The following is a 58,605-nucleotide window of genomic DNA, read 5'->3' as shown; positions in this document are numbered from 1 at the left end:
GACGTATAGCCCTGTTTCATGATGCTTTTACATAAACCGATCTCATAAATTACATAAAGTAATCTCTCTTGCAGCTTTTCCTTTCTGAGAATCCTTTGTCCCTTAAAGATGACTTAAATAGCTCCTGGATTTTCCAGCACCAATCAGCCTTGTTTGCCCCTTCCTGGGCCACAGCTGTATCCATTTTTCACAGTCTGGAGGACAATCTGACCAAACCTCCTGGCTTTTCTACTTTCAGAAGGTCTCCAAGCAGCTCATGTTTCTTTATTTTCCCTTAAGTAAAGGGCTTACCTTTCTGTTCCATGTGTAAATGCAGCACAAACAGGATTAGGAGTGTTCTTTTCTTTATTTAGTTATTTTTTGTTTGTGGGTGTGGGTTGGTTTTGGTTTTTTTTGTTTTGGTGTTTGTTTTTTTCTTTTGGTTGGTTGGTTGGTGGCCCGTTGTTGGTTTTTTTTTTTTTTTGTTTTTTTTTGTTTTTTTTTTTTTTTCTGGAGAGATGTTTTCTCTTCAAAGTGCCATCCAGACAGGGCTCATTCCCATTAGTAAGATGCAGAAAAGGTGTCAAGTCAGTTTTCACTGTGGGCCTTAATGCAGTGGTTTCATCTAAGGGGCAGGGATTGCTGGATGCTGGGTGAGTGTGCATGTTTTAGAAGCTGCTAACCCAGTAGATAGGGGGAAATAGCACACAGTTTCTATGCTTAACCAAGTACCAAGCCAGAATGATTTCCAAGAACCTGGGAGGCAAGGAAATTGTAAGGACTGTATCAACTAATGTTTTCAAGTAATGAAACTGCCTGCAAATGATTGCACTGACCTATATGTTCTTGAATTTAATTATTTGTCTCCTGAAAACAAGCATAAAGTGAATTGTAACTCTAATGTATTTCTACAGTGCATGTGCAGGATTTCAGGGGCCAACATACACTCGTATGTTTATCTCATTTGGTACTTTCTCTTTGTGCTTTCATGTGCATAAAACTTAGGCCATGAAATATTTCCTGTCAGGGAGGTTACCACCAGCTAAAATGCTGTGCTTTGTGCCAGATGAGATGTCTTTGATGAAGTGGTGAGAGCATGGCATATACAGTGCCTGCACACACTGCACTCCATAAAATTCTGTAAAGTCTGTGACCTCAAACAAAGCAAGAGACAGATCAGGCAGCAAATTAATTTGGATGGTTTTCACAAAACGTTTCATGTCTTTGATCACTGTCTTGTTTTCTGAGCCCATTTCAACTCCTTAGTTTTGATCAAGCACTCCAGGGGTCCTGAACCTTAGCCTGCTGGGGCATGCTGCCACTGGTGTTTTTCCACACATTTCTGATCTGTGTGGGTGGGAGGATGCTGGAGGTGCCTGCTTCCTGAACTTTCATTTCTATAAAGGGGAAGAGAAACCTCATAACATTTTTGTAGCTTCAGATGAATGAACTTGGGAGTGGTGCTCACTTCGCATAGTGATGCACTCTTACTATAAAGAGCTCTGTAGGATGATGTTATCAGTAAAGAGGAATCTGCAGCCTGAATCTGAGCTGGTGTTCAAACAGGAAGATAAATGTGGAAGAAAAGAGCTTATAAAATCAGAGGATATGCAAAGGGAATCTGTCATTCATGGTGTGATACAAAGCACAGGGGTGGAGGCTCAGTAGTGAAAAGAAGGGCTTCAGCAAGAGATAATTAATCTCTGCCAAGTGCACTTTGAACTTAATAGATGCCAACCAACAAAAATAATTTTATAAAATAATTTATATATCAATTCTTTTGTCTGAAAATATGCCTCTGTGGCTACAAGTATTTTCAGCGCTGAGTTCATCACCACCTAAACTGTCCCATCTCCTCACCAGATCAACTCTGAAATTAGAGCTATTTAGAAAAGGTAACACTGATAGCTAGGGTCTCTTCCAGAGTGTTGGTACTGGGAAGAAAAACACTGATAATTTTGTACAAGACCATTTTCCCACCAAGATCTGTGTACAACCTACTCATGAATGAACAAATACTTGGCTGGAATAAATACTTGTCACTGAAAGATTGTAAAATGGCACCAAGTTAAAATTTTTCTCCACAAATGTTACTTCACGGATAGCAAATTCTAAGGAGCAACAGGTTTCAGCTGAGCAGGCTATATTTTTATGGTACCAGCTGACTTGATTCATCTCTAATTCTAGATTTTTGATCTTTTTTTCAGTAATGCCTTGGCCAGTTTGGAGGAGTTAAAAAAACAGCCATTCTTCACTTATTTTAAGAACCCAACTTTTCCTTTTTTACAACTTCTGGGCAGGATTTCTCACTTCCGTTTTCTGTCCAGATGTTAAATATATGGAACAACTGGAAGAAAAGCTGACCTCATGGTATTTCCATCAGGTTCCACTAGTGGAACAACTGGAAACCTCATGAGGAAAGCTCTTCTCTAAGTGTTCAGTTTTGCAGACTCAAGAGCTTAGGAAACTTTGGATAAGTTTTGAGCAAGTATCGAAATATTTGGATGCTTATCAGAACTGAAGCCAGAGGGAACTGCATGAAATTCATTCATCACTCTTTATAATAATAGCACAAGTAGAAAAAATCATAGGATCACATAGAAATTGAAACAATTGCATGTAAATCATAAGCAATTCATTATTTCCCATGTCATAAAAAAATATACTTCCATGCAGAATGGAAATTAGATGCTAAACACAACATTAAAGTAAAAGAAAGGTTCAAAGATCTGAGTTGTAGGATGAAAGCAGAAAACATAAAAGCTTTCTAAATTTTAAGAAAATGAAAAGAAAAATGAGCTAGTACTGTTTGTGAATAATTAGCTATCCACAGCTCTTTTGAAACTTTTCACTGTGTTCAGGCTGAAACCACAAGAATTTCACACCAACATTTTCAAATATTACTGCGAAGTAATTTTTTTGAGATATGATTAAAAGTCCTTGCAATTCCAGTTTTCAATGAATTATACAGAAAACCCAACCAAACAAAACTACCCAATATTTTTTCATAAATATGTGAAAATTTAACCTGTCTTCAGACCTTAAATTCCATTTCCATAGTGCATATGCACGATAATAAATAACAGAAGCATATACTATCTATTCCACAAGATGAGGAAATGAGACAGTTTCTTGAGCCTGAAGAACATGATGGAGTGATACAGGTAACACTTTGTCTGACAGACTTCAGCTCCTCAAACTAAATGATTAGGGTTCTTTAAAAGCTGGACTAAGTAGGACAGACTCCGGTGTGAATTTGGAGAAGTGATTAAATCAATGCTTTGGACTTGCAGGCCCCAGTCAGTATGAGTACAGTTAATTGAAATTAAAAAGTGTTTTCCATTAAAAGAATGATCTGAGAAAAGCAGTCCAAACCCTGAACTTTTCAATGCACATTTTGAATTACCCTCACCATTATATCTGAATGGTTGATTACACAGTACCCTTGAGTGAATACATGAATTTACTGTAATGTTCCAAAAAGGGAGCTGACAGGCAGAGAGATTAAGGGCAAAATTACAGAAAAGTACCCCCATAATAAGTGTCCAGCCTAAAAGTCTTAGGGTAATATTTTCCCTTGTGATTTTTGTGCTATATTTATAACATTTCTGAATTGTTAAAAATACATTCCTGTAGACCTCAGTCTTCCTCATAGTAAAAATTAACAGGGAGGTGGATGTGCATCAGTAATGATTTTTTTTTTCAATCTAAAACACTATGGCAGCAGTAGGAACAAGTTCTTCATATTTTCCTTAAATGTTTTTTCTCTGCCTTCAGCTCCTTTCCCATGTGTTGGTCCCCTTTTGTCACTGGTTCAAGGTATTGCATGCAATGAAGAGGTATCTCAAATTCCAAAACTAATTGTGATTCTTGTATTCTTGTAGGTGCATGTATGGAGTCCTATCAGTGAACACAGCTGGAACCTGCAGGAGGGTGTGGTGAGAACTGAAAAGTTGTATATTGTTATACATATATTGTTATATGGCTACTTAACCATGTCCCGCTCACTGGGCTCCACTTGAAAGTGGATCACCCACCTCCAGAATCTCCAGTTAAGCCACCATATCTTATTCCAAATTGACCTGACACAAATACAAGATTCTGCAGCTACAGAAGAAAAAGCTGTGAGGGAAAGCAGCTAATCTGAAACAGGTTATAATTTATTTACTCAAAGGAATACCACTGAGATGAGCTCAAAGTCACTAAGTTAATGTTTATTTGTCTCACCCAAACATTAATTTTTCCATATGATGCTGTAGGAATCCACATCTCTGCTGACCTCCTGGCTATTTCTTCTTTGTGTCTTCTCTTTTCCGTTCACAAGCAGAATATAATTGAAAACAAAGGTAAAAGTCAATGAAAAAAGCCCTGAAAAGCAAAGGCACAAGCTCATTAAGAAGTGCTACTGGAGACTAGAGAGTGCTACTGGAACAGGAGTATGTTTTTGTGATTGTGTGATTGTGGGGGATGAGAGCTATCAGTGGTTCCACAGACCAGCTGCAAAACAGGGAAAGGAAATCACCAGTGGAAAAACAGACACCAAATATTTATGGACAGCTTTAATTCAGAATTGTCATGGAAGACCTAGTCCAGCATCTGAACATGTTCAATTCATTGTGAAAGTTGAGCTAGATACATGGTTTTGATTTATTTCTTTTTAAACACTGCTGTAAGTCTCATCATAGAAACAAGACTTCATCTATTTGTACTGCAATATCAGTGTTCAGTCATCTGAATTTTCCATTTAGTGAGGGGTAATTAAGACTATGTTTGTAGGCTGTTGTTTTTACTTATCATAGACCAAGTCACACTTAATTTTATTTTTAAAATATTTTAAGTCCTCTGTGAAATTTTATGCATTTTCTTCTGTTTTTACTGTATAGTAAGACACAGTAAAACATCATACAATATAGTCTCAGGAATGGAATTAATGTAATATTATAGTGTTATTTCTATGGGGCATGTGTTGGATGGTTATATCAATACTTTTTTCCTTCATTTGAGAGAGAGTGCATGAGAAAAAGAGTTGAGGTTCATGAGGAATATGTTTCTCATATTCCAATTTCTTCATGATGAATAAATAAGTCCTGGAAAATTTTGTAGGGAAGGGGAAAGAAATAAAGAATGCCTGCTTCCCTAACTCAAAATTAGGGCTTGACAAGTCATAGGAAAATATGCAAAGAGAAAAGAACATATTTTCCACTTAACCCTGTGTGAAATGTTGGTGCTTTTTTCTTGCAACTATAATTTTTTTTGAGCCCTCTTCCCCCTTTTTTCTTTTCCACCCTGCTTCCCCCACTTCCCTGCCCCTTCTCCCTGCATCTTTCCTCTACAAATAGTTGATCTTGAATTAGACATTCCAAAATAAATGTTATTAAGCTTCACCCTATATTAAGAGCTACTTAAATGAAAAAATATGACATAGCTTTTAAATTACCAAAAATCTGTATTTTGCATGTGTTTTGAAAAATAGTAAGATTAATATAAGTTTGAGGAAAAAAAACCCTGAAAACACAAACTCCAAGCTTGTATTACCTAGGTATATTCAGTCATTTCCCTGAATTGTACTGAAACTTTCCAAACATCAGAGAAAGAACAAACTGTATTCTAGAACAGTCAGTCAAAGCCTCTATGTGAAAAAAAAAAAAAGAAAAAATAAAAAAGAAAACCCGTTGCCTCTAACTTTTTTTTATTATTATTTTTAAGCTGTTTGGGAAATAGAAGCCAGTCCTAGCCTCAGTAGAGGTGTCTCCTGTACTCTTTTCCTGGAACCTGAGGAATGCTTACTTCCCTAAACATTTGGGATATATGGCAGTATTAGGGATTATATGGACACACAAAATAATCCTGCCGGCTGTAGCCCTGACTGCCAGGAGGAGTTTAAGGGCAGATATAACCCTCCCCACAGCACCTTGGCAGTGTAACCCTCCCCACACCACAGCCCCCTCCCCAGCACTGGGGTTAGAAAGGCCTGGGACAGCCCTCACCACAGCACAGGAATTGGGGACACTTCAGTGTTCCTGTGGCTTGCTTAGTATTTCAGATGTAAGGTCTAGCTAATCATGAGAGCTGCTATTTCTTTCATGCCCCAAAACCTATATTATAGCACTTATTAGGGTTAGTGTACTTCTAAGGTAAAAAGAAATGAGCAAAATCTCTCTTTATAATATTAATTACGGATTATTATATACACTCTTAATCCCTGAAATCTATTACAAGGAACAGTTTGACAGAGACAAATAACTATAAATAATGTAAATATAGGTACAAGTATAAATATTCAAGATTCACAAAGATAAAGGTGTTTGAACATCATTCCCATTTAACTTTCTTATTTTGCTATTTTAAATTATTTTCATTAGAAGCAGGCAATCATGAGAATGCAGAGGGTTAAAGAACAAATTCAAAAGAAATGCCTTGTATGAAACTATCTGAACTTAGTTTAATAATCTTTTTTGGATAAGTCACAAAGATTAATTAAAAAACATACAGTAATTCTTTTGAAGTTCACCATTTTCATTATGATGTTGAAATGTCTTCCTGCAGCTAACCTTTGTCTAATGTATCCTGAATGTACTTATTTATTTTTTCAAATTGAAAAGGAAATTCAGGCAGTTGGATGTTAGTGCTGCTTATTAATTCCACAACACTAGTATAGACAGTAATTTATTAAACGAGAGGTATTTGGCAAACCAGTTTGAGTTAATGACTCAGCAGCTCAAATATGTCCCTAAAGCAATGATTTCATATACAGGTTCTTTTATGCCCTAAGTTGTTGGAGTCCAGCTCTCAATGACTTGGTTTTACCATCATAACATCATAGCTCCAGACATCTGCCTTGGGATCTCTATTTAAAGTCTCAGTGGAGAGGTGAATGGGACTGCAGTAAGGGCCAACCTCTTTCCTATGGGAAGCATATATCACTCACCTTAGGGACAAGACATCTTAGCCCAGTGACCTGGGAAGGCACTTTCAAATAACTGCCTTAGGATTTAGGATTTAAAGTAGTGCACTAGAAATATTAATGCATTCAAAGAGTTATTCTGTGTATCACTACATGATCCTACCATAAAAGACTGCATTTAGATATTGAGAGTGGGTGTTCCTCTGGATGCTGCCCTTCCTCTCTTCTTGTGAAATATGCTTCCTCCCTGTCCCCTCTCTGCTCTTTCTCAATGACTTTTCAGAGGATGAAAAAGGAAGTGGCACTATGTCCACAGACTGCTTCCTAATCATCCTTCCACCCCCTAAGCATGCAGCACTCCACCTCCACCTTCTCCTTGCTCAATAACAGGCAACTGGCTCCACCCTGCACTGGAATTTCCCACAGCATCTTAGCAATTAAAGCACATGTAAACAAGGGAGTGCAAACCCCTAACCACTACTGAGGAAAAAGGGTGAGTGTATGAGGTGGCACAAGACAAACATCTAAGGGTGACTAAGAAGACACAGAAAATCTCAGGAGGTAGGAATTTCAGAGATAAGGTGCAGGGAAAATGGTAGAAGCACTGAAAATGAATTGGTGGAAGAAGACTGGATGGATAAACCAAATAGGTACAGAAGAAGCACAGGCAGGCCACATAATGGAGAGAAAATAAGTGGAAATACAGCTACAGGGTGAAAAAAGGCAAGGGAGATTGCAGTGAGAAGGGAATGGAAGTTGATTGAAGGAGGTACAGAAGGAGAATGATTAATTAACAATAAATTAAACTGGAAAATCAGAAAAACTTGAAAATGTGAAGTAAGCATTAAGTTTACGAAACTTAAATGATGAGATCAAAATAAGACGTGTGTGAAAAAGATATGCAAAAACTTGGTCTTGAAGTTCACACACTGCAAGCAAGTATTTTTGGAAATATTTTAACAGTGTAACTGTAAATGCACTTTTCAGACCACTGTTATGTGAGAATGTGTGTGTAGAGATAATGTCCAATATAGGTACTATTGTAAAGATGAATGATCCAAATCATTAAAAGCCATGAATTTACAAACATTACATCCTTCCTTCATTTCTCATTCCTTTCTTTTTTTATGAACTTGAATGCAGACATCCATTAAGCTCACGAGGAAAATGGAGCTGAATTTGCAGTAGTCTGCCTGGAGTGGCTCCCAACACCACTTAGCTCGATAGTCAGTGAGACCTTAAATGGGGCTTTTTGTAGAGCTTCCATAGATAGCCAGCTCAGATTCAGAAAGGTCTGAACACCCCAAATTCATATGAAGTCAGTAAGAAGAGTGTCTATTTAAGTTGTTCTCCATATTTTCCCCCTTTATCTTGTATCAGAAGAACTTCTTTTATCGTTAAAAACAATCTCCAGACAAAAACTAAGGTTGGGATTTTTTTCCTGAGTTATAATAACTAGATAACTCTGTATTATTGACATAGACATTTCAAAAGACAAGAAGAGTCATTATGATGTCTCCAGTGATGGTTATTGATGACAGACTCTTGAAGCTGTAACATTGTTCTTAATTTCTTTACTCTCAGTAAAGTAATTTATCTGTTGGGGATTTTTTTTTCTGGCAGCTGTTACTACTTAAGCTTCTGAAAGCACAACTAAAAGATCATAATAGAGTCTTAAGATGTCATCAGCTTAGCTGTAACATTGGATCTCAGGACAGGTTACTGATTTCAAACAGTACTTATATTGCAATCAGCAATGGAAATAATTTGAAACTGCTCTGCCTACACAAGCAGAATGATTCCCCCTGAGGTTAAGGGAAAGGTTCCCACTGACTTCAACAGGCTTTGGATTAAGCTGTGAATAAGGATCTGTGCAGGGAAAATAATGGTGACAGAATCTGGGGCTCTGCCAGGTAAACACAGAAAGAGATGGGGAATTTCAGAATGCTTTGTTCCTGGAAGAGAGGAGACTTTCTATCCTTTGTTTTTTAGCTCTAATTATCCCCCATCCAAAAAAAGGTCAGGAGGAAAGAAACAGGAGAAAAGACTGACTTTTTCTTTCACTCTCAAATGTTCAACAGAATGTGAGAACACTTGTGAGAATTGTTTTGCTTTAAACAATCTTTACTAACAGTGACAACAATCAAAATATAGGAAGGTATGAACTTCAGTTCAGTGGTGTTAGAACCCATAGACAATTCTTATAAATAAGGTTTGGGTTAAATGCCAGAGTGTACACTGGAGAATTCCATTCCCCATCAGCATCTAGTCTGTACTTGTTTGGAAATATTCTGATGATAAGTACTGGGACATCCTCTTCAATACAATATGCAATGTTACCCCTCCCTTTTATTCAGCTTGGGAATATTAAGGGCCAAGAAATATCCCTTTAGTGAATGCTCCATTTTAATGTGATTATAATAAGAACCCCTTCTAAAAGCTGATTTTGTGTGGGGACACAGGAAAAAAAATCCAATTTATACTGACTAATGTTTCTCTTAATTTTCCACTGGTTTTCATATTTTTGAATAATCTAAGTGTTAATGTTTTCTGAATTATATTAGATTTAAAAATTGCTACAGAGAGGGGGCCAGCACATTGAAAGCAATTTCTATACTAGACCAGAATTAAACACACTGACTTATTTTCAAAAACATGGAGATGTGGAACGTAGGGACATGGTCTAGTGATGGGCATGGCAGTGCTGGTTTAACAGCTGGACTTGATCTATGATTCTATAGGCTGACTATGTATTGAAACCATCATATTAGGCACTCTAAGCTCTTAAAGATTGTATTCTTTAGACCATCAATGAATTTTTGTCTTCAACCATTTTCTGCTCAAGCCAATTTGCAGTAAAAACCAGCAAATGTGGGCACTGTATTAAATTTAAATTTATTATATTAATGTGGCATACTGGTGTTTTAAAGAAATAACAAATAGATAATTTTTGCCAGAAAACCAGGTTTCAACAAAAATTGGTACAGGGAAGCAAGTTCTTACAGACTGTGAATTTTTGGTGCAGAGGAAGGCATTTGTCCTTTTCTGAGCCAGAAAGCACATTCATCTTTCCCAGTGTCAGCAAATACATGCAATTTACACATTACTGTCTAAGCTTCTGAAAAAAATGTGGCTCTTGAGGCTTTCTTCTTCGGAAAATACAGTTAAGCTTCCCACTAACTTTTTTTTTAATTTGGTGGGAATAACTTATAAGCAGATAGGAAGCACAATTAGAAAATCCCTTGACTGTAACCCATTCACCACATCCCAAGCCGAGACCCAGCAGGAAAATAATTTGGTAATACAGTAGGGCTGCCTTATCATGGGGTGCCCAAAAAAAGTCTCTACAATTAGATTATTAAAGCATGGGGCCAAATTCAGTTCAATTTTAGTTAATAATGCAAAAGTTGTTGCAGGTAAGTTGGATGCAAGTTTTTGTATTGTGCTTGATGAAATGAGCCTTGATAACACTGAAAGTTCTCTGATTTGGGGTTCTTTTAGCACGGATTAGGTTTTTACTTTAAATGCATAGTAGATTTGAATTCCTGAGCTTTTGGGTTTATTTTCTCTTGAGGTAATAGCTCCTTGGCAACTCACCAAGCCTTTTCTACTTCTTTTGCATAAGAAACAGCAAGACTGTATGAGTATTATACATGTGTGTATAGGATATATGTGAATATATTTTGGTCATAAACCACATTTTCTCTGAAAAGAAGATCCTTTGTACTAACTACTCGCACAAATGTATATGTATGTGTGTATTGAGTAATAACTAATAATAATAATTGTTGCTTAATCCTTTGTCTGCATAGGGACTGAAAGAAACTGAGAACTCATAGATGCACACTATAAAAGTAGTGCTGTTTCTGATAACAATGAGGAAAAACAATCATCTTGTTAATGTGTATTGCTCAAGTAAAATATTACCTTAATAAAGGAGCTAAGATTCTACTTGTGTTGTAAAGATATAAATGCATTCTAGTTTATTATTTTAGTTCTAGCTTATGATAGAATTACTCATTTAAATTACAAATGTAATAAAAACTAGTCTTGCCCAGTCAATAAAATCACCAAGACAACTGTTAAGATATGGAATCCAAGTGAGAGTAATACTGTCTAACCAATAATCTATGTTCCCTCAGTTAATGCTTTATCTATGTATCTCTCTTTGTATTTCAAGCTGCCTGATCCGTGGAAAATGTAGCCTTTTAATCATTCTTCTCACAGCTGTGAAGCACTAAAATTTCAAAACTGTCTTCTGTTTGATGGATGCAGGACTCGCTTCCCGCAGTGTTGATACCCAACAATGAAAGAAATGGTCTGGAAAAATTCTGATACCTGAAGTATGGTCTTATCTCCAACACTCCTCTTGACAAAACCTCTTCCTCCCATGACCCTCACTGCGCTGCGGAGACCCCAGTCCTGCAGCCTCCTTCATATTCCAATTAACAGCACTCTTCCCTGTGGTGCCTAGGGCAATGAAACCTTAAATCCTCTTTTTCTCCCATTCTGCTTTCCTCTTTGTTGGAGCAAATGATTTCCCATACTGTTTGTTTTTTGTTTATTTTCCCCAGACCCCAGCATCTCTTTTCCTTCACACACTTTTTGTCCCAGCCTGCCTCACTGCCTCCTCAGACTCCAAAGGTAGATCTGTTAAATGCAAGAAGCAAGCTGGCAGAAAGAAAGGTAGCTGGCAGAACTTAACCAATCTGTGAGCTGTTCTTAGAGAGAGATGCATTAATCTGGTTTATTATACCTGCATTGGCAACCCTTCATTCTGGCTCTGAAACCTGTGGAATAACCTCTTTCACACCAATGCAAGGGTGCACCCATACTCAGACATTTAAGAGCAGCAGCTGCTAGGCGAAGAAGGAACAGAGGAAGACATAGAAGGGGATGTTGCCTGGGACATGGCTGGAGATACACTCTCGGGAGGAGGTGCTCCAGCAATGAAGGAGTTATGGCTTTGAAGGATTTTAGCTATAGAAAACCTATGTCAGAGCAGGGACACCCCAGAGGGACTCACACTGGGGCAGAGGACAGCAAGTGGAGTAGAGGAAAAAGAGTAAACAAGGAATGTCAGAAAGCAACCATTATTCACCAATGCCAACTTCATGCAGTACCTATTGTGGAGTCTGGGACGGTATCGGGTGGTGAAAATACGGAAAGTTGAAACCAGGAAGAGTAAAGAAATGGTATTTGACTGAAGGTGAACATAGGAGAGGGGAAGGAAAATCAATTGTTAAATCAATTATTAGACGCTTATGTCAACAAGCAATAAAAAAAAATAAAATTAATTGAATCATTGAGTGGTTTGGGTCAGAAGAGACCTTAAAGAGTGTGTAGTTCCAGCCCCGTTGCCATGGGCAGGAACACCTTTCACTAGATCAAGTTGCTCAAAACCCCATCCAGCTTGACCTTGAACACTTACAGGGATGGGACATTCACAGTTTCTTTGGGCAACCTGGTCAGGTGCCTCACCATTATTATAGTAAAAACTTTCTTTCAAATATCTAATCTAAATCTGCCTGCTTTCAGTTTAAAGCCATCACCCCTTGTCCCATGCTCTTCTAAAACTCTCTCCAGCTGTCTTTTAGCTCCCTTTAGGTATTTGAAAGTTGCTGTAAGGTCTCCCTAGAGCCTTCTCCAGGCAATCAACAATCTCAAGTCTCTCAGTGTGTCTTCATAGCAGAGGTGCTCCAGCTCCTTGACTATCTTCATTATCCTCCTTGGACTTGTGTCAACAGGTCCATGTCCTCATGTTGAGGGCCCCAGAGCTGGATGCAGCACTGCAGGTGGGGTCTCACCAGAGCAGAACAGAGGGGCAGAATCAGAATCCCCTCCCTCACCCTGATGGCCACACTGCTTTGGATGCAGCCCAGGACACAATTGGTTTTCTGGGCTCGGGGTGCACATTGCCAGGTCACATTGAACTTCTCGTCCACCAACAAAGCCCCTCTCAGAGCGGCTTTCAATTTGGCACTGTTTTGTCTGCAACAGCTTTGGTGTCCTCTTGCTTTATTTATAAGCCACTGTAAACATTTTCTTCCATCTTACCCTTCTACTTTTCATATGCAAGAATGCTTCTCTCTATTTTGAAATAAACCCTAGCATTTTTCAAAAATTGTATAATTGTGGCATGTATCATTTTTCAGGTACAATTGTGGCCTTAACTAAATCTACTAAATAGAAATTCCAGCAGTGGCTAAATTACTGCTGATTTTGTTAAGTGTGTGCATGCCACTGACAAACCTGTTGAATTTCACACATGCAAACTGAGGCTTATTTTCATGAAAAGCCGGTTACATTGATATGTACATATATATAAAAGCATTTAAACCCAAATTCCCACTATGCAACTGGCATTATAATGTTTATTGGCCATTTTTCAAAATAATGAGAAGCATTTTTATCCAGTATGGCACTTTAATATAAGATGGTAAAATGTGAAGAGAATTAAATTCAGTACAAAGAATTTGACATATAACTCTTGAAATACCCTGTTATGAGCTTTAAGATAGGAAAATGCAATTTCCTACTGTAAACAATTATTTTAGGGTTAATCTAATCAGAATGACTGTAAACCAGTGATTCACAAGTTCTGTGTGTACACCCTTATTATGATATTGTTCTTAGTCACAGAGTTTATTGTTCTTAGACTCACATAGTTCCTTTTACTCCAGGAGAAACTATTCTAAAGTGCTTGATAGTCTATGGTTTGCCAGTATTCCTTCAGAAGATCCTTTCAGTAGCCAAGGGCAGTTTATGTTGTCTACACAGAAATAAAGTGACTAGACTTCCCTCAAATGGCCACCAAATGACTGAAGGAAAACCTTCTTTTAATGGTTATCATGGCCATTTATAATATGTGTAAGTTTGTCATCCACTTCAACTCTGTCCTTTAAAGAATTACCAAAAAAGAGAATAGACCACAACTTAATTCAATCACAGCAAGCAAAGGATGGAAACAGACCCTTAAGAATGATACTGGCATTTAAACAAAGAAAATTTGAGGAGAAGAAGGAATCTGGATTTCATTTTTGGAAATTATAACAGTATGTCTACAGAGACAATAACATATCCATCTCCACAATGGCTTTGGCAGTAAGCCTTTGGTCTCAATTTGCTATTACACAGTTTCAAAATTCAAGGTACAAATGCTCTCTCTTCCTCTTTCAATCTCCATTCCCCTCTCCGCACCAGTGAATGAACAGTGGATGAAGTCTCAGCCTTCAAGAACACTATTCCCTAAAAGAAGTTATGCATCGTTCAGACTGGGCTCTTCTGGCTTCTTTCTCCTCATTGCTCTTATGAATCTGAATGGTTTTCTGAGCTGTTCTGTCACAATCAAACCCACTTGTTTTCAAGTTAGCACAGCACCAGCTCACCTTGATGCCAAGTGGGATTTCATCCTATCCTTCATGGAATTATATCCACCTTCCTGACTAGAGTCTGCTGCTGCAATGACATGAGGCAGGGGCTGCAACTGGGCTTAACTATTCATCTTACCTCTTTTTCTGATACTGAATCTCACTTCCTCCTTCAGTTGAAATGCATATTGCTTAATCTTTCTCCCTACCAAATACCTTTGAAACATGTTGGTTTCTGACTGCATGCAGCAGTCCTGCCACATTTACTGAAAGCTGCATAGGATATAGCTGTTGGATTCCATGATGGGATCTCAAGACATCCCAAACTTTCATGGTGGATCTGGGAATGAGTGTATTGAGCATCCCAGTAAGACCTTCTACCCATAGTGGCATTCACAAACACAATCTACAACCTCATGACTCTGAAGACAGGTTGTTGGATCTTGCAGATAAATTAGAAAAAGAATAAAGCATTTGAAAATTTTTTGCCCTTGCTAAGGTTTCTTGCTTTGAGCAATGGTGCAATCTTCAATTTCTTCCTCCAGGTTTTCAGGCCTGAGACAGCCTGGACAAGACAAGAAGTTAAGATGATCTCTTCTCTGCCTTCCAGCCACAGCCCCCTCAAGAAAACCCATGGCACAAAGCACTCTTGGGAAATGAGAGCATCTTTCTTTTATATATACAGCTGTATGATCAAAAATTCAGGATTCAGGTGGTTTTTTTTTTTTATTTTCAATATCTGAAAGCGTTAATGGGACACTGTCTTGGTTTTTTTTTTTTATTCCAGGGGAAAGGTCTTTCCAGGGGAAAGGGAAGGCAGGCATGTGCATACAATCTTCCACTCTGTGGTTTAAGAAATTAGACATTTTGTTTCAATGAAAGTCTGTATTACCCTTCCTTGTGGGCTAAACTATTGGTATTGTCTTTCTCTCGAGATTAATCTTGTTGACTGTTGCTCCAGTCTAGGTGACTTGCAGAAGAACTTCTAAGACTTTTGGGCTTCCTTCCAAATTTTTTTATTTTGTCAGATGACAAATTAGCACATGGGAACAGAAAATGTACTTGACTTTATCCTGTCAGTGTAAGAAATTGTGTTTTTGTTTTCTCTGTTGTGTGCCAAGATTCTGCCTTCTGTCTGGATGTATTTGTTAGTAGGACCCAAAGTTTACAACACAACCCTCCCCTTAGTATGAGCGACAGAATGCATCTGAGTGTGGTATGGATGAGCATTTCTATCTTGTCTTTTACCAGCCATATCAGCAAGAACTCTCCCTCTAACTTTAATTGGAAATAAATTAATAATATAGCAGGGAAGTATCTCAGGTTTTCATCATGCAAAATGGGAGCCTGTTAATAATCAGGTTTCTGGCTGAAGGATGGTGGAACCAACATGCAAACACTTAGAGACCACATTTTCCCACTGAGCAGACATACATCTAATAAAATGTGTGAAATACAGCAAGGATGAGATAGGAAGGTTTGTCCTTGAGGCCTTTTTGAGGACTATAAACCCACAACACAAATAGTTTTCTCTGCAATAAATGTAAATACGACTGACAGGGTGAGAATATGCCAGAATAAACCCAATTGTTTTTGATAGATATTTCCAGACTATTTCCTCTCTGCTGCATTGTATTTCCAGCAGACTTCTGGTGAGTTGAAGTCCTCAACTACCCCTCTGTTCATAAAATTAAAAAAAAATATTTGCCAATACATCACTGTTCAGAATTAGAATTTAAGTTTTTAATTCTCCCCTAAAATGGCCCTATGTGATGAGCCATTTTTTTATTTACCAACATTACAGTCAGGTGGAACAATTTATAAAGTGCACTTCATTAGTCAAGCATCAAGCTCTTAAAGGTGACAGTATTTCACTTCACAAAAGATTAAAATATATTTGTCAAATACAACTTTTGCAAGTAAATAGCTAGCATTTTCTGTCCATGTTTGGAGCCTTCCTTGACTTTCTTTCTCCTTATTGCTCCAAGTCAATCCTTCTGGTATTTGTGTGCCTTTCCCTGTTGCACATGAGAATTTTTCTATTAGGAATGCCTGGTGCAGTCTGTTTCATAGATGCATGTCCTGCTTGGCTTCCATCAGAAATATAATTTATGGAGGACAGAGAAATATTTGTTGCTGATTTCATTGCACTCCACTGGACACATATGATCCATGTGCACATCTTGCTTTTCATTTAGTTCTTAGTTTCATTGTGAAAGACATTTATTTTGGCTAGATTCAACTATCAATCTATACCAGTTCATTTATTTGGCAGCTGCAAATTTAAAATCCTACACAGTATTATTCATTAAGATTTGAAGAAAAAAAAAGAAAAAAAAGAGGGGAATTAAATATAAGGATAATTCCAGAAATAAAGAATACTCAAAAGGAGGAATAAAAAAAAAGAAAAAAAGATTGTTGCATGTTATCAATTGAGACAACAGGTGAATCATACCCTAGCACATACCTGTTAACGCTGAAATAATGTGCATCCACCTGGAGGGAAGGCTCCCTCCAGATGCTAGTAAAAAAGCCTATTGATGCTCCTAAAAGGTTATTGATGTAACTGCTTACACAGTTTTGCCAAAACCAGTAATCATATGGAAACAAGACTAAGGTGTCACTGAATGCTATTATCAAATGCTATCTCAACTACACACATCAGCTACTGAATTACTGGATTTGATGTAGCAATCAGTCAATAAAATCCAGAGCCAGGACAAAGATACACTGTTCCTCCCAATATAAAACTGTATGTAAAGCAAGGACACTTGACAAGAAGGCTGTGCCATTGTCTGTCGTTAACAAGGCTATGATTGTTAGAGCCCTCAGCACCGAGATTTAATTAAATGAATACAAACAGGCAGTCCTGCAATAGGAAGAGGCTTAAGGAGCAGCATAGAGGCAGTTTTAAGGAAGGACTTATTTTTCTTGCTTAATTTACTATTTCCAGTTATTGTTTACAAATCTTTCGTGTCAGAGCACCACTGTTAATGAAAGTATTTGTGTTTACTGCTTTTTACTGTTTCCTTGGAAATGTTATTTATCTTCTCTGGAATTAATAACTATAGCACTAATGTCCTGGTTATAAAGAGATGGCTGCACTCTAGACAAAGCCAGTTTAAACTCAACTTTAGTTCAAAGGACAGCAAATAAGGGCTAACAGCGCAACTAAGAGAATCAGGTTATACTGAAAAGTAAAGCATGTCTTAACAAGTACTGCTGAGAAGTGTAACACCTAGCAGAAATATGGGCAGACTGATTTGTTTGTTTGGTTTGGTCTGTTGGGGTTTTTATTTTGGTAAAATCTTCTATCTTCCCCATTTCTCCAGGTAACAGTCAAATTATTATTCAAAATAATATTAATTAAAATACACCTTTTCTCACTTAAAAAAAAGAAAATAAAACTCTTTTGCACTAGAATTAATTATGTTCTGTGCCTAACAGGTATTCAGGCACCACTTTCACACTGGATACAGCTTCAGCAAAATTTGCACATTCAAACTTCACTGCTGATGGCATGCGTATTACCTGGAACTGAAGATTAGAAATGTACTTTCAGAAATTTCACCTTTCTGTGACAGATATATGCTTCTACCTCTATATAGAGATGCAAACTAGAAGGCAGTGAAGAAAATATAGTGCAGCTTGAGATGGGAATACATCGTGCAAAATTTGTTACGTTTGCTCACTTGGCTTCTGTGAGCAAAGTGAAGCCAAGTGAGCAAATTGTGGAATTTTGACCTCATTGTGTTTGAAAATTGTGTTTGCATTTTGCCATAGAGTATGTATATGATAAGAAAATTACATTTATTATAATTATTGGTTTAGCACAACTTCCACATCAGTATTGAAACACAAAAGCTCATAAATTCTCTTATTCCTCCAAGACACAGTTGTTTTAAAAGAACCTTATCTGAAGTGCAGGAAATTCACAGGAAAATTTTACTTTTAAAATACCTTAATATAAAAAACCTCACTTGTTACATTTCTGCTAGAGAGATCTACTACAGAGGAATATCTGATACAGAATACTTCTCTGCATATGATTTGTTAAAAATGTTTTTGTGCACACTCTTTGGAAAACAGGAAACATTTGGGCAGCTAAATTGGATTTGGTATGGCTCCAAAGGTGCTTCAGTGCACATTAGTTTCAAAATTGAACAATTATTGTATAGCAGTCAAAACGCCATTTTGATCTGAGGGCAAAAAACAGGGCATGATCAGTGACTAAAGTCTCTTTGCTAGTAGAAAATGCAGATTTAGTGTAACAGAAATAATATTCCTAAAATAAGCTTTTCTTCAGTAAAGCACATCACCAAAATGCTTAATTTGACAGACAATGGAGTAATTGCGGACACTGTTACTTCACTGTTCAGAGAAACCCATCTAATTTGATGATTTAAGCATAATCTGACTACTTAACCAGTAACATGCAGATGCCAGTATTTCCACAAACCCTGGTCCAGGAAGCACCATAAACAACTTGCTGCAACCCCTTACAGTACTGCTGGCAGTGAGACACCCCAACATAGTCTGCTGCTGCTCTACTGGCACTCATAACCCCAGGCCAGGAGGGATAGCCAGCCACGCTGAAACCCAAGCTGCCACAGTTTTGTGCTAGAAGTATTCAAGTAACTTAGACTTTTGCTGCAATAACGCCCCTCACTTGAAGCTAAACAGCCTTCAAAGTACGCCCTTGCTTTGCGCATGGAAACAAAGAGCTCTCTTCTGGCTTTATCAGTTGGTCTAAATATTTGGGATTTCAACAGCATGGGGAGTGGGAAAATGATATTTACACTACCCACCTTTAAGCACTTAACGTACTTCCTTCCCCCTCCTTGTCTCCAGTGTCTGCCAGGTTTACATTTGCCGCAGCTATAGCACCTCTGTCTCCTCTGGGAACAGAACACCAGAAATGGCGTATCACCTCCAGCTTTGTGATAAGTGGCAAGGAAACAGGATGTAAATTCACATGACAAGTACTCACTTAATAATTTTTCATAAATGATAGTCCTATTATATTTGATACTAAACAAGGAAAATATGTGTACAAACAGAGCCATTAATCTACTTCAACTCATCTGTAGAAAAATACTGTAAAGATCAGGTTCTCATTTACTTAATTGATTTTTATTGTCCACATGCTTGTGCAAGATTATGGTGTAAGATGACAACATGAACAGTTCTGGGATATCACAGAATACCACTATGCAAGGAATTTATCTACAGAAAGCTATCAGTGCCACCAAAACTATCACTGAGATAAGGAATGTTAATATCAAACCTGGAGGCTACCTTTGGAATGACAATGTTTGATCAGTAACTATAAAGATGCAAGAGCTTACAAATACATTTCTTTCCCTAAATTCTACACACTTATAACTCCAGTTCTCACCAATTCTTTCTTGGTGAAAATTCCACACAGCCCCATACTGTGTTCCATCACACTATGGCCTTACAGTTTATCCTTTTCTTACACATGTAGTAGGTTTAATAGTCTGACCATAGTCACTAAATAGTCTGACACATCACTAAAGCTAATTCTCTCCAATGAAAATAGTCATTAAATTCTCTAGTCGTGGAAGAGAGAAACTACAGGACAATTAAAACTCCCACTTATATGGTGTGCTTTAAAGTAACTGTTAAACTACCTGTTGTCATTCTCAATTATGTTTCGGTGTTATATGTCCAGATACACCAAAATGTTCCTATTCCTAATTTACTTGTTTACATTATTTTACATTGCAATAATTACCACTATGTATGGTAGCACACAGCCTTATTTTGAGTCATTGTGTTCAGCCAGGCCCAAAGCACACCTAAAACTCAAAACATGAGCAGAGCCACACTATGAAATTAGAAGAACACACACTAATGAAGAGTCGGTTTAGGCTTTGAGAAATAACCATATTCATTTAATTCCAGACATTAATCACTTGGTCTCTAATGCATTTGTGCCAGGTTTATTTAAAAGAAAGTTTTATAAAGCAACCTTTTAACTGGATACAAATCTCATGCTATGGTTGTCGCTTGAATGGTAAGGACATGGTTTAGTGATGGACTTGGCAGTGCTGCGTTAATGATTCTGTGATTCTCTTCCTAGCATTTGGATAACTCAAATGCCATGTGAAACAAGCTGTGTGTGTCCTGTATAGTCCCTGAGAAATTAAGAGTTTTTAGATACGTTTCTGTAAGGTTTAGTACCCATCATGACAGGTTATGGAAAAGTAGAATTTACCCTGATATCCTGCCCTCAAATAACTTGGAGGGAATATATTGTTCCCAGTTTCTTTCCTTTCTTCACCACTGGCATAAATTGCATCTAAATTACTGCATAACTATATTACAGATTAACACAATCTTTTGTACACCAATGCCATGTTCCTATGGCAATACAGTAAAATACACTAGAACTTCACTATTAATGAATTTTATGATTAATAAATTTTATCAGGTGAAGCAAGAAGCACTTGATTGTTGAACCTTTTATGAATTTGGTTCCCCTCAACAGAAACTTTTCTTGAAATTTATCAGTTTCATTAAGCTTGTGCTACAGAAAATATGCTTAATAGATGAAGGGTCAGTACATGAATGAATTTGCCAGTAAAATAAAATAAAAACTAAATATTATAATATAGATCCATTATAGAAAAAAAGTAAAGGATAGATATTTTTCTTTTCTCCCCTTTGGTGCTAGTTCCATGTTAGTGAACATTTGTAATCACATAAAAATGCACAGCTCTCCCTTTAGAAGTTCAGATCCTTTATGAAGGCAGGAAAGTCAAAGCTGTGTCTGATCCTCTTCTCTGCATGCCTCCTAGTTTTGCCAAGGAAGCAGTACAGAATAACTGTTGACTCCAAATCGGCAAGAGTAGGAAGTCTAATTAGTCTGCAAAGGGATGGCCATTCCTTTGTAGTTTGACACTGGATACACTTCAACACATTTGTACACTCCCATTTTTTAAAAAGGGGAGCTTTGTAAAACTCTGGCATGCTTACATCCTGTTTCTTTCGCAATACATCACACTGTGGCCAGAAGTGCTGCTATTGTATATCCATCAGAACAATTTCCAAGATTAAATTAATACACACTCAAATCTTATTTTGTTTTCAAAATAGCACTCCAGTTTGAAAGAAATTAGTCCAAACTAAAGATACAAACAAAGCAAACCAAAAATCCCAAAACATAAAAGCAGCACACCCATTGAATAGTTAAATCCTCTAAAAAGCAGGCTGCAGTTAGGTAGGGTAATAACAGCCAGAGCTGTGCAAAGCTCAGGGGTGCTGCTTGACAAAATGGCCTGCTTTCAACTCCCTCCTCGGTTAATGGGGTTTGTGTCCTCAGGTTTTGCTGTCCAAGAATCTTCTAAAAGAAAGCAAAACCCAATCAAAATGGGATCTGCACTGCAAAATACCAATTCTTGCCCTTTCCCCCTAAACTAGTCTTGGTTCACTGGAGTGTCATTTTGGCAAATCTAGTGAAGTTTCACATCCCAAACTGTAATTAGGGAAAATACAATGACATCTCCTCTTAAGAAATAATATTCTCAAAATTATAGTGGAAGGAACAACTGAAAAAATAGTATTGGCCAATGTAGAATAAGGCCATATTAAAAAAAAAAATCATATGCAGTAATGCAATTTTCTGCTTGCAGTTTATGAACTGCCTGTTTTGTATAAGATGCTAAAGAAAAACACAGTAAAGAGAAAAAATCACCTTTGGTTAGTCTGCTGACTTTTAATCACTCCAGCAAGACCTAGGCTGCTCTGAGCAAGAATGCCAACATGAAACAAAAAGTGAGCAGTTGTGGAAACCTGTATCTGATGAAAATTAAAAAAGGAAATTCTGCCAATGTCATGGCACAAGTAGAACACTGCACTCTCCCTAAGTGCCCAAACAGGGTTATGTCAGCCCCTATCAATTACAACTTCCATTCCCAAGCAAATCTCAGAAATGGCAAATATGGGTACAGGTACAAACATGACAGAGAAAAACCTTTTTAATATATAGGTAGTTATTTTTATACCACGTGCTCCACAGATACCAGACCCTGATATTGTAAAGGAAATGGACAAAATCATGACAATCATTGGTGACATTTGGTATTTCTAGGCTTTGAACCTGTCTTAAAAGATTTGGAAGCACAGTTTTATATCTAAAGTCTTCACAACAAATTGTCTTGAAACTCTGAACTGATTTTTAAGAGTATGTTTTTATCATCTTCCACTTAAGCAAATTCAGATAGAAGTTCTCCAGCATTCCCAAATTATAGCCTCCCCCATCCTTTTCCTCTCTTCTCTTTTACATGCTCCGCAATCACATCTCTTCTCCATGAACCCACCATTCCAGGGCTTCAAGGAAATCATGCTTGCAGCAACTCATAAACCAGCACACATTTCTATGAGTGTGCTCCACCTCAACAGAATAAAGCAAGTTATTCACCAGCCAACTCACACAATTGCTACAACACAATATTATTAAAAATCCCCTACTGACAAGTCTAATGTACCTGCCATTCTTGTTGCCACATTGTAGGGGTGGGATTTGGTTGCTTTCAAATTGTTTATGACTTCTTCATGACACATGGCAACAAATACTCTGGCTGCATGGAACAGTAATTGAAAGCAGTCAGTGGTAAAAAGAATAGGAAGAATAATTTTTATTCCACATAAACACTCATATTGCATAATCTTCTCTGCAGAGAAGTCCACATACTTACTGAATGTCCTGATTTTGTCCCCATGGAAGTGCTAATTTCATCATTTAAATCAAAAGATCCCTATGGCTCTAGCTTTCTCCTCCCATATGCAGAAAATTCGACATGTAGATACTAAATAACATAAGATATAATCAGACATTAAGACAGAGACCAATGTTCATACACTGAACTTTATTAGTTTTCTTTTCATGTAGAATTGGACCAAATAATTTTCTTCTCTCCCTGATTATTTTGATGACACTAATCAAAATCTGTGGTGCCGAGGAAGGGACTCTCTGAAGAAATACTTATTTGCCCTTAACAGCTGAATGCTTGCAACAAATTCCAGTGTGATCACTGGCTTTTTTGTGAATGCCATAACACAGCTTATAAACCTGCATTTGGTGGCAAGTGTAGCATTTAAAGAAATAGCAGGTAGAAATGGATGTACTATGTTTGAATGTTCATGAAGCAAATAACACATTTGCACCAACACTTCCTAATTTTTTTACTTTGCCTCTATCTTAAAATACAATTTTAAGTACAACAGTAATTATTTGAGCACATTAACTTAGTAAAAACGGAATAAAAAAGGTATGTGCAAATCTCTCATGCTGGGCAGTTGAATGAATGGTGTGATCTACTATGAAAATGATTTGAAGAATGAGTGAATTGTGTTGGTATAGTTTCCCCTCCTACTTCCAACCCCTCTTATATTCTACTACCATGAGACATATACATAAAATATCAAATACATAAAGTTTAGGTTTCAGCTGGACCTTGCCAGACAGAAATATTAATGACATTAAAAACTCTAATCTCTTTTACACTTACAAGAATGAAGCACATATTCCCACACAGACTAAAACCAGAAGCTCACATTATTGAAATAAGCATACGTCTCCCCAAACACTTACAGCAATAAAGATGTTACATTTTCAAGATTTGTTTTATTTTAGAATGTGGGCTAATTTTTCCTTTCTTCCATCCACTTCTGTGTGGAAATTCTTGTGTGAGATGTGCTTTCCATATAAAGTCCTTTTACTGGGCACTGCCAAGCATAGCTGGAAAAAAGGATGAGTATGAGTAGTCCCCTTAAATTTTCTATCATTTTATATTGTGCATGTATTTTAAGTTTGTAATTTACATTGCATCTTCATGAATAATATCTGCTGTGGTTGTTTCAGTAATGACATATGATGAGCCTCTACTTAGCAAGTCTAACAAGGGAATGGGAGTCTCATGGAGTTCTAACAGACAAAGAAAATGTTTCTTATTTTCAAGGTGTCAAACACTGGAGATAAGTGGCATCCAAAATGACATTACATTGAAGTCACAACACACAGAAAATAAACAATTTGAATTGCACGCAACAAAAACATCAGATTTAGTATTTTTTAGAGTGGAGGGAAGTCCTCTAATGACAAAAAGTGTCAAGAAGCTATACTTATCAAAATGACCACTTCACTGTACAGATGCTAAAGATTCCTCACGGCATGATAAATTTTCTTCAGGAATCAGGATGCAGAGTAGACATTATAATGCATGTACTCTGGTAATCTCCTGGGAAGCCCAAGGAGTTGCACCACAATTGCTTTGTGCCAAATCCCAGAAGAAATTACTTAGCGAGTCTTCAAATGTTACCAAGTTGTTGACGAGTCCTACTATAAACAAAGCCACTCAGTTCAGCAGCAGACATGGTGGCTACTGTGTTTAGTCACATGAACAAAACAAGCCTTTGGTACTTTTTGTCAAAGTTCCTGGTTTTCTGAGTATTTTGAACCTAGCCACCAGTGAGATCTGGTCAGCAGGACCTTTGCTTTGGAGTGATGATGAAGGAACCTACCAAGATTCAGAATGGTAAAGCATACTATCCTTGCAAAGTACTTCTGTCATTTGATGCCAAATTTTCGAGAAACTGCTTTAAATCTAAGTCTTAATAGAGAGTTTCAGAAAAATGGCTGAAAAAAATGTCAGTATAAAGATTACGAGATTAGAACCTCCACTCTGGAGAGCTATCAGCATACCACACCTGGATCCATTAATGCCATTGCTATTGTTCTTGTATTTTACTCAACAGCAAGCAAAGCTTTCTGAACACAGCAAACACTTATGTACATGAGCACTCTTACTGCCTCACGAAGACCATTCAAATGGATGGAGTTACTCAGGCAAGTAAGTGTAGGATGAAGGCCAGATGTGTGTGGTTTCTGTTACTAAAAGCTGTTGAGCTGAAGTGCAGCAGTTATGAGTACCTGCATGCCTGTTTTACAAACACAGATTTAGTATTGACACTGAATGAAGTATTTTTCCCAAGACTGTACAGATACACTTGATTAACTTCAGCACAAAAGAAATATTGCTGTTTTTTACAGCAGCTTACAGAGATTTCAGTATGGGCTCATTCCTTCAAAGCTGAATTCACACCAAGAAATATGGACTCTATCTTGAACAGTGTCGTTTTTTAACAATAAGCTATACACATCAATCTTTGAAAAGCTTTAAAAGCTTTTCATACTGCAAATTGAAAAGGTGTTTGCATTGAGAAGTATGCTAACTGTGGATATTCTTTTACAGTCACAAGCAAACCCACATTAGGTATTGAATTAATACAATCTATAAATATCTCTTCATTCTACCCCACGCTCACTATTATTCACAAAAATGCTTACAATGCATTGTAGCAAACATTAGGCCTGATACAGATAAAATAATGTGGAAAACATTTTCCCACTGGAAAACACTGGGAGAAATCAGGTAATCACGATGTCTCAAGTTCTGCAACACCTTTTTCAAAACTAACATCTCCAGGTTTTTTGGAAGATGGACTAATTACTCAGGGTTTAGCAAAAGCCAGAAAAACCTTCCCAAAAGCCCTTGACAAATCAAAATTTTAACCCTAGAATAATTTCAGTCTTGCAATCCAATCCACAAATTTATCAAGATGTCTTAAAATAAATGTTTCATCATTAAGAAAGCGATTCTGTACCCATGGTTAATATTTTTTCAATAAATAAAATTTGCATCATCTCAGTAGCCCTTCTTTGCATCTCATACTGGTAAATAACTTTCATCAACAATGATCAGAATCAAACCAGTAAGTGACAATGTACTTTTTGTACTGATACAAACTCATCCAATGCATATTAAATGCACATTATGAACAAGATTGTTTCTGCTTCCACTATCCTAATTTTTATTAAAAAACCACTGTCTTGTTAGAATCCAAATGAATTAACTTGTTTTGTGTTTTCAGTTTCACCCCAAATCTTCAGTTAAAATCACATGATCTTCCCCAGTTCTCTGCAGGTCTTGCAACACTTCCTAACTTTATCTCACCCACAAATTACATCTGACTTAGATGGTGACCTCAACCTAAGTCACTGATACGTGAAAGAGGATGTGTCCCTAGGCTGATCTCTCTCCATTTCTATTTTTTTTTATTGTGAAAATAATTTAGAACTTACTGCAATCTCTTTTTCCACCAGCTTTAATCCATTTTTCAATTCTCATGTTAATCCATTTCCATTCCAGTATTTTTAGAGCCTTATATCAAGCATTATTTCATTTTAAGTAAATTAAATTAATTGCATTCATTTTATAAAAACTCTGTGTCTCAAACCACTCGCAATGATGGGAAGAATGAAAGGGCAAGGAGGAAATATACTTTATGCTACCATACCCATATATGAACTTCCAAGGCTTTTGTTCACCATCTGAAGTATTCTCTTGCTTAGTCCTGTGGTTAAAAATAGCAGGTCTAAAATTGATCACAGCTTTTTTTTTTTTTTAAATAAATTTAATTCCATTAAAGGTTCTTATTACTGCATTTAATCTTATTTCAGTTTTGTAGAATGGAGGTTATTTTGGACCTCTGATAAATTCAACATTTTTAAGATTTTTATTAGATGCTACTACTTTATATATTCCTGCCTGTCATTTACCATTTCCATATCTAAAATCTTCTAATTTCTGCCCATTATTCCCTAAATTATCCTATCAAGTTTTTTTCCATGTCTTTGTGTAGTGGGTTGACCATGGTGGGACATCAGGTGCCCACCAACCCACTCTATCACTCCCCTTTCCAGTGGGACAGAAAACAAGATGGAAAACAACTAGTGGGTTGAGATACAGCAAAAAACCCAAAACAAACCCAAAACAAAACAAACAAAAAAACCCACCAACCATCAAACAGCTAAAAAACCACCTTCTCTGCCTCACCTGGAAATTATATTTATTATTATATTTATTATTATAATGATCAGCCCTTGTCCTCTCATTACTTGTCAGAATTACAAAACTCCTGACTATATTAATAAGTGTTAAATCTAAATAATCCCATTTTACAGATGGGCTAATTGAGACTAAAGAAAGTTTACAATTGCATAAACTACTATGCTGGAGGTCTCCAAACTTCTACAGATTAGTGTGTTGGGCTCTGACATGTGAAATAGCTCTGTGAAATAGCTCTGAGTAGAGTTAATTTCCATATATCCGTCTTTAGATGTTGTAGATACTGCTGCCAAGGAGACTCTGAAGGTCTTCAAAGAAGGGAAGAGCAATGACTACCTCTTTCTTTATAGCACATACCAGCTAAAACCCAGACCAGATAATCTTTGCAAATTACTCAAGAATGCCTAAACATGTGGGCTATCACTCAGACTTAGCATTGTATTAAACTAGAACAATCAGATTTAGCATTGTATTAAACTACAGAACCTCCTCCCAGCTACGGGAACACCACAGATTGAACACAGGCACTGAAAATGGGGAGGCAAATCAAAACAGGAAGGAAAGCACAAAATCACCAGATAGCATTTTAAGGCAAACAGACCTCTGTAGTTCTCTGCAGATACTAAGCAGTAACTTATGCAACCTCCCAAGTTCTCCAAAAGGGCCCATCAAGTCAATTTTAATTACTTAATAAATATGACATATTTAATAAGCATAGATTCTTAGGATGAGAGGACCTACTCTCCATTTTCAGAATGCCATCAACTTGTATATTTTTTTTTGCTTCCCTTTTATAGCTAAACTTAAGATTCTGCTGTCATTTTGTCAACTAGGTTAACTTTCTCCTGTGCTGTAACTCCTATTTGTTCCAGTCTGCATTAAAAAAAAGTTATGCTTTTTTTCCCTGCCATTCTGGTATTCCTTTCCACCTCTCCTATCCTGCTGTAATCTTCTGCCATAAAACCCAGCATTTTTTCTCATCACTTTCAAGGTTCTAAGGAAATTAGATAACCTCATTCCAGTCACTGCCCTGCTCTCATTCCATGTGGGATTTTAAGTATTTCTTCTGTTTTCTTCTGCAATCACTTCTGTGCCCACTCTCATTCTGTGAAGAATGCAATTTATTTTTCTCCCCTGGCACATGTCTTCCCTCTTTCAAGTTTGTTTTCAATGCTCTTATAAATAAGTTTCCTATTCTGAGATCATTTAGGGCATTACAACAGTGTCTATAATGAGACTGTTCCAATACTCTTGTAAGCCAAGGAGAGCTCTGCTGGCAGCACTAATACTCTTTTCTTGATTGATAGTGAAATATCTAATGGAAATTCATGTTTTGTCCAGTTCTCTTGTTACTACAGCTGTGCACTGAAAGGTGATGATGCAGTAAGAAAAAAGTACTGCTCCTTTTCCCAACTAACTTGGTTAAAATTCCAATGTTCAAAAATAGATACTGAGGTGATTGTGAAAAACGGTTGCTGTCAGTACCAGGATGCTTTGGTGGTTTAGAAACTTGGCATAAAAGTCTAGGTTTTCCTAACCCAGATATCCTGGCTCAGGCTCTAATTCCATAAACCGCACGACAAAGGATATTGTAAAAGTACGCAAGAATTACACTTTATATAAGCATGGGCACTTTCCAATCTCAATCAAAACATTAGCACAAAGACTTTACAACAACAGAAACGACACTTGATCTTTTGTAAATTTAACTTCCTCTGAATTTGTGTTCTCATTCTTTTTGTATTGGGCTCCTATTTTACAGTTGACATAAAGAAAACCAAAGATCAATAATTTGGAATACCACAGAATTAAATGCTAACTTTTGGCCCTATGCTAGTACATCTAAAACCTCACATTAAAAACAACATTTGTCAGCAGTATCTAAATATTTGTATCCGACATTTTTCCCAATACTTGTAATCAAGTTAATAATTGTTTTTTGAAAGGCATTCCTATAGCTCACCATTTAATTTACATGCATTATATTACACATGCACTGATATGTCTGCACACAAACCACCTCCCCCCTGCAGTTCTGCTTCAGGCAGGAAGCTTCTCTGCTGTTAGTTTCTCATAGGTCAGTACCATACAGACTCTTAATATTACAGTCACATTCTGGAATGTGATCATACTTAATTAAGCCTGTAGTTCTGAAACTTCACTTACAAAGGACACTGTTAAATACTCCATCTGAAATTACTTTAAAATTTTGATAACACTGCCTCCAGTATTAGTAAATCCAGCTAATTTGAAAAAATCTTCATAGTTTCATAAAGCATGACCTCCTCCACAATATACTTTTTAAAGACTTCTGTAGGAATCCTGAAGTGTAATATGGAACTTTCCCTGGAGAGAAATGAAAATAAAAAGAACTGCAAAAACATAAAGCCTTTTAAGTAACAAACACTGAACAGACTGACTAAAATTGTAGCTTACATAAGTAGCAAAACTGAACATGGAATACCTGATAAAAATCTGACAGAGGCCTCCTTCTGCTTTCTTAAGTAAGACTTGGAAGATTGAGAACTCACAATCCAAAGGAGAATGGCCAACAAGTATGTAGGTGGCAGTCAGACTGAAAAGGAGAGCTGTTAATTCCAGCATGGAACAAAATCAGCCCTCTATTTAATACTGTACTTGTGTGGGGAAGCAGTTGAGAGAAGCTATGTGTTGATACTTTATCACTCAGAACGCCTGTAAAATGAATCAGTCAACACTTAAAAACTCACACAATATTTAACAATGGGGCCATAAATTTCAGTGCCTGTCCAATTCCAATTTGGAATAGTTATGGCCTAGGTACCTACATTCTCCTGACATTTTCAAATATGTACACTGTTTGAACTGTTCTGCAACAGTGGTTTGTACTTTTGGGCTATCTGCTGTATTTAAAGCTGTCCCAGAGGCTATACTTAATGGAATGGAAATGCTTTGTTATAGTTTACTTTAGGCATCAGTTTAGATGATAAATATTCAGTCTGGTACACCAAAAATCAGCAGCTTAAAGATGGGGTTTAAAATATGATTTTATGAGCTGTTACAAAACTTCTCACTTAAGAAATAAATGATTACAGCAAAATCATTTTATGCAAAAGAAATTCAATAGGTTATGTCAGGTATTGTGGTCTGAAGGTTGGTATTAGGATATGTTCCATTTTACATGAAATTTTATACATTAAATCTTCTAACACTAATTTATTTTCAGAACTAATGTCTTGCTAGCTTCTCTAAGAAATTCTTACACTTTTGTATTACCGTTTTCATCTCCATTCCCCTCAGAAACACTTACTTTCATTCCTTTCTAGGCAGAAGAAAATTAACAGATGTTAAATGATCATTCAAATAAATTGCTTATGGATTTTGCATTGCTTATCACTTTTTTACTGATGATTCCCTGGTTTCCTAGAGGAACCAAGAGGTACAATACAATCATGGCCAACAGAAAATATTTTATACACTTTAAGAAGTACTTAAATTTTAATTTTCAAGTGTAGTTATGTATTCCATTTCAGATCATTCAATTACAAAAAACCCCAACAGCTTTAATTCAAAAGCCTCAAATCAATACAACATTATATCATAGCTTACTTATTTCTGCATATAATACAAAAGCCCGGAAGTTCTTTTTATTATTTTACAAATAGAAATAGGAAAACTGAATTTCTTCCTACAACTTCTGGAGACTGAAGCTAGTTCTAAAAAATAGTAGTATGATCCTGAAATGAAAAACTTCTGACTATATGCTATATATACTTTATAGCAATGCTACAGTGTAAACCAAAAACTATATATGCAGAAGACTTTGCAGCAATTCAGTTTGATACTGAAGTGAGAGATCTATCTTGCATGAAGCACTGTACAGACTTACTGCTCAGGCCTGTACAGCATTACTATCAAAAAAGTTTCAGATGGTTTTATTCTAAATTTCCCCAAATGATTAAAATCTAACCCAAGTCATTGTCCAGGTTAGCATGCTATATCATATCAGAAAGCAACACAAAAAATACCACATTTTATCTATTAAGCCTCAGTCAACTAAAATGCTTAAGCACACGCTTTTAAGTTTTGTATTACCCATGTGGAATCTGCTGTCAAAGACACTACACACTTTAAGGGATACAACCAGCTAAACTTTAATGCATGCTTATGTTTCATTTTCTTTTGCTGATCTTTTTGCTTTGAATATAAGACTCATTTTAGTTACTCCAAAGCAGTACAGCTATAAATAAGAAGGATTTGATCCAGCAGCTTGGAAAGACAGAGAGATCAGATAAGATGTCATTAAAATTATTACATATATCAGACATGCTTTATGGTGTACTCAATTATTATGTCACACCAGTTACAAGACTGTGTACTCTTTCTTTTAAACAGCATGGGAGGATTTTTAACAATCAAGAGCTCTATAATTGCAGTGGTAGACCTCATAAAGACTCAAAATTCAGTTTCCAAGATATTTTAATTAAATCCCAAATCCAAAAGTCTTCACAACAAAGCAGACAGGAAAAAATATTAGTTGGAAATACAAAGCTATATGACACTAATACCAGAGACAAACCTATAATGTTTTAATGGCTGAAGAACAAGCTTTTTTCCAGCCTCTTAAAAAGATGGAACAGTTTTGTTCTCTCAGTAAGTCTCCCTGAAAGTTCAAGTTAATTAGAATCTCTGCTTCCAGTTTTGGGATCATTGTTGATAAATATTAGTATTTTCTCTTAATTAACCCATACAGATACATAAAATTTTAACTGTTCACACAGAAGGAGCAAGAACCAATAATCAAGAATACATGTAGTAGTCCATACACCTGTGGGGAATTAAATTGGAACACATCAAAATTACTCCCTCTGAAGTATCAAGAGATGTTTTCTTCCAGAACATTTTCAAATTAAATACAAATGTCCTCAAGACTCCCTCAATTTAGACTTATGTCTCAGATAATACAAATACTGAAATAATTTATGTGTAGAAAAGTCCTTCCCAGTGTGGACCTGTCAGCCTTCGCACATTCAGCCTCTCATTTCAGGAGGAAAGCACTAATCTTAGTTACCATTTTACAGCTATCATACTTATTAAATCATTGTTTACAATAATAAAACAGAAGTAAGAATTTTAACAAAACATCCTAATTCTCAAGTTTTTTACAGTAAGCATTTTCCAATTCTGATAATCCAAATATTGCAAAATGAATTCTAACTCTTGAGTGGTGTTCACAGTACTTTCTTTAATATTTTGCATACATCAAGCCATTGCACTCATTTTTCAAGCTCCACTGTCTGTTAAATGAAAACAGAGATTCCTACTGTACCATTAATTGCTAATCTGACACTGAAACAGTGGTTTCATAGTCATGAGTGATGGGATTGAGAATTTCTGTGTAACTCCCCTAACAGGTACAGTAATAAACTGTTAGTTCTTTAGGCGAAAGACATGAATCTGTTGGATTAAAGCTTCATTCTCTGCCTGTAATGAGTAACTTGAGGGCCTTCTGTAGATTTTGCACAGCAGTGCTCACATCTTCATACTGCAACGCACTGCCAGCATATTTGCAATATTTTTGAGCTCTGGCAAAGTCCTCTGGAGTCAAGCGGACTTCTCCTGCAAAAACATAAGTATTACAAAGTTACTACAAAGGAAATCTGACTTAAGCTTCCTTTCTTATGATTTTTATGTTTTACTGATGTTTGTGGTAATATTATGAAAACCAGGCAAACATTTGTGGTACTATTATAAAGACCAAATGACAGTATTTCTTCTGCTCTGTTCTCTTTTCTTTCCATTCATATAAAACTTAACTTCTTTGCCACTGAAAAATGTGAGGACCTTTCTAAACACTGGTATTTGCATGACCCAGTGCCTTTCAAAAGTAAGCTAATACCTTTGAGAAAGATCTGCTCTTGAACTAAGACCGCAAAGGAGAGTTTTTACATGACATTAAGTTAGCTGTAATCATGTTACAACCTGCAAGAAACAAGGACAGTGCTTTTTGTGTTTACAGCATAATTACTCTGCTTTCTTCACAAATAATACATAGTTAGAAACTGTTCCTTCTCAACTGGAATAGCTTTTCAGAATGTAGAAGCATTTCTCACTGGCTTGTTTTCACACCTTTTACATTTCTGTTTTTCCAGATAATTTTTGTTTCCAGTTTTATGTAAGATGACTGAAAACAAGACTGATGTCATGAAATGTGCCCATTTTTGTAACATTGGAGAACAGTAGCAAAAAATTCCCATAATATACTACATACCAGACTACATTACTTATTAATCAGAGTCTTCTTGAAGTAAGTCAAAACTTTAGGAATTCTGTAGTGCTCAAACACACGCATTCAGTCTTGGAGAAGACACAGTAGGGACTTAAGCCCTAAATGGCAGAAGATTTTATATGTGAATAGTATCACTGATGTGGGTGTAAAATAAAGCAGTACTATGTACCTCCTTCCACCCACAAGTTCACTGTGAGTTTTAAGAGTAATCCCATGCTACTCCAATAATGGAGAAATTTATATATCCAATTAGATAAAAATTAGAACATCTTTACTCAGGTTCTTTCAAAAGAACTTGTAAATGATAGATTTTTATGGGCATCGATAAATAATCATATAAGCCACTAAAGATTATGCATATATTTAATAACTTCCCACACAGTATAGTATAAGCACTGAACCGATTTCACAGATTAAGAGCAAATGTGCTTTTAAATGCACAATACATTTTACATAAAATTTAGTTAAACAAAGATTTAGCTCTCTAAGTACATTTTACTCTTAAGCAACTACATGAACATACTTAAAGCCATTTTTCATGGCACAATTCCCATTAGCTGAATCTTTTCTTTTAAAATAGAACTGTTGTTACAAATACTTTGAGAATGTTTACTAAAGAATCACTACTCTTATCAAAAAATGTCTATTATTTAAGAACAGTCTTACTATTTAAAAGAACAGCTTTTGAACAAATAAAAAGAAAACCTTGGAATATTAAAAATCAGACTGGTCTGCTGGTTTTTAAAACAATCCTACCCAAATAAAATCAGAAAGGTAAGCACTCTGAAGATTTAATTTTATCGATTTTTAAAATATACTCTAGAACTCTACTTATTTTCATTTCGAGAAATAAATATAACCACTGAGGGACATAAAAAATTGGTGGGCTCATTATGATTGTAATGTATATTAAATTTCATGCTTAGTAAGTGAAGCCACATTTAATCTCTTAAAATATATACACATGTGAGTAAATAAACGCGAGGGAGTGCATAAACACAGGTACACAACTCGGGTATTTTGTAACCTCAGGAAAGTCACAGACTAAAAAGCAGCTGGGTGAATCTGCGACCACATTTCTGAACACCTTTAAGAAATTAAAAAGACCAAGTTTCCTTCAAAGTAGCTTTACGCTATGATGCCAAAAGAAACTACAAAACCATTCTTTAAAAACTGGCCAAGGCATCAGTCCAGTATTCAAATAATTTATTGGCAGCAAGCCTAAATTCACCCGTCTAATCTTATTTTTACAGTATGAGCTCTATTAATGTTTTGCTGGCATAAAGCCTTATTTATTATGAAATCTATATCAGATGCTATTATGACATAACATAAGGGGAAAAAAATTATTAGTTTTAAATTTATAATCTAAAGTTTATAGAGTAAGAAGGTTGATCTTTTGATGTGCTCAGTAGCCTGAGCTCCTATTGAAGTTGACACCTCACAATGGAAAAGTAAAATAGAAACAAACCAGCTCTGTGTTCTGAAGTTTTACAAATAATTTAAAACTTAACTGCAATGACTGTACTTAACATCAAAGGTATAACCACAAAAGTTAGTAACCTACTTCAATTTACATATCCCAAGCTTAAGCAGTTTTGGAGGAAATGCCCTGGGGTCCTGCTGGACACAGATCTGCCCATGAGCCAACAATTCGCTCTCGCGGACCAGAGTGACAATGGCATCCTATCCTGCATTAGGAAGAGCACTGCCAGCAGGTAGGTGGGAGTGATCCTGCCCCTTTCAGCCACATCCTGAGTGCTGTGTCCAGTTCTGGGTTCCTCAGCACAAGAGAGACAGACCAACATCCTGGAGGCAGTCCAGCAAAGGGCCACAGAGATGACTAAGGGAATGGAGCAGGAGAAGTGGCCAAGAAAGCTGGGACTGTTCAGCCTAGAGAAGAGAGAGCTAAGGGGGATCTGATATCAAGTACATGAACACCTGAAGGGAGAGTATTGAAAGGACAGAGACAGGCTTTTTTAGTGACGCCCAGTGACAAGACCAGAGGCTGAAACACAGGAGGGTCCTGTCTGAACACCAGGAAACAGTTTTTACTCTGAGGGTGATCAAGATCTGGGACAGGTTGCCTGGAGAGGTTGTGGGGTCTGTCTCTTGAGAGATTCAAAACCTATTTTTAGAACAAGGAGTGACACTTCTTCTCAAACTTCTTCAGTGCAGGAAATTAAACCACAGGGAGAGTGCACGGGCTGGGGGAGACCAAAAGGACATGATCCTGAGTGACTGGTTTTACATGACCCTTCCTTGAGCAGAAGGGCTGGACCACTTCCTGAAGTCCTTTCCAACCTCAAGTATCCAGTGATTTTTTGGCTCTAAAAAAGCCCAACAACAGTGAGATACAAAAGGTATACTGTATTTATTCTGAAACAAACCTGCTTCCTATCTTAATCTGAAATTATTAGGACTTTAGTTATATTACTGAAACATGACAGGAATAAGAAATCTGTAACAACAAGCATGATTCTCGTAGTTTAAGAGAAACACAAAGTGAAACTGATTTGACTAGAGCTGCTGAAATAATTTTGGGAAAAAACCAGTTTTAGAATGAAAGTAATGTGCATTCTACATAAATACATCTGCTTCTCCTTGGAATCCTTTTCTACCCTTCTGATGTTTTTCCTTTTTAGAATGCCCAAATATAAGGCAGATGATTTAAGAACAGTTCAATCATACAAATTGGTGCACAAAAACAGTGATGGAAAAGGTAACAAATGGTTTTTGAAACAAGATACTATTTTTTCCCATTAAATCACTTGAAATATTTGAAATATAAGTACTCAAGGATTTCTTTTTAGGATCATGAAAACACATTCAGTGTCAAATTATTATTTCTACTTTGTGTGTAGAATATCAAACATTATACACACAACTACAATGGACAAATGCCTTCTTTATACTATGCCACCTGTGCAAGGAACCATATGGCAGCATAAGATGATCTTATAAAATCTGTGCAGCACAACTATGAATGCCTTTAGTGTTAGCAAAATCTAGGGGTAATAAATTTTTTTAAGACAACTACACCAGAGAAGTGGACACACACATACACGAAGTTGCTGCATAATTCTACATTCTGCTGTCAGACACATTAACCCATGACAAAATAAAAAAGCTTTGAGACTTTCAAAAGTTGGTATTAAACTCTGAAACCTCTTCCCACAAGACAGGACAACTATTGAAAGACTTATGCTAACTAAAAATCAAAGAACACTATTCCTTTAACTTAATCTTCCTTTGATAAAATATTCTACTCCTCTCCACCAAAAGTTTTACTCCCATAAGAGCTTTAATCAAATGGCTTCTCCTATGTTATGGGAAGCAAAGAAAAGATATAATTTATCTTAAAAATATACATTTGATCTTACTACAAGAAAGAGTCTTGCAGGAGTATGTGGAATATCCTGTTTGGCTATGCCTATACTACCACATTCAACACTGCCAAGGAAGGAGTCTCAGCACTCAAACTTGACTGTCTGCAGTGTCAAACTGCTGGAACAGATTCCAGTACGGTTTTGGTCTGTGCAAACTAGCACTTTCCTAAACAATTCCCGGGCATGACTTGTGGTCAGAGCAAGCTACAGACCATTCAACATGAGCAGTCTTAACAAGCTACCTTGTTTAGGTTTAAAAGTTTAATAATATGGATGCGAGAGGTTCTGTGCCAGCTGTTCTCCGTGCCAAGTATTTGCAAGCCTGTATGATTTGTTAGCATGGACACAGACATCATGTCTAAGTCATGGAACAAATGTACCTTGCACTGTGCTAGCTCTGTGGCTTGTTGGATGGAGGGCAACACTGATCCCTCCTTCCTGTGCAAAGGAAACCTCAGTTCCACAGGAATGGTACACACCTCAATATGCAGCAAGGATCTAGCCCAGATACGTATAATGCAGCTCAGGAACTGGGGAGGGCTCATGAGCCCCACAGTTTTGTACATCCATTAACACGTACAGGCATTTCTCCATCTACTTATGGGTTAGAGAACAAGGCCACTGTTGGCATAGAAAGGACTCCTCAGCAGCATGGGAAAAATGCACAAGACAATGACAGGCAAGGACAAACATTGCTCTCCACTTCTCTAACTTCTTAACTCCACACATGCAAAGAAAACTACGAGTGTACCTCTGCTGACACATCCCCTGTGCCCTCTGAGACTCCTGCACAACTGACAGTGTGTCTTCTAAGCTTTCTAACCAAGAACCTGTATGACCTTTATCATTTCTTTGGCTGCACTTTTGTAGCACTCACTCATAAGAATGTGACCCTTTGAGCTGTTACAAGACCCAAACTTGTAGTGACACAACAGAGATGTGCAGAGGAGGAATCCAGGCATGCAAATACACAGGTTAGATCAAGTTAAGAGATTTATCATGGTGCTTAGCAAGGGTCTTAATCTTTTAATTACACAATATTACTTATTACACATTCTCATAAACACACTTAATATTCCTTCTTATTTATGTACTTATTAAACCAGGTTATCTCAGGTAGGTGGTAGAAGAGAGCAATGCAATCATACTATTCAGATATGAATAACGGAATGTCTTAAACTTAATGAAAAAATTTAAGTTTCCATCAAAATTATGATATTTTTGACAACCAGAAACAAACATTCAAACCAAGAAACAATGATGACTAAAATTTTAAAGTAGTTACCAATAAACCTGATACAATGACTGTCTAAAAGATCATGACAAGATAGTTAAACATGAAAGCTTTGCTTCCAAACATCACAAAATTTGCCTTCCAACTAGCAGTCACTATGGCAAGGCTTAAATAAAGCTTTGAGCCGTTTCAGTTGAGGAGCTACCAAAACCCCCAGAGCAGTCCCCAAAACTCAACAGCTATCACCAAATTTAAATGTTACAGCTACAGGTCTGAGGTGTTGTTTTCAATAAAATGAGTCACTGCCACATGAGACATCAGTGCCAGCTCAGCTGGCCAGAGCATGGTGCTAATAATGCTAAGGTTGTGGGTTTGATCCTTGTGTAGGCCATTCACTTCAGAGTTGGACTCAATCCTTCTGGGTCCCTTCCAGCTCAGACTATCCTGTGATTACAGTAACATGCCAGAAAAACTCCAGCACCTATAGTACCTTTTGCTCTTCAGGAAAATACTAAAGGTTAGTATGTCTTCATCAATGGCAATTTTTTCTATTTTTATTTTTTCTATAAAAATGGCTTTCTAATAGATTACAATGAAAATATCCTTAAGCATTCTTTATGCCAGCAGATTAAAAACAAGTTGAACATTGAATTCCTACTATAGCACTTGATTGAAGCACAAATGCCTTTTCAGAACAGCTATTTTAACACGGAGTCTTCAACAACATAATAAAGTAACTAAATATCTCTAAGTTATAAAATACAAGAACATACCTATCTAAACTTTGTAGTCATAACAGGCAATGTTTTACTGTGGTTAATACAATAATATAATATTGTATACTAATGAGAGTATATCCTGATGAGGATAAACCCTAGACTTCCTAGACCCCCTCTTCATTCAACATCCATGTCATATTGCCAAAAAAAATCTCATTATTACAAACAGATGTAATTTATCGAGTTTTTTTACACTCTTTTCTCTATTCCATGAACAGAAAAATTCTTAGCAAACAGTAAACTCTCTGTCCATATGTACGCATGTACCATATGTACATGAGTGTTCAAATGAAAATCTAGGATGATTCCAGCTTTATTGTCAGTTACCACTCCTCCACAGGCCATGGTTTCCACAGGGTCAGCCCTTGCATGTACACTTCCAAGCATGGAATACACAAGCAGACATAAAATACATGTGATATAGGCTATCAGTGATTTCAACATCAAAGACAGAGGACATCTTAGAAGATAAAAGCCTTGATTAAATGGTACATCAAAATAACATTGTTAGCAGTACTTTACAAATTGATTGTTTAATTTAGCACAGGTACTACTTCCAATCAGGAAGCATGTAGTATTTTTCTGCACAAAACCACAACTTGAATGTTTTATGAATTATTTTATGAAATTAATAATTAACTTACATGCTGATCCTGTAGAATAAATTTTAAGTAAAGGGAGTGTGTATTAATTATAAAAAACACAATTTGGCAAGGCTATCAGGAATATAGGCTTTGCAAAGTATATCAGAACCTCACCTGAGAAGCAACAATATAAATAATAAAAAGCCTTATGCAATGCTAGCTCATTAGTTCAAAGTAGTTAGACAGACACTATATTGTAACAACTTTCAGAAACTACTAAAATCTTAGCAACACGATACTTAGATATTGTCCACTCTTTTTAAAATTCTGGAGTAACGTTCAGATAATAGTGACAATATTTATCAAACTTCTTCCTTCAGTGCAGGGGAGACACAGAGGACAGAGTATGTCCATGTACAACAATACAAATGCCCCAAGCTTACCTGCAGACTGGGCACTGTAAAGGGAAGGATCAACCAGAGGAATATTCTGAGGAGCAGGCTGAATAGTGTTACTTGTCACTCCTGCAAATCAATGCAAAAAAAGGACTTGTATTATTTTTACTTATTGACTTAAAAAGTAAGCAAAAAACCAGAACAGATAGACCTTATGATTTTCAAGTTAAGCAATCAATAGCATACAAATTCTGAAACTGTGTAACAAATAATTTAAATGCTCTCACTCCAAATATGAATGTTTTATAAAATGAAACAGAAGAATGTACAGACTGTCATCCATTTTACCAGTACAGGACTTCACAGAAATTTAATTTCAGGCATTAAAAAAATAAGAAAATACTCATTCAAGAGACACTGGTTACCCTGATGTATTGAGGAAAACCTGCTAAAGAAAAGTGTGAGTAAACTTTAATATTTGAAACTTAAATTCTACATTCTAATACCAGAGGCAATCTATATTATTATACTTTTAAAGCCCAGCGCCAGTGACCTCACACTTGCCAATTATCTCTTTCCTAATTCCTTTGGAAACAATTAATGAGAATAAAAAAGCTAGCTAAGTTTAAAAGGGAAATGACAGCGCTAGAAGAAGAAGCAGCACTTTATACTGTGAAGTGTTCCTGTACTTGCACTTTCATTTTAGGTACACTCATTTGTTTTGATCGAAAACTGTATTTTTGCAGTATGTCCAGAACATACCAGACTAGCATAACATTTGCTGTCTAGGAAGAGAGTAAAATCACTTTTCTAAATTACATCACTCCATTGAACAATAGGTGGGGTTAAAACTATGAAATGCACAGAATTCATACATTCCAACAAGGTACGTACTCCATAATTTTCAGATCCTCCCAGACCCAAAAAAATCCCCACTATCAGAAGGATTTCCCTTTGATAAAGCTGAAAAAAAGAGCATCCTGAACTCTTCATAGGGTGAAGCATTTTTTAAATGAGAAAGTAAAAGAAAAGGAGAGATTGTGTGACAAAAAATCTTATACATTTAATAATATAAAAAAGTATCTGAACAATAAATGATCACTAGGATTGAAATAAAGAGATTTTAAGTGTTTAGTTTTATTAATTAATAAATAATTAATTTGTAATTCTGCTTTATGATTGTTATAAAAAGGTCCCATAAGGTAAAAAAGTTTTATTCACCAATCACTTAATACTTTTTTTTTTTTTAATAAATAGAGCATCTGGGAAGGAACTTGGAATTGCTAAGAACTTGGTTTTGGTCCCAAAATTACACGTAATAATAAGAAGAATGTAGGAGCCAGTACATTTAGCTGTAGGGACAAAATTCCCATTAGTAATAACGTCAGAAGTCAGTCACACTAAAGCACTTGCAAGGGAAAAGAGGCACTAGTCAAACCAAACCAGTATGAATGGTACATCTGGCATGATTGCTATGGGGTTGTAAGGATTTCAACACTATGAATGGTACATCTGGCATGATTGCTATGGGGTTGTGAGGATTTCAACACTGTTTTGATAAGCTTCCACATAAGAACAGCAGCCTATCTGCACAGGGAAAGCTACAAATAAAATGAAGTAATACAATTCCATCTATAAACTGAGAGAGTCAAATTGTGCTTTACAGTACAGACGTTGCAATGCAACACCATTTTACTGATATAAGAGAAGACAAATAAATTCAGTCTGCAGGAACAGTCACTTTCTTAGTCCATATATATATTCTGTAAAAGTGCTCCAAACTATGATTTACATATTTTAAGAAAACATTAAAAAATATTTCCAGTGACATTTTTATGGTTTTAGCTCACGAAGATGATTTTGCCAAACAATACTGTACTATTTTACTCTCTATGTGATGAACTAGAATTTGGGTAAAAATTCAACTCCCATTAAAGGCTTGGATTTCTCAGGTGTGATTTGGACATACCTGTGTTATGAGGTACTTCAGCTGGAGTGTTGGCTGGTGCATGGGCACCTGGTGGTATATGTATGCCAGTGTAATTACTAGTTGGTATATTGTTAGCTTCATATGTAGATGATGATGATGATGGAGCTGTGCCACTATGGACAGAAGATGACCCTGCTTCTTCCCTTTCAGCATCTGCTAAAATGATACAAAATAGGAATTACTGCAACTACTATGTATAAACACTTGAAAAAATTGGCTTTCTTTAACATGTCCTTTCAAATTTTTATTGCTAAAAAAATTGCAACCACAATGTGTGACATAAAACATCAACCCAAACCACACAGGGTTGATTTGAAAAGTAAAAAGCAACATATCATACAACAAATATCTAGACATTCACATACTTTCAAAGATCTCTTCTGTTCAACTTGAAGAATCATTTCCTTACTTGTCTGAATATAAGCTATCTCTCTCATTAGAACAATTTGTTTTACTTTTGTGTTCTGCATCCATAGGAGTTGAACAAGTTATTACAAATAGATAGTAATCTACATTTTAACACATACATGAACCAGAGTATGGAAAACTGTATTTGCCTTACAAACTCTTCATGAAAGGCTAGACAGTGCCAATTCTTTTACCCCCAATCAAACAAAAAATAAATAAGAACCAAGAGGAACTTTGTGAAAGTAATACCAAACAAGAAACTAAATGCAGCTTAGCCAAGTCATAATTGCATCTAGAACAGTTAGAATACATAATGATCTGTATGAATAATGAGATTCAATATATCCCTCATCATGTACAAAAAACCCCATATTTTTCAATCTAGTTATGTTCATAAGGTTCTGATCTACTTTATTTAATACAGCTTTAAAGGCTAAAACTTGCATCAATAAGGTCAGATGGAACAAGCAGTTTTGGGAACTGCTTATTTAACAACCAGTGCTTGAAAGGGAACAAAAAAAAAATGGGAGGACAAAACTTGCATGTGTGTAGAGCTAGCAAAAGAGGTATTTTTTAAGAAATCCACATTGATCTTCAACTACACAAGACTATGAGATATGCAAACACTTCAGCTGTTTAATAATTAAATAGTCTACTATTAAAAATATTACTATTATAAATATCAGAATTGTTTCCCATGTATGTCCTTCTACCTCCCAGAAAAAATTCACATGCTACTTTTAGGAAAAATGCCTAAATACCTTCTAATTTACAATACAATTTACTAATAAAAAGGCTATACAGCAGACTAAAATCAAGTATTTTTATTAGAGTATTTTTAGTGAACTTTTAATAAATATACTCTGGCTTTATGGCACAATTTCTGACACATATTTCTGCAAATAAACACCTGACATGTTTCTGGAAGACAAAAAACATCATAAGGTGCCAGATCTTTCTTTTGCTGTATCTTTTGTTAGTAACTCATACTGCAATATTGTGTGGCTAACATTTGTGGAAATAAAATTAAATGTCTGAGAACTGGCAAAAAGAAGGTGAGATTCAAGAGTAAACATTGCATATGCTATCTTTTAAATAATAATGCAGCAATAAGAAACCATTGTTTGAATGCTGTGTTTTTCACTGGTTTTGGTGTCAACTGAAAAAAAAAAAGTTATAAAAGAGTTTCAGAAAAAATTATGAACAAAAACAGAGGCTTACTTTACATAAAATGAATTAAATAGCTGCACACAGCACTCATCACCCTGTCTGAAGCTGAGGCTGCCAAATACTACTTGTAACACTGTTACCAACATTTACAGCTTGGGCAAATTGTAGCCATAAAGTTGGAGTTTCCAATCTGGATGTCTGCTTGAAGCTAGGATTTTGGGAAAGCTTTTGTAAAAATTACTAAGCAACTGTTGAGGATGAGGCAGTAAGAGGAAATGTGCTTCCACTGTGCTTAGTATCTCAGCTATGAGAAATTACCTGTAAATTCATGCCCATATTTAAGCTGTTAATGCATCTATTCCTTCATTCTGCCCCTTGTTGCCCTAATCTAGTTCTCAAGGCACATTCTGATTTCCTTGTCTGCACTAGGATTACATATCCCATAACAGCAACCCTTTGCCACATACTTGTGTCCCTCTTGCACGGCTCCCATTTTCTCTCCAAGCCATTCCCAGTTTCAGCTCCCAATTTCCTCACGGCACAGTTCAGGGTCTCTACTCACTCCTGTAACTGTGCAATGCTTTGGCCAACACTGGCCACAGAAGAACTCAAAGGGTTAAAGTCTGGCAACGTTAACAACAACAACAAAAAAGGGTTAGAAGTGCTAACCATCAGTGCCTGCAAAAGGCAAATTCACAAATGGGCAACCTACTTTTTAATCAGGTATAGGTATCAAAAGATTAAGCTCAACTGTTTGATTTACTCATTGTGCAACTGGCCAATGTTAAAAGTGTATTAAACATAAAAGCAGTTTTGTTTAAGTTAACTCTCCTTAGTCTTTAAAGTGCCCAAATATCATAAAAGCATTGTAACTATTCTTTCAGCAAAGCAAATATTTAAAATATTCTTTATCAAAGACTAAAGTATTACAAACATTTTAAGATATACACTCTCAGTATTTGTGAATAGTTTTTAACAGTAGTGCCAGATAGAAGTATTTCAGTCTGCTATAAAAGAACATTTAAGTCAACAGAAGTTTTAAATTCTATGGTTAGAGTGTCCAAAACATAACTGAAAAAAAAAAAATCTTTTCCAGGGAATGAGAAAGAATGCTACAAAATTAGAAAATTATTTTCTCATGCAGCAGTAATAACCTGGAATTCAAAGTTCCTTACAATTTGCTTAAAAATGCTGAAACTAGGCTGTGAAACAATGACACAATTGTTTTACATTTCATTTCAGCCACAGTTGAGATTTTTGTTTTGGAACCTCCTCAGCTTTTGTGCTTGAATCCCAGCATAATGAATTCATGAGCTCTTTAAATTTTCTGCAGAGCTACAGTATACCCAGACCACCTGTTTGTGTTTTTTAAAATTATTTATTTACTGAAGGCAAGATTTTGTGAAATCATCACCGCAGCCCCATAACCAACCATCCAAAGATACTTTTATATAAACAGAGGATTCTCAAGGCTTAATGACATTTCCTTTTCTAGTGTAAGCAAGCACCAATCATGACTTAATTTCAGAAGCTCAGTGCACTAAGTATATAATTAGCAGAATTTTTTTAAGGAGTATAGACTCTTCCAGTTCTCTGGACTCCTATTTTTCATGAGCTCAGAGAATTACAATCAATGTAAATTTTTTTCTTTGTCTCATTCTGCTGAGTTGTTTCTCTTTTGCTTGAGATGTTGCTAAAAGAGTTACAATGTAATGTTCTATTTGAACATTGCTTTTAAAAAAACAAACCAAACGTATTTTTTTCCACAACATTGAGAAAAGAACTCAAAAATCCATCAACTTTTCCCACATTGTTCTTTTTACTAGTTGGAACCATTAAGGTTTTCTGAAATTCTGAAGTAGAAATGTAGCCTACATATTACATTACAATGAAGGTGATTAAATTTAATGTATTTACTATGGCTAGAGTATAGCTATTTAGGAACTTTTTTCTATTACCATTTTCTTTTCCATTAGTGTAAAACCTTATTGGATGACCTAGGGCTAATGCTAAGTGACCTTTATGTGTATTCTAGGATATGTATTCCAACTGCACTAATAAATTAAGGATGTCATTTTAAGGTTTCCATGGTGGCATCCTGACAAAAGCATCCATAAATCCAACAGCAGAACTGCATAAAGCATGCCTATGTACTGTAAAAACATCTCCAAGAGTTACAGTATGGTTTTCAAGAATCACAAAAAAAAAAAATAACACTTTGGAAAAAAATGGTAATTTGTCAAGCTACAGAGACCTAGTTTCACTCTGTTTAAACAGACTTTTTCCACATGTTAGGGGAGGAAGAAAATGAGCAAGCAGAAAGGAATGGGGAAGGTCCAGTCATACATCCAGACAATACTGCTTTTCTTCTTATGATGCACAAAGAGGAACTGAAACTCTTTTGTACTGATTCTTCTCATAAAAATTAATTTGCATAAAATTTTTATCTTGATTATGTGAGACATTATGGACACCTACACCATGGAGCTAACCATAAAAAATAAACATCAACATGTATTTTTCCTTTAATTTCTTAGAAAGTTAGGAGTGTGAGAAATAATCTCGCTACATGAAATACAATTCAACAAAATAAACAAACAACATATTGTCAAGTTACAGATCTTGCAGGCTCCCTGTGAAAAAGGACGTTAAAATTTTGATTCACTCAGCATTTGTGTCCCTTTTAAGATGCATGTAGACATAACCTAGTAATGAAAGCAAAAGTCTTCACCACTTCCCATTACAACCCGTAATGAACTGCAACAAACACCAAGGATTTGGGGAAAGCCTGAATTCTGCTTTCCTTCCTACAACAGTTTCTTTCGTAGCCTTGAGCAAGTCAGTTACTTCTGCATTAATAAAAATGCAGAAAGAGCCTATTTGTTGCTTTATTGAGAAATAATTAGCTTCTACAAGTTGCACACATGGATTTTTAGCAAAAGCTTTGTAATGTTTACTTAGAAATTCTATTTTTGCACTTGTTTAAAATTCATAGTTTGCTTCATATACTCAGGTCAGCTTTACCACACTATGAGCCAGACCACTAAAAGAGCACTAATTTAAAGCTGAAAATATTTAACTGAACTATTTATTACATTCAATATAACAAGAGACTTTTCTCTCACATGTTGCATTCTCCATTAAATCAATCTGCTGTAATTTGACAAAGATGAAGTGATGTTTGCAGCTGAGTTGCATCATAAGTATCTCTGGCTACAGCTGCATGGACAGCTAAGGCATGCACAGCCTTGGAAAAGACTGTACGTTGAAGAAGAAATTAGTTTGTTAATGCTTCACTTCAAATACAGCTGTGCCTACACTGGAGCACATTTCAGTGGGTAAGATACCCATTCCAGTGTTTAAGTCCATAGGGTGCCTTTAGGTTAGGAAAACATAATAACAAGAACAAACAAGTTACTTGGATATAAAATTATTATACTTGTAATTTGTTCACAAATATTTGAATTTACTTATGTTGCAGTGTTTCTGGAGCACTAATATATAAATAGTATTTTATCCAGGAAATTGCAAATAAATTATATTTGGCACTCAGGCTCTTAGACACTATAAAGACAATAATAAACTGAAAAGTTCTGTACACATTCTCCTTAAAAAAAATCATCATGATAATATCTTTTTTTTTCTGATGTAACAACACTGTCCAGGACATAAAAATTACAATATGGAGATGCATCAAAATGTGAGATTGCACGATGAAAAGATTGAGAATCAGAAGAGAAACTAGTTTTCTAATGTTTTGACATATTTAAAACAAAAGTACTGAGCAGAGTATTACAAGACTACTTGTAACTTATTAGAAGTAAATTACAAGTTCAGATGTCAAAATCCACTCAAGACTCAGGAATAGACCACAAACACAAATGAAAGCAAACAAACAAATAATTACTTATATGTGTATACTTCATATGTGTGCACAAGTATAAATACACTGGTCATCTATATTTATACATACATTCACACAACTTTATGTAGCCACCCCCATAACGTAGCTCTACAGGTTAGATACATACTCTACAAGGCAGATCTTTCCCTTTTGCACTGCAGATTTGTTTATCGACTCTTTTTATTTGGAGAAATTTGTACTACTGAATCTAAACAGATAAATTAGCATTAACTTAATTGACAAGCCACAAAGTCTCATGTGCCAGCTCAGAAGAAAATTACAAACTATTTGATGATCTTAGTTGTTCCACTAGGTATGTGAAGAATGATACACAGAGGTTGTCACTGCACAGAATTAATCTGTTTTAATCTGCATAGTGAAAATATCCATTCCAATGACATCCCATCTCATAAGAGATCAACCTTTGAAATTTGTATTCAATCTGCATTGAGGAGAAAAGCAAAGAAACTGGTCACTACCAAAACCAATGAAACTGATCACTATCTAAAGCAAAACAACTTGTTCTGACACACATTCAGTTTGGTTAAGTGGATGTCCTTGGAAATCATCTCCTTAACTCTTAGATAAAGTGGGAACCTCAAGGAATCCTGTACAGGGAGCTCAGGTAGCCAGAGGAAGCAACTGAAAACACAATGAAAAGGAGGATGAGTGAGAAAGAGGCAGAAAATCCAGCTCAGTATGAGTAGACCATAAACCTGTTTTGAAACTGACATTATTACGCAGGGAGCAAGGAGTTGTCTCACAAGCAGATCTTTGCTTTGAAGTTGAATTCACTTGCCATCAGTCCATTTTTAACTCCTACTTAACTTCTGAGAGAGGATAAACTGGCAAAGGGATCATAACTTTACAGAACAGATTTAAAAGAAGGACTGTGGTTAGTGTTAAAGAAATGTATGGTTCTGGCCCAAAGGTGACAACGCCTTCTTAGAGAGTACCTATATTCAAAATAATAATCTCCACTACAAGGAAAAGAATATTTTATTAAAGAAGTCAATCACACAGTAAGGCCCAATAAAAATAACAGCAGGAGAAGCTGAAAAGAAGAAGGCAGCTCATTGTGAAAGGAACATTAAGCTGGGAAGCTGTGCTTCCTGAGGGGTGCTCCGTGAAGAACTGTGCATACCACCACTTCACCTTGGCACAGCCTTCTGCTCTCTTAAAAAGAAAAAGGAAACACGTACCAAAACTCTCTCCTTCCATTCCAATGGGGCCAGGCTGAGGAGTCTCTCCATTCTTTAAGCAGTTATGAATGTATGCTGCCTTCCACCTGGCATACTTCCTGTGCTGGGCATTCTGGGGGAGGGAAAAGGCCAGCCATTTTAACCACTCACTTCTGCAAATTAATGCATTCAAAACAGAAATACAAACATCTTTTCCACTTTCTCTGCTGTCATTTGACACCCTTTTAAAGATAAACATGTAAAATTAATAGGTGAATTACAAAAAATAATTAAAATAACAGTTCTAATAAGATCTCAGCATGAAAGGAAAATGTGGAGATCTTCAATTAGTGCAGCATATCAGGAACAGGAAATAAATTATACCAAGAACATCTAGTATGAAAGACATAGCACTGTAATAATTACTGACATGAAATAATGAAGAAAGCTTCCTATCTCCATAAATTTTGATGATTATTTACTTTAGATTTAAATACTTGAAACTTCAAATGCTACTGCTGCTTATCAAAAATATGGATTTCTTCTAATTATTTAAAATTTAAAATTTTATTTATATGCATGAATACAGAAAGGCTGATGTAACTGCAGATTAATGTGATTTGTTTGTAATATTCTATGACATTAAGATTTTCTGTTTTGTTTTTTAAAATATACTTTACTGTTCCTAAGTACAACTTTTAACATGTCAAAACATGAAAGGAAGATTGGCCACTTTGTATCTCCTGAGCAGTTACAATAGTGTTTAATCCAGGAAGAGCTGTCAATTGATGCAAGAAATATTAAACTGATTATGCAAATCAACTGCTTTGCCAACAGTTGTATGGGAAACAACCAGTTCTGACAGTTATGAGGTAATATAAATCAAGGATCAAGGCTGAATATAAACATTAGAAATGTGGAAGGATGAGTGGAATAATTTGCCTGAATGAACAATACAGGTTGGGACAGCATGCTTCACACCAATGCCAAAATTTTAAAATTTAATTTTTTATTTTAAAAAATTAAAAAAATAATTTGGAAATTAAATCCAAAGTTTCTAAGAAATTAATAAACTGAAATTCTATAAATACTGCACTTTGCAAAGCCTATTGCACTGTCATCTAGAACAGGGTAAAGAGACACAATACAAAAGGTATCTCCAGCAAGCTTCCTTGCTCCTATTTAATACATTGCATCACCCAGGATGCTCACACATTCCAAGATAAAGATCTGGTCTTCACTTTTGAAAACAAGATTTCTCCAAAAAACAAGCCTATTCTGATGACATATTCATTAAAATGCACTCAAAAAGGAAAAGTGCAATTGGAAAACATGGCTTTCTGTTAAAACTTTGTTTTAATAATAATTTCTGGTCAGTCAGTGTTACAGATTAAATTCCTTCATTTTTAACAAACACTCTAGAAGCCACAAAATGCAGAAAACACATATCCAGAGCATGCTGCTTTCAGGAAAGATTATTATGCAATATTTAAGGGTCTGTACATCTCCCCTCTATTCTAACATGGCGATTATTTATTGACAAAGTGTGAAGATGCAGTTGTAGCAGGAGTCCATCCCGGGTGCTGGCAACTCAGCATGGCAGGAGTGGTGTCTGTGAGGACAGGCCAGGGCTGCCCCACGCTGGATAAAACCAGCCCCAGAGCACCCACCTCGGGACACTGCTGAGGAGGCCCTTGGCCATCTGGTGATGCCCTGGGGAGAGTGTATTAAAGGACAGGCCAGTACCCCCAAACCCGGCACCAAGATGATGGCTGGAGAGAGGAGAAGGGAACCAAGTGTTTGATGTCTGCCCTGCATCCCGACTGCAAAGCTTATCAGTCCAGAAGTGAGAAGTGAAATGCTGTTGGTTTTGGTTTGTTTTCAGCATGCACTGCTGTCCCTTTTCAGAAGGCTGCCTTATTGAATGAATGGTACTACTGAGGTAAATGAAAAGAATGCTGCTATCACGGAGCTTCCTACTGCTCTGATCTAAGCTGTGTCTTGTAAAACACATCTTCCAGAAAATTCTTTTGCCTAGTTCTAATATGGAGATACAGAATAACCACTCTTCATCTGTGACACAATCCATTCATACTCCCCATAATCAATCACCTGCCATTTAAAAACATACATATTATGCTCAACACCCATTTTCTGATTCTAGGTGTCAAATATCTGCTTTCTATGCCTTCTGCTGTTGCTTTAGAAGCCTTTTAACAGTTGACAGTCCACGTATGAAGGCAATTTCAGCTATCCATTGAAAAAATAGGCAGGTGGTCTGAATATAGGTGTCAAGCTGAATTTAACTTAGGCTGAAAAAAATTTCTCCAAAAGTCTAAGACAATCAAGTCATACTTCTCCCATCATCCCTTTACATGAGAATAAAGATAAATAAACTGTTGAAATGTAATGATGCTGTACAGAGGAGCAAATATTTTCTGTATTTCTTGTACACTCTCTTTTACCATCGGTATTCACCAATTAAACAAAATGAGAGAATTCTGCTTCTTTCCAATTACAAAGCACTTCTGTCCTTTCAGCATCAACAACAGAAAATGCACAACTGCTAGCATTTTGCACTGACATTTATAACAATTTCTTCCATCTTCAAAGCAGGATTGTTTCAGGTACTCTGAGGACTCAACTAATTGGTCAGTGCACTGTCCTGTGCACTGGATTCCTACAGACTAAGAATTTTTTTTTTCAGTCCAATTCAATGTGCAAATATACATTCACTCTCTGGCTCTAAGAAATGTTATCGCTGGATGTAGTAAAGGATGTCAAGGCACAGAGCAGACAATTTTAAGAGAGCACATCAAAAAAGCAAACTTACTTGTGCCTCTCAATAAGATGAAAATTTTGGATTGGTAGAGTCTCAGTCTATGGAAGATGGATAATCTTGCAAGAACTTTTCACCAAGCATTTCTCTTGGGGAAGACCTGTCATTAGTATCTACACTTACAACCTATAGTATTCCAGAAGTACACCACTATCAAGACCATGCTTTACCTTCTTTCCAATATTTACAAGTGAAAGTAGCCACAACAACTGCATTTTAAACTGAGCAAGTATGACTGCACTTTAGGTACAGTTACCAGACTGGGGATTCACATACAGGATGCCAAGCCTGTGAATTTCAAGCAGGACTTGGAAAAAAGTGAAGGTGGACAAAGCTAGGAACCTTGCATCTTTTTTTCCCCCTATAAGCATTCCCACTTGCTCAATATAATGCTATGTGTCCCACAGTAAAAATCAAACTTCGAGTTTCTAACTCATACTTGTCATGAACCATCTTCTAACAGATGTTTAGTATTTCATCTACTATTTATTTGAAACACTTAGCATGATTCTTTATGGCTTTCTAACAAGTATTTGGCTACACTGTTTCTTTGAAATTCATATTCACCACATATAAAAGCAATGTCTGTGCTTGGAAAAGCAATTGGATAGTACACTCATATACCTGACACTTACCTCTTCAGAGAGCTCCCCAAATACTGTTAGAACATCTATCAGGAGACTTGCAGTATAAAAGGACTTTATCATATTTCTGCAAAAAAGAAAGCATTTTGCTAACTTGGCAATGTCAGTCTCTCAGAATCACATTTTAGGTGTTGTAATCTTAGACCATACTGACTTATTCCAAGGCCAACATCGCTTTTTTTTTTCTTTTAATCTGATGTTACAGAAGCTGCTTCACAACATTTAAATCTAGCAATATTGATTAGTCTCCTAACTACTATGCAGAAAATGTTTAGCATTTTTTAAAACTGGTTACGCATTCTGCACTTAGTTTCTAGCTTGGAATTTGTAGGACATCAGAAATCCTGTATTAGCTTAGAAAATACATGAACATGCCACAGTAACTGCTGTAAACCAAAACACATAATGGATTATCACAACTATTTTACTATCACTGGTCAATAGAAACTATAACATGCTTGATAAAATGAAGCACAGTATTAGCCTGTGGTTTTAGAAGGCTTGCCAGTAGGTAAGCAACTCCCTAAGGAACATAAGGAGGAGGATACCAGTTAATGTGTGATGTTACAGACCTATAAGTAGTAACAAATTGAGTTTTCCAGAAGAGAAAAGAATGTATTAAAGTCCAATTCTTGCTTCCATTCAAATTAAAGAGTTTGGATATTCACATTCCCTGACCAGTATCTTCAGATAAGAAAAAAAAAGATTTTCACCTACTTATGAAATTGCCCAGCTCTGTCTTCATTGTCTGCATACAAAAACATTTTCAAGGCATAATTCTCCACATGAGCAGAGCCAACAATTTCCTGAGTAATTGCTTCATTATCACCAAATTGCTTTTTCATCTGAAAAATGTTGGAAAAATACATTAATTACTTTATTAGACCTTAACAATTCTGCAAACCCAAAAAGAACCTGCTGATTTAAACAAAGTCAATTACAATTTAAAAAGAAACAACTTACACTTTGTTTTACAAATCTGCAGCTTCTAACATAACAAATGCTAAAAGCAGCATGTGAAAGAGGATGCATATTCTTTTGGAGAGAGAAATATTACAAATAAGTACCTCTGAATCTTTAGTCACAAAATACTTAGAAAAACCACCAACACCTCAACATCTTCTCACCAAAGTTAAAAATAAACACAACTACAATGCTGTGAAGAAACAGCAACAGATATTTTTCCCCTTAGCATCTGAAAGATCAGGCACTCTGAAGCCTGTGTCAAGATTCAACATAGTTCAACTGTTAAAGTAATGCATGCTTTATAAAGGTGCTGTAGGTAAGTCATCATGTATCTCTCCTCTTGTAAGGTTATTTCACTGCAGTTCATTACATCTTTCAAAGTATCTGAGCCCTACCTTGCCCGGTCTAGTGACCTATGGATTTACTGGAATTTTCAGTGTAAGCAGAGTATTTCAATTCAAAGAACTCTTTTCAAAGATGTTAGAGTACCAGAATCCTCAGGTTTCCTAATAAAAATCAGTAAAGCAAACAACCCTCTAACAGTTACAACAGGTGGATTTACAGCTTCTGAATAGGCTCACTGTTTGCACATAAGGAAATCTCAGGTTATCCTCAGAGAACAAAAACAGGAACACTGCATGATACTAACCTGCAGCCTTTATTTTGCCAAAAGATTTAAAAACAATCTCTGAATGGCGGTTATTTTTCACTGTGCGTGCGAAGAAAATTTTAATCATGCAGGCAGCATTTCCATATTTTTTAGATTGCTGCCAACTTTCTAAGACATAGAATGTTGCCAGAAAAGTTACTTCATTTCAGTAGTTAAATACAAGCTTTCCAAATAGAATTTTAAATTTAAAGGCTTTAGTCAAACTACTCTATGTACAAATTCAAAAAGTGTTTGTTTTACAAAGTGTAATTTTTCTTGTGAAAGTACCAAAATTCGTGTGTTCAAATGAAACACTTAAATACTGACGCTAACTCAGGAAGAAAGCTTAAGGAAATACATGTGTATACAAACAGTTATCTGTACACCTCACATTCAGAAAAGAACTGATTACTATACTTGATCTGATGCTCAATTATTTCATACACACAACTGGCACTGTTACATATGCTTCCAAAAGTACCAAATTTAACCAAGCTGTTTACTGTTGAAATTATTCTTCACACAATCTGTGATTCAATACAGCAGTACTGGCGTTTTAAACATTGATACAAAATTTCCACCTAAAACTCAAGGCATGTAGGCTTAATCTTAAAAAAAATTAAACCACACCCCTCTGCGCCCCCTGGTGGTTAAGGGCAGACTCAAAACAGCAGCTCCTAAATTACAGCAGGGGTCCAACTTTTCCATAAACCCCAACTTCCTAGCCCCAAAACTGCTCTATTAGACTTGACTAGGAGTGCTGTCTCCATCCTTTACTCACCCGGATACACTGAAGAATACTCAATACCTGTGCTTGAGTTGTCACACAGACAATCTTACCAGTAACCAAAAGGTAAAACTATAGATTTTTGCTATTTTTTTAGTCTTTTCAGTTTTGAAACAGAAGGGGTAACTGAACACTGCAGATTAACTGCTGCAGTACCACAAGTAACCCAGCAAATCCCAGCATTTCTTAGGAAACTAAGAGAAAAATACTTTTGAGTTTTAATCTCACCTCTCCTGCTACCTCTCTCTCCCATGAAATAACACACCAAGAAATCATTGTACACTAAATTTTCCATTGCAAAAAAATCAGTAATAAAAAAGCAGGAAGCACGAGTTATTAAAAAAAAAAGACAAATGGTTGATGTTTCATTTTTTTCCTGAAGAATCACAGAATGGTTTGGATTGGAAAAGACCTTAAGGGTCATCTAATTCCAACTCCCCTGCTGTGAGCAGGGGTGCCATTCACTAGAAGAGGTTGCTCAGGACCTATCCAACCTGGCCTTGAATACTTCTGTGGGCGAGTGATCCATCTTTCACAACTGAAGGCTGTTATACTACTTCCACACAAACTCTTCAGGCACTGCTAGACTTTGGATGCAATCACTGATACTGAACAAAAAATGAACTGCTTCTTCATTTTTCAACACTACCTTCTGCTTCCAAATGAGCACTAAGATCTTAGACTCAACAAACTTCTTCCTCTGGGAACACTGAAAACTACTGGGTATGAACACAAACAACTCCTGGAACTTAAACTCACCATCTGTACCACAACTTTACTTTTCTTTGTTTAACTCTCTTCTATTTAAGGATTTAATTAGTATCAGGTCTATTCAGAAGAGTGTGGCATACTTACCCACACAAATAGACAAACCTTACCCACACAAATTAGACTGTGCTTACAAGAATTTATAAAATAAAATCTCCAATCTCTAACACAGGATACAACCAGAAATATCTTTATATTTTAAAGAGTATTTTTAAAAACTCCCTGGATACAATAGTTTAACTTAGAGACAAAAGCATCCCAGGACTAGGCTATTAAGTCCTATAGCAGTGAAAATAACTGTACAGAATTCAAGGAATCAAAGGTAAATAAATTTTTAAAAGTCTTCTAGAACACCTGCATTAACTTCCTAATGAATTATGATTTGTCATGAGAACATGTATAAATAAAGCACTGTAATTTATGATGACTACACAAAATCTTATGGCAAAATTTCAATTATGTTTGTGCATGCATACACACGAAGACCTTTATCTCCTTCCAACCCTTCTGCAATTTATTAGATACAACTGAAGTTCATGCAGTATGCTTGCATGCAGAATAGCTGCAGAGAAGAGACGGTATTTCCAGATTTTTTTAAAAAATTATGTTAATATTATTACAATTTTTGAGGAAAGCAATAAATTCTACTTACAGCTTCCAACTGATCCATAAGTTTGGATAAAAATTTACGGCATTCCGGTGTTTTACTGTCAATCTTCATCCCTGTCTGCATTGCATACAAACGACCTTGAAACGATACAAAACACACAAAAAACACTGAAAGTCATTATCTAAGGCAGAGGTGTTTTACTGTCAATCTTCATCCCTGTCTGCATTGCATACAAACGACCTTGAAATGATACAAAACACAAAAAACACTGAAAGTCATTACCTAAGGCAGACCCTTAAGCAAACAATACAATGCTCCCCAACACACCTGGAAGACAAACTCATTATTTAACCATATACTGACTCCAGTACTAGTGAGCAATGACAGCAAACTGTAAGGTTTGGCCTTGCAGAGATACTAGGAGATAGTTTGGAGGAGACTTATGTTTTTATTTTTCCCCAATGACTATCCTTACTTATTTTAAATGATGTTTGTACCCCCTGTAAGGTTTGGCCTTGCAGAGATACTAGGAGATAGTTTGGGGGAGATTTATGTTTTTTTTTTCCCCAATGACTATTCTTACTCATTTTAAATGATGTTTGTACCCTTGTTATGCAATATCAAGTGCTTTTATAAATTACCACCATCCTCACTTGCAACTCACCCAAACAGGACCTTCCAAGTGATTTGAGGGAGTGTATGGATATACATGGAACTTCATATAGCAGGAGCCAGTTATCCTTAAAAGCCTTGAACAAGTGGTACTAAGCACTTACTATCTACATGTATATGCACACATAGCATCAAAACACTCAAGACAAACCTGATCTTCACATCAGGCAAGACCGCCTTTATCAAACTTCCTCTCTAAGTAGAGTTGCCAGTTTTTAGTAAGATCTTGAACATGATTAATATCTTCTGATTAAAAATTATCTTTTTACTACCAAAAAACAGTGAGTTTTAGATTTGCATATGGCAGAACTTTATAGGCTTCATGAAACTATGGGCAAACACAAGCAAGCATTATTTGCTAGGATTAACACACATTGAGAAGGGAAAACAGCCAGAAACATTCAGTAATCAAATGCAGAACATTTCCCACAAAAAAAAGTATTCCTCTAACTCTCACTTCTAACTCTCAAGGGAGTCCTACAAAACACTTTCAACTGCAGAGTTTAAGAATCAAAAGCTGCAACTCCACCAAATATTGTCATGAGGTAGTTATTATGGAATACCCCATGTCCTTGCAGGACACAGAGTTCTGCAAGCAATGCTAACTTGCCTCACAGCTTTAGCATCTCGTTCCTCCCAAGCACCTCTTCATACACTAGAGAGAATCTTTTCCCTTCAAATTACCTCAGTAAACATGAACATAACACAATTGCTATCACATTGCATTTATCCTGATGCTTGCTGCAGAAGAAAACATTTTATATTCACAAGCTAGTCTGCCTTTTCCATCTATTAGCAATTTGTATAATAAAATTTGATCTCTTTCTACAAAACTTACTTGGATTCTGCAGGTGACTGCCATAATTTAACTAATTCTTCTGGATTTTTAGAGTAGTACTTCCTATTTTATATACAACTGAGTGTTCAAACCAGACTAAGCACACATTCCTCATTTGGGACAGCAAAGCTCACTTATTTTTGAATGTTAAAGCTGTTGGGCTGCCTAACCATTTAAAGACAGTCCCCCTGAAAAATAAATACTTGTGCTCTCCAGTGCCTCTCTATTTTTACTATTACAATGTACAGAAGGATCTAGCATCTTCATATTCAAGTTTTCAGTAAAGAACAACCAAGTGAAAGTCCTGAACAAAACTAAAGGAATTAGTAAAAACTTAAGAGCAACTACAATACCTGACCATGATGGAAGAATTTCCATGCAGGTTTCATCAAGAGACAACATTTCTATTAAGTTAATTACTGACAGGTACTCTTAAGCCCAACTAATTTATCTTCAGGATACTGACATGTTAATGCTAAACATTACAAAACTAGCACATATAAGTTTGAAATTAGATTTCAAAGACAGTCAAACACAGAGAGACACAGAATTGTATCTAAGGCACTAAAATTAATATTAAAAGCAATCATCAATTAAAATACCATCATCACATGACAAGGACCTAATTTGAAGTCTTCAATTAAATTGACTTTTAAGTACATACTTGATTGTAAGCTCCCCTGAACACATTTCATGGTATAATTTAACAGTATAAAACTTAAGGACCTAATTTGAAGTCTTCAATTAAATCGACTTTTAAGTACATACTTGATTGTAAGCTCCCTAAACACATTTCATGGTATAATTTAACAACATAAAACTCAAGAATTAATATAAGGTTGCTAAACCTATGAACCATCTAGATCAGTTCTTTTTGATGGATGCCAAGATCAGATATTTTCAGGCAAATAAATTCATTTTAGACTGATATGTATTAGGGTGACAAATTCGAAATATATTCGTTCATTACAGGATAAAAATTTACCTTACTTGCTGAAGTATGCAACTTCAGATCTCATCCATAACTCATTTACATAAAAAGAACTCAGTTTCCATATAAGTGGATCTTGCAAATGTCTTTAGCCTTGATCAATTTAAAACTTAAAAGATCTTTTACATTGTAACTGTTACTCTTGTGTTACTTGTATGTGGTTTTTTCACTCTCACTGCAAATACATGCATTTATATTGTGAAAGCCAGATTAATCTTTTCTTCACTAATATCCCAAGGGGTGTATTTACTGAAATATCTGTAGACTTTGTAAAAAGCCCTGAAAAACCAGCCCTTTCCTGTCTTAGGATTTCAGCAGCTGAGAAAGACTTTAGGACTCCTTTAGGCACTC

The 58,605-nt window shown here is 36.1% G+C and overlaps 1 protein-coding gene across 2 annotated transcripts; it reads right to left on the bottom strand.

The window, feature by feature from the left end:
* Positions 1 to 30,646: 30,646 nt before the first annotated feature.
* Positions 30,647 to 55,938, bottom strand: VTA1 (vesicle trafficking 1). Of its 2 annotated transcripts, none has more exons than XM_039707080.1 (7): positions 55,796 to 55,938; positions 52,691 to 52,818; positions 51,965 to 52,040; positions 48,512 to 48,623; positions 41,807 to 41,983; positions 39,886 to 39,966; positions 30,647 to 32,786 (listed from the first exon to the last, which is right to left on the bottom strand). In XM_039707080.1, the coding sequence occupies exons 1-7, from the start codon at positions 55,874 to 55,876 to the stop codon at positions 32,641 to 32,643; spliced, it is 801 nt and encodes a 266-aa protein (XP_039563014.1). In that variant the 5' UTR covers positions 55,877 to 55,938; the 3' UTR covers positions 30,647 to 32,640. The 2 variants fall into 2 exon arrangements, with proteins under 2 accessions (XP_039563014.1, XP_039563015.1); XM_039707081.1 differs by having other exon boundaries at positions 41,807 to 41,980; positions 55,796 to 55,934.
* Between the last annotated feature and the right edge of the window lie 2,667 nt (positions 55,939 to 58,605).

Source organism: Passer montanus, unplaced genomic scaffold (assembly GCF_014805655.1).
Source record: "Passer montanus isolate IOZ18808 unplaced genomic scaffold, ASM1480565v1 scaffold2, whole genome shotgun sequence".
NCBI classification, from domain to species: Eukaryota; Metazoa; Chordata; class Aves; order Passeriformes; family Passeridae; genus Passer; species Passer montanus.
This window is presented reverse-complemented; position numbering and strand designations above follow the sequence as displayed.

Bases quoted from the DNA above. Each gene is read 5' to 3' on its own strand.
- VTA1 (XM_039707080.1), bottom strand. From the start codon at position 55,876: ATGCAGACAGGGATGAAGATTGACAGTAAAACACCGGAATGCCGTAAA. The intron at 52,041-52,690 runs GTAGGTGAAAAT...TCTTTTTTGCAG, and splicing joins AGAGCTGGGCAATTTCATAA to AAATATGATAAAGTCCTTTT. The intron at 48,624-51,964 runs GTAAGTGTCAGG...TCCCTCCCCCAG, and splicing joins TTGGGGAGCTCTCTGAAGAG to AATGCCCAGCACAGGAAGTA.